Genomic DNA, 72,089 nt, shown 5'->3' with positions numbered 1-72,089 from the left:
AAATCGCATAAAAATTTATTTTAAACAGCGTTTGACATGCTTCGAAGTACGGTAATGGAATATTTTGAAATTTTTTGTCACCCTTCGGATACCAGTGTCTTGAACGCAAGAACAAAACGCAGCTATTTGGATATAACTATGGATTATTTGGAACCAAAACAACATTGGGTGTTGAAGTAGAAGTCCTGGGAGTGCATTCTGACGAAGAACAGCAAAGGTAATCCAATGTTTCTTATAGTAAATCTGAGTTTGGTGAGTGCCAAACTTGGTGGGTGTCAAAATAGCTAGCCATGATGGCCGGGCTATCTACTCAGAATATTGCAAAATGTGCTTTCACCGAAAAGCTATTTTAAAATCGGACACCGCGATTGCATAAAGGAGTTCTGTATCTATAATTCTTAAAATAATTATGTTTTATGTCAACGTTTATCATGAGTAATTTAGTAAATTCACCGGAAGTTTTCGGTGGGTATGCTAGTTCTGAACGTCACATGCTAATGTAAAAAGCTGGTTTTTGATATAAATATGAACTTGATTGAACAAAACATGCATGTATTGTATAACATAATGTCCTAGGAGTGTCATCTGATGAAGATCATCAAAGGTTAGTGCTGCATTTAGCTGTGGTTTTGTTTTTTGTGACATTATATGCTAGCTTGAAAAATGGGTGTGTGATTATTTCTGGCTGGGTACTCTCCTGACATAATCTAATGTTTTGCTTTTGTTGTAAAGCCTTTTTGAAATTGGACAGTGTGGTTAGATAAAGGAGAGTCTTGTCTTTAAAATGCTGTAAAATAGTCATATGTTTGAAAAATTGACGTTTTTGGATTTCTGAGGTGTTTGTAATTCCCGCCGCGCTCTATCATTGGATATTGGCGAGGCGTTCCGCTAGCGGCACATCTAGATGTAAGAGGGTTAAGCAATGGCTTTTTTTCTGGCCACTCTTTCGTAAAGCCCAGCTCTGTGGAATGTACGGCTTAAAGTGGTCCTATGGACAGATACTCCAATCTCCGCTGTGGAGCTTTGCAGCTCCTTCAGGGTTATCTTTGGTCTCTTTGTTGCCTCTCTGATTAATGCCCTCCTTGCCTAGTTCATTGTGCCACTTGCTTGGTGGTGCCCATTGCTTACTGGTGTTGCAGACTCTGGGGCCTTTCAGAACAGGTATATATATACTGAGATCATGTGACAGATCATGTGACAGTTATATTGCACACAGGTGGACTTTATTTAACTAATTATGTGACTTCTGAAGTTAATTGGTTGCACCAGATCTTATTTAGGGGCTTCATAGCAAAGGGGAGAAATGCATATGCACACACCACTTTTCTGTTTGTAATTATGTTTTATTTTTTTGAAACAAGTAATTTGTTTTCATTTCACTTCACAAATGTTGACTATTTTGTGTATGTCCATTACATGAAATCCAAATAAAAATCAATTTAAAAACCAATTAAAATAGGAAAAATGCCAAGGGGGATGAATACTTTTGCAAGGCACTGTAACGTTTATGTTTTTTTCTCATCTGAATGATCTAAATGTATGATTAAATCAAATCAAATTTTAATTAGCCACATGTGCCGAATACAACAGGTGTAGACCTTACAGTGAAATGCTTTCTTACGAGCCCCTAACCAGCAATGCAGTTAAAAATATATGGATAAGAATAAGAAGTAAAAGTAACAAGTAGTTAAAGAGCAGCAGTAAAATACAATAGCGAGAGTACAAACAGGGGGTATCGGTACAGGATCAATGTGCAGGGGCACCGGTTAGTTGAGGTAATATGTACATGTAGGTAGAGTTATTAAAGTGACTATGCATAGATGATAACAACAGAGAGTAGCAGCGGTGTAAAAGAGGTGGGGGGGCAATGCAAATAGTCTGGGTAGCCATTTGATTAGGTGTTCAGGAGTCTTCTGGCTTACAGGGACTCTCCGCAACTATATTCAATGTGAGGGACAAAATTGAGGCTATGATTAACACAAACAACTGGATTCGTTATCCCTTTCATGCCCTGCCTCCAGTCCACTTACCAATATCTGAGCAAGAGAGCGTCATCGAAATTGCAACAAGCGGTTCTGTGAACATTGAATTTAATCAGAAGCCACTGCCAGATTTCTGGATTGGGCTGCGCTCAGAGTATCATGCCTTGGCACATCGCGCTGTTAAAACACTGATGCCCTTTGCAACCACGTACCTATGTGAGAGTGGATTCTTGGCCCTCACTAGCATAAAAACTAAATACAGGCACAGACTGTGTGTGGAAAATGATTTAAGACTGAGACTCTCTCCAATACAACCCAACATTGTAGAGTTATGTGCATCCTTTCAAGTACACCCTTCTCATTAACCTGTGGTGAGTTATTCACCATTTTCAGTGAACAAATAAGGTTTTATATGTAAGATGGTTAACCTCTATGGGCTAGGTGGGACGCTAGCGTGCCACCCGTGGTGCACTCCATCAACAGCAGGTGCATTTCAAGAGCAGCAAATTTGAATCCAAATAAATGTCAAAATTCAAATTTTTCAAACATACAACTATTTTACACCCTTTGAAAGATAAACATCTCCTTAATCTAACCACGTTTTACGATTTCAAAAAGGTTTTACGGCGAAAGCATAAATTTAGAGTATGTTAGGACAGTACATTTACAAGAGTTGTGTGTAATGTTTTGTCGATTCAAAGACAGGGTCACCAAAACCATAAAACCAGCTAAAATGATACACTAACCTTTTACAATCTCCATCAGATGACACTCCTAGGACATTATGTTAGACAATGCATGCATTTTTAGTTCTATCAAGTTCATATTTATATCCAAAAACAGCGTTTTACTATGGCGTTGATGTTGAGGAAATCGTTTCCCTCCAATAACCGGCAGTCAAGTCAACGCCACAAATTAAATAATTAAAATTAGAAAACATTGGTAAAATATTATATTGTCATTTAAAGAATTATAGATTTACATCTCTTGAACGCAATCAACTTGCCAGATTTAAAAATAACCTTACTGGGAAATCACACTTTGCAATAATCTGAGCACTGCGCCCAGAAAAATACGCGTTGCGATACAGACTAGACGTCATGTTGGGGAGATCTAAAATCGAAAATACTATGTAAATAATCCATTACCTTTGATTCTCTTCATCAGATGTCACTTCCAGGTATCACAGGTCCATAACGAATGTAGTTTTGTTCAAAAAAGCTCATCATTTATGTCCAAAAATCTCCGTCTCGTTAGCACATGATCTAAGCCAGCCGGACTTCTCGTCATGAACGAGGGGAAAAAATATATTTACGTTCGTTCAAACATGTCAAACGTTGTATAGCATAAAATCATTAGGGCCTTTTTTAACCAGAACATGAATAATATTCAAGGTGGACGAATGCATACTCTTTTATAACGTATTGGAACGAGGGTACCCAACATGAACTCGCGCGCCAGGTGTCTAATGGGACATCATCGTTCCATGGCTCTTGTTCGGTCAGATCTCCCTCCAGAAGACTCAAAACACTTTGTAAAGGCTGGTGACATCTAGTGGAAGCAATAGGAAGTGCCAAAATATTCCTCAGCCCCTGTGTTTTTCAATGGGATAGGTTTAAAGTCAATACAACACATCAGGTATCCACTTCCTGTCAGAAAATGTCTCAGGGTTTTGCCTGCCAAATGAGTTCTGTTATACTCACAGACACCATTCAAACAGTTTTAGAAACTTTAGAGTGTTTTATATCCATATATAATAAGTATATGCATATTCTAGTTACTGGGTAGGATTAGTAACCAGATTAAATCGGGTACATTTTTTTTATCCAGACGTGCAAATGCTGCCCCCTAGCCCTAACAGGTTTTAAATGAAGAGCAAAAGTATTGATTATTATTATATTATTATTTGTGCCCTGGTCCTATAAGAGTTATTTGTCACTTCCCACAAGCCGGGTTGTGAGAAAACTCACACTCATTCTTATGTTTAATAAATGTATCGTATAGTGTGTGTGTGTGGCAGGCTTACAATGATGGCAAAAAACAAGATTTGAGAGTGAGCTGACCCTGGTGCTAGAGGGGGTATGCAGCTGGAGGTTGAATGTTTGAAGGGGTACGGGACTATAAAATGTTAGGACAACAGTGTCTCGATGGAATTTGTATTCGTGGTCCTGACAACTGGACCTTTTTTGGAACACCATTATTTTTGTCTTACTGAGATTTACTGTCAGTGACCAGGTCTGAGAGAAGATCTGACAGAACATCTAGGTGTTGCTGTAGGCCCTCCTTGGTTGGAGACAGAAGCAACAGATCATCAGTAGACATTTGACTTCAGATTCTAGTATGGTGAAGCCGGGTGCTGCAGACTGTTCTAGTGCTCTCACCAATTCATCTGACAGAAGATCTAGGTGCTGCTGTAGGTCCTCCTTGGTTGGGGACAGAAGCACCAGATCTTCAGCAAACAGCAGACATTTGACTTCAGATTCTAGTAGGCTGAAGCTGGGTGCTGCAGACTGTTCTAGTTCCCTCACTAATTTGTTGACATATGCAATATGTTGAAGAGGGTGGGGCTTAAGGTGCGTCACTGTCTCACCCCCCGACCCTGTGGAAAGAAATGTGTGGGTTTTATGCCAATTTTAAGCTCACACTTGTTGTTTGTGTAAAATGGTTTTATAATGTTGTATGTTTTTTCCTGAACACCACTTTCCATCAATTTGTATAGCAAATTGCAACTTTTGAAATCAACAATGTATGAGAAGACTTTGCCTTTGTTTTGCTTAGTTTTTTTGTTATTTAGGGTGTGCAGGGGGAATACGTGGTCTGTCGCACGGTAATTTGGTAAAAAGCCAATTTGACATTTGCTCACTACATTGTTTTCATTGAGGACATGTACGAGTCTGCTGTTAATGATAATGCAGAGGATATTCCCAAGGTTGTTGTTGACGCATATCCCACGGTAGTTTTTGGGGTAAAATTTGTCCCCATTTTTGGGGATTGGGGTGATCAGTCCTTGGTTCAAAATATTGGGGAATATGCAAGAGCTGAGGATGATGTTTTATGCCAGAGCTGAGGATGATGTTAGAGTTTAAGTATGGCCAATTGGAATCTGTGGTCTGTGTATTTTATCATTTCATTTAGGATGCCATCAACCCTACAGGGGTTTGTATTTTGTCCTGTAGTTCATTCAATATAATTGGAGAATCCAGAATGTTCTGGTAGTCTTTAATAGTTGATTCTAAGATGTGTATTTGATCATGTATATGTTTTTGCTGTTTGTTCTTTGTTATAGAGCCAAAAAGAAGTGGTTTATCCATGCATCCTCCATTTTGGATAGACAGCTCTTTGTGTTGTTGTTTGTTTGGAGTTTTCCAAGTTTCCCAGAAGTGGCTAGATTGTATGGATTCTTCAATTACATTGAGCTGATTTCTGAAGTGTTGTCTTTTCCCTAGTGTACGTATGTATAGTTTTAGTGATTCACCATAGTGAAGGCGAAGCTTTTTTGGGTCTCTATGTTCTTAGGTTGTTGCATTCTTCATCAAACCATTTGTCATGGTTGATAATTTTCTTAGGTTGTCTGCTTGACATTTTTAGATTTGATAGGGAAGCTGAAAGGTCAAATAAACTGTTTAGGTTATCTACTGCCAAGCTTACACCTTCGCTATTACAGTGAAACATTTTGTCCAGGAAATTGTCTAGAAGGGATTTGAATTTGTTTTTGTCTAATTGTTTTTTGGTAAATTTCCACACTACCTTCCCTCCATCTATAGCATTTTTTAAATATTATTCAGTTCCTTTGGCTTTGATGCCTCAAGATTGAGCATAGATCTGTTTAAGTTGAGTGGGATTTTGCTGTGATCTGATAGAGTGTCAGTGGACTGACTGAACACTCTAAGAGACTCTGGGTTGTCAGTGATAAAGTAGTCTACAGTACTACTGCCAAAAGATGAGCTATAGGTGTAACTACTGTAGGAGTCCCCTCGAAGCCTACCATTAACTATGTACATACCCAGCACCCGACAGAGCTGCAGGAGTTGTGACCTGTTTTTGTTGGTTATGTTGTCATAGTTGTGTCTAGGGGGTATATGGGGGAGGGAATGCTGTCACCTCCAGGTAGGTGTTTGTCCCCCTGTGAGTGTGTCAGGTTCTTGTCCAATTCTGGCATTTAGGTCGCCACAGACTAGTACATGTCCCTGGGCCTGGAAATTGTTAATCTCCCCCCTCTAGGATGGAGAAGCTGTCATCGTTAAAGTGCGGGGATTCTATTGGGGGGATATAGCTAGCACACATTTTCTCTATTGAGATAATTTCCTTATTCATTTCTAGCCAGATGTAAAATGTTCCTGTTTTGACAAATTTAATAGAGTGGGTTAGGTCTGCAATATACCAAATTAGTATATCCCCTGAGTCTCTTCCCTGTTCCACATCTGGTAGTTTGGTGGATGGGACTACCAGCTCTCTGTAACCTAGCGGGCAACCAGCTGGTCCGTCTCCTTTATACCATGTTTCTTGTAGGAGGACAATGTGTGTATTTCCAATTTATTTGATGAAGTCTGGGTTCCTGCTCTTTAGGCCAAAGGAAGATGACCTCAGACATTGTATATTCCAGAATGAGATAGTAAAAGCTTTGTGTTCCATTGTGTCGTTTTCTATCTCTTTATGTACAGTAGCTTTGTCTTTCTTCATCTCTCTGTTTATCTCGTCATCCTCTGCCTTTTAGGGAACTAAACACTTAAGATTTCTCTAGTGTAATAGACCTGAACCTTTATACATGCACGCCACTCAAACAAACATACGGACACACACACACACACACACACACACACACACACACACACACACACACACACACACACACACACACACACACACACACACACACACACTGTAATGGTCCTGTGTGTAGCTGGTGTAGAGAGTCAGGCGCAGGACAGCAGAATTGAGTAATCAACATATTTTACTCAAAAAGACAAATATACAAAGTAACATATAGAGCCACAAAGACGGACCAAATTACAATAAACAATAACTCACAAACACAACATGGGGAACAGAGGGTTAAATAATAAACAAGTAATTGGTTGAGTGAAGCCAGGTGTGTGAGACAAAGACAGAACAAATGGAAAATGAAAAGTGGATCGGCGGTGGCTAGAGAGCCCTTGACGTCGACCGTCGAACGCCGCCCGAACAAGGAGAGGGACCGACTTCGGCGGAAGTCGTGACAGTACCCCCCCTTGACGCGCGGTTCCAGCAGCGCGCTGACACCGACCTCGGGGACGCCCCGGAGGACGAGGCGCAGGGCGATCCAGATGGAGACGGCACCCAGCATCTCTCCTACAGACCGTACCCCTCCCACTCCACAAGGTACTGAAGGCCCCTCGCCCGACACCTCGTGTCCAGGATAGCTTGAACAGCACACGCCGGGGCCCCCTCGATGTCCAGAGGGGGCGGAGGAATCTCCCGCACCTCAGCTTCCTGGAGTGGACCAGCCACCACCGGCCTGAGGAGAGACACATGGAACGAGGGATATGAAAATATTAATATGAAAATCTGGGGGGAGCTGTAACCTGTAGCATACCTCGTTCAGTCTCCTCAGGACTTTAACCTCTATGGGCTAGGTGGGACGCTTGCGTCCCACCTACGTAACAGCCACTGCCAGCCTGTGGCGCGATTTTCAAAACCTTAAAAATCCTATTACTTCAATTTCTCAAACATATGACTATTTTACAGCCATTTAAAGACAAGACTCTCGTTAATCTAACCACACTGTCCGATTTCAAAAAGGCTTTACAACGAAAGCAAAACATTAGATTATGTCAGCAGAGTACCAAGCCAGAAATAATCAGACACCCATTTTTCAAGCCAGCATATAATGTCACCAAAACCCAGAAGACAGCTAAATGCAGCACTCACCTTTGATGATCTTCATCAGATGACAACCCTAGGACATTATGTTATACAATACATGCATGTTTTGTTCAATCAAGTTCATATTTATATCAAAAACCAGCTTTTTACATTAGCATGTGACGTTCAGAACTAGCATACCCCCCGCAAACTTCCGGGGAATTCGCTAACATTTTACTAAATTACTCACGATAAACGTTCACAAAAAGCATAACAATTATTTTAAGAATTATAGATACAGACCTCCTCTATGCACTCGATATGTCCGATTTTAAAATTGTTTTTTGGTGAAAGCACATTTTGCAATATTCTAAGTACATAGCCCAGGCTTCACGGGCTCGCTATTTAGACACCCGGCAAGTTTAGCACTCACCATAATCATATTTACTATTATAAAAGTTTGATTACCTTTTGTTGTCTTCGTCAGAATGCACACCCAGGACTGCTATTTCAATAACAAATGTTGGTTTGGTCCAAAATAATCCATCGTTATATCCGAATAGCGGCGTTTTGTGCGTGCGTTCCAGACACTATCCGAAATAGTAAAGAAGTGTCACGCGCATGGCGCAATTCGTGACAATAAAATTCTAAATATTCCATTACCGTACTTCGAAGCATGTCAACCGCTGTTTAAAATCAATTTTTACGACACTTTTCTCGTAGAAAAGCGATAATATTCCGACAGGGAATCTCCTTTTCGGCAAACAGAGGAAAAAATCCCAAAGGCGGGGGCGGTCGGGGTCACGCGCATAAGCCCGTGTCCCTTGATCGGCCACTTGAGAAAGGCGATAATGTGTTTCAGCCTGGGGCTGGAATGATGACATTCTGTTTTTTCCCGGGCTCTGAGCGCCTATGGACGACGTGGGAAGTGTCACGTTAGAGCAGAGATCCTTAGTAAATGATAGAGATGGAAAAGAAGTTCAAGAAATGGTCAGACAGGCCACTTCCTGTAAAGGAATCTCTCAGGTTTTGACCTGCCATTTGAGTTCTGTTATACTCACAGACACCATTCAAACAGTTTTAGAAAATTTATGGTGTTTTCTATCCATATGTAATAAGTATATGCATATTCTAGTTACTGGGTAGGAGTGGTAACCAGATTAAATCGGGTATGTTTTTTATCCAGCCGTGTCAATACTGCCCCCTAGCCCTAACAGGTTAAATGGCCCCACAAACCGCGGACTCAGCTTCCGGCAGGGCAGGCGAAGGGGCAGGTTTCGGGTCGAGAGCCAGACCCGATCCCCGGTGCGAACACCGGGGCCTCGCTGCGTCCCACCTCCCTAAGAGAGGTTAAGGGAGGAGATGGCAGGACTTAGAAAACTGATCCACAATGACAAGATCATGCTGTTGCTCCGTGAGGGAGGAAGATCCGTAAGGAAAGCACCACGGCCGTTGTGGAACGGGTAGGGGTTGTAATTTCCCTCTGGGCAGGTGCCTGGGAGCCTTGCACTGGGCGCACACCGAGCAGGAGGAAACATAAACCCTCACGTCCTTGGCCAAAGTGGGCCACCAATACTTCCCACTAAGGCAACGCACTGTCCGACCGATGCCAGGATGACCAGTGGAGGGTGACATATGAGCCCAATAGATCAAACGGTCACGGACAGCAGACAGAACGTACAGGCGCCCAGCTGGACACTGGGGGGGAGTGGGCTCTGTGCGTAATGCCCGCTCAATGTCTGTGTCCAGCTCCCACACCACCGGTGCCACCAGGCAAGAGGCCGGAAGTATGGGAGTTTGATCCATGGACCGCTCCTCTGTGTCATACATCTGGGACAGTGCGTCTGCCTTAGCATTCTGGGAACCTGGTCTGTAGGATAGAGTGAAAACAAAACGGGTAAAGAACATAGCCCACCTTGCCTGGCAAGGGTTCAGCCTCCTCGCCGCCCGGATGTACTCCAGATTGCGGTGGTCAGTCCAGATGAGAAAAGGGTGTTTAGCCCCCTCAAGCCAATGTCTCCACGTCTTCAGAGCCTTGACAACAGCCAACAGCTCCTGGTCCCTCACATCATAGTTTCGTTCTGCCGGGCTTCGAAAAGAAAGCACAGGGGCGGAGCTTTGGTGGCGTGCCTGAGTGCTGAGAGAGCACGGCTCCTATTCCAGCATCGGACGCATCCACCTCCACTATGAACGCCAAAGAGGGATCCGGATGAGCCAGCACGGGAGCCGAGGTAAACAGAGCCTTCAGGTGATCAAAAGCCCTGTCCGCCTCAGCCGACCACTGCAGCCGCACCGGTACCCCCTTCAGCAGTGAGGTAATGGGAGCCGCTACCTCCCGGATAAACCTCCGGTAGTAGTTGGCAAACTCTAGAAACCGCTGCACTTCCTTTACCGTGGTGGGAGTCAGCCAATTACACACGACTGAAATGCGGTCACTCTCCATCTCCACCCCTGACATGGAAATGCGGTACCCTAGGAAGGAGACAGACTGTTGGAAGAACAGACATTTCTCAGCCTTAACGTACAGGTCATGCTCCAACAGTCGACCAAGCACCCTGCGCACCAGGGACACATGCTCGGCGTGTGTAGCGGTGTGTATATCAGAATGTCGTCGATATACACCACTACACCCTACCCGTGCAGGCCCCGGAAAATCTCGTCAACAAAAGCCTGGAAGACTGCTGGAGCATTCTTCAACCCGTACAGCATGACGAGGTACTCATAGTGCCCTGAGGTGGTACTAAATGCCATCTTCCACTCGTCCCTCTCCCGGATACGCACCAGGTTGTAAGCGCTCCTGAGATCCAATTTTGTGAAGAAGCGCGCCCCATGCATTGACTTGATCGCACTGGCGATGAGAGGCAACGGGTAGCTGATCTGATTGATAGTCAATACAGGAAATACACGGGCACAGACCCCCATCCATCTTCTTCACAAAAAAGAAACTCGAGGAGGCAGGTGAAGTGGAGGGCCGAATGTATCCCTGCCCCAGGGATTCAGAGACAAATGTTTCCATAGCCACCGTCTCCTCCTGTAACTGAGGATACATGTGTCTCCTGGGAAGTGCCGCATCTACCAGGAGATTTATCGCACAATCCCCCCGTCGATGGGGTGGTAATTTAGTTGCCCTCTTCTTATAGAAGGCGAGAGCCAAATCGGCATATTCTGAGGGGTCTGGACTTTCCACCGTAGTCACAACGATGGAAACCCCCACACACCTCCCTGAGCACTCTCGTGACCACCCCTTGAGAGCCCTCTGTTGCCACGAAATAGTGGGGTCATGACAGGCCAACCAGGGTAAGCCCAGCACCATGGGAAATGCAGGTGAATCAATAAGGAAGAGACTGATTCTCTCCTTATGGCCCTCCTGCGTAACCATGTCTAGTGGAGCGGTGGCCTCCCTAATCAGCCCTGACCCTAATGGTCGACTATCTAGGGCGTGCACAGGGAAGGGCATATCTACAGGAACAAGGGGGATCCCTAAACTATGGGCAAATGAACGGTCAATAAAATTCCCAGCTGCGCCTGAATCTACTAGCGCCTTATGCTGAGAATGCGGGGAAAACTCAGGAAATGAAATAAACACATACATGTGAGCAATAGGGGGCTCTGGGTGAGCCTGGTGCCGACTCACCTGGGGTGACACGATAGTGCCCTGCCTGCTGCCTCCCTGAGGAACCCCCCCAGCACTGACCAGCAGTGTGCCCTCTGCTGCCACAGATGGTGCAGGGATTGGCCCCTCCTCTGGTCGCCCTAAGTGCAGCACCTCCCAACTCCATGGGCATCGGAGCAGAGGTGCTGGGGATGGAACTGACAGGCCCCGATCCGAACGTCCACGGGTAGTCAGCAGGTTGTCCAGCCGGATGGACAGGTTCAGCAGCTGGTCCAATGTGAGGGTGGTGTCTCGGCAGGCCAACTCCCGACGGACGTCCTCGCGCAAACAGCACCGATTGTGATCGATCAGGGCCCTGTCGTTCCATCCCGCGCTGGTGGCCAGGGTCCGGAAGTCCAAGGCGAAATCCTGAGCTCTCCTCGTCCCCTGCCTCAGTTCTCTCACGTCACCCCGCTCCTCCGCTCTCTCCACTGGCTTCCAGTCGAAGCTCGCATCCGCTACAAGACCATGGTGCTTGCCTACGGAGCTGTGAGGGGAACGGCACCTCCGTACCTTCAGGCTCTGATCAGGCCCTACACCCAAACAAGGGCACTCCGTTCATCCACCTCTGGCCTGCTCGCCTCCCTACCTCTGAGGAAGCACAGTTCCCGCTCAGCCCAGTCAAAACTGTTCGCTGCTCTGGCACCCCAATGGTGGAACAAGCTCCCTCACGACGCCAGGACAGCGGAGTCAATCACCACCTTCCGGAGACACCTGAAACCCCACCTCTTCAAGGAATACCTGGGATAGGATAAAGTAATCCTTCTAACCCCCCCCTTAAAAGATTTAGATGCACTATTGTAAAGTGGTTGTTCCACTGGATATTATAGGTGAATGCACCAATTTGTAAGTCGCTCTGGATAAGAGCGTCTGCTAAATGACTAAAATGTAAAATGTAAAAAATGTGGTTCAGACGTTCACCCGCCGCTCGACCCTCAGGCGGGAGGTCGAACACTGCCCGAAAGCGACGGGTGAACTCTGAGTAATGGTCCAACACCGCGTCTCCCTCACTCCATATGGCGTTGGCCCACTCCAGGGCTTTGCCTGAGAGGCAGGAGACGAGGGCGGACACGCTCTCATGCCCCGAAAGAGCCGGGTGGACGGTCGCCAGGTAGAGCTCTAGCTGGAGTAGAAACCCCAGGCATCCGGCAGCAGTCCCATCATACTCCCTCAGGAGCGCGAGTCGAATCCCGCTGGGACTGGGTGAAGGAGGGGTGGACAGTGGGACCGGCTGTAGTGGGGCTGGTGGAGGTGCTGGGAAACCTCCTCCTCTCTCCCAACGATCCATCGTCTGCAGCACGCGATCCATGGCGGTGCCCAGACCTTGCAACATGGTCGCCTGCTGCTGAACACGCTCCTCCACTGCAACAGGGAGAGCGTCTGCTCCTGCTGACTCCATTCTTCGGGTGAGTGATTCTGTAATGGTCCTGTGTGTAGCTGGTGTAAAGTCAGGCGCAGGACAGCAGAATTGAGTAATCAACGTATTTTACTCAAAAAGACAAATATACAAAGTAACATATAGAGCCCACAAAGACGGACCAAACTACAATAAACAATCACTCACAAACACAACATGGGGAAAAGAGGGTTAAATAATAAACAAGTAATTGGTTGAGTGAAGCCAGGTGTGTGAGACAAAGACAGAACAAATGGAAAATGAAAAGTGGCTAGAAAGCCAGTGAAGTCGACCACCGAACGAACAAGGAGAGGGACCGACTTCGACGGAAGTCGTGACACACACACACGCATGCACGCACACACACACACACACACACACACACACACACACACACACACACACACACACACACACACACACACACACACACACACCTCTCTGAAGACAGACGCGCACACACGTACACTTTTTTATCACTCTCTTTCTCTCCTTCCCTCTTTCTGTCTCTCTGGAACACAGACACTTAAATGATGCTCTGTCATGTTATTTACACATCATCAGACGTGTGGGCAGCTGCCCAAAATCCCTGTGGGAATGTAAGGTATATAATCACTCACTGCTGGGCCTCCTTCTGCTGACCATCAGCTTTCACCACTCTAGACTTTAACTCAATAAAGAGAGATCATATGCAATAAAGCTTACATTTAACTCCCAGAGAGGTATTCTCTTTGTCAGTAAAAAAGTTTGGAGCTGGTATATTGCAAACCTCTTGTAGAGTGGACTTTCACGCTCTGTGATGAGTCTGCAACTTTGAGAGTCTAACCTTGTATGAGCAATGCACCTGTGTCTGTTAACCCCCTCTCTCTCTCCCTCTCTCTCGCTCTCTCTCCATCTCTCTCACACACACACACACACACACACACACACACACACACACACACACACACACACACACACACACACACACACACACACACACACACACACACACACACAACTCAATCTCTCCTAGCTTCCTAGTCTTTTTAACAAAGAGTCTCCTCTGGTGGAAATCAGTCAACCTGTTCTCTGTGGACCTTCATTTACTTTTCATTACCTTAGACTGTGTCCCAAATTGCCCCATTTTCCCCATATAGTGCACTACTTTTGACCAGGGTCCATAGGGTTCTGTTGATGTAATAGGATGCCGTTTGGGACGTAGAGTTACACAAAATTCTTATCTAAAGAAACTTACAGTACATTTATACAGAGGAGGATGAAACAACGTTTATATGAGCACTGTATATGTATAAAATCCTTTGGTACCAAGGGCTAGGCTGTGTTGCCCATTGATGTAAAAAATCACAGACTAACAAATGCAAAATGATGCAAGGAAGAACAGAGGGAATTCTAATCAGACAAATTAATCAAGTCAAACAACATCATCACACTCAGTCAAGTGGATCAAAAACCAGCAGCTCCCTCACCTGCTCCTTCTGATTGATAGTCAATACAGTCAATACTCCTTCACGCACGCACGCACACACACACACACACACACACACACACACACACACACACACACACACACACACACACACACACACACACACACACACACACACACTTCACCTGCTCCCTCCTCAGGGCACACACACTAATGGCTCATTAGCCTTGTTACCCAATGACACAAATTAACCAAATACCCACACAGCCACCCGTTGGCTTAGAAAGCACATACAACGTATTAGCACAAAGTAGTACGTCAAAGTACGTTTTTATTTGTGTGTGTGCATGCATGCATTCGTAAGCGTGAGGGTTTTAGTCTCCACTGATTGAGACACTTTTGGAAAACTGACACACAGGCTGCATTTAGACAATCAGATCAGTTCTGACAAAGAGCTGATGTGAAAGCTCTGATGTGATTGGTCAAAATACCAATTAGTGGGAAAAATACCTGAATTGGGCCGCCTGTCTAAATGCAGCCATTCAGACATTTTGTTGGGTTAGTGAAAAATATATATCTGAATTGGTTGTTTTTGTTGTCTGTCTGACTATGGCATTGCAATAAAGAAAGCCATTTATTGAGACCATGCACAAGCCCACAGTAATCTGAGGAGAAATTCGGGACTGTATAGCAGCAGTTAATGAGAAATACCTCAGCAAAAGCCTTGGACTGCCACTGTATTCAGCTGGAATTAATTGTAAGAGAAAGACAACTTCAGAAGTATTTTTATGGTATGAGAGTTGTGCTATGTCATTTTCCAAGAATTCCAGATATAGGCCCATACCCACATACCCCCACGGATATGCGCTCTCTCTCTCTCTCTCTCTCACACACACACACCTTTAAGATCCATTGAATTGGACAATAGAGGAAGTGAGATACTGGCCTTTTTGGTTGATGGGTTAATAATCAACTCTGAAGACAATCAATGCCTTTCAGCCCACTTAAAAAACACTATAGTATACAATGGTATTAATACTATAGTATTCACTGTATTGTTTTTGCGGACTAAAGTCAGCAGAAACACTGCAGTGAATACTGTAGTATTTACTGTAGTAAACTGTACTATACTGTAGTATTTACAGTTAACTATATTTTTTTGATTGATATGATTTATTTAAGTGTTATATAGCTACCGGTGCCTTACAAGACACTACTAAACATAGTATAGTTTTCCATGTACTAAAAACAAAATAACATTTTACAAATTAAACGCATAGAATAATCATCGTAAGCATTGATACCATCTAGCCACACTACACAAACAATACATTTCTCCTTCTCCTCCAGGCACTGTGAACAAACTGAGCAATCTCAAATTTAAATCAAATCAAATTTTATTGGTCACATACACATGGTTAGCAGATGTTATTGCGAGTGTAGCGAAATGCTTATGCTTCTAGATGTGACAGTGCAGCAGTATCTAACAGGTAATATCTAACAATTCCACAACAAACCTAATATCTAACAAATTCCACAACAAAACCTAATACACACAATCTAGTAAAGGAATGGGATAAGAATATATATGTCTAAAATATGTGGATGAGCAGTGACAGAGCGGCTAAGATGCAATAGATAGTAAAGCATAGATAGTGAAGGATAAAGTATACAGTCTATACATATCAGATGAGTAATGTGAGATATGTAAACATTCTTAAAGCGGCATTATTAAAGTGACTAGTGTTCCATTAAAGTGGCCAATGATATCAAGTCTGGAGGTACGCAGCCGCCGCTCTCAGCTAGTGGCCAATCTGATGGTCTTGAGATAGAAAAACAGCTTCTATCTCTCTGTTCCAGCATTGATGTACCTGTACTGACCTCGCCTTCTGGATGGAAGCGGGGTGAACAGGCAGTGGCTCGGGTGGTTATTGTCCTTCATGATATTTTTTGCCTTCCTGTGACATCGGGTGTTGTAGGTATCCAGGAGGGCAGGTAGTTTGCTCCCGGTGATGCGTTGTGCAGACCACACCACCCTCTGGAGACCCCTGTGGTTGTGGCCGGTGCAGTTGCCATACCAGTAGGTATTACAGCCCAACAGGATGCTCTCAATTGTGCACCTGTAAAAGTTAGTGAGGGTTTTCAGTGAAGCCACATTTTTTCAGCCTCCTGAGGTTGAAGAGGCACTTTTGCGCTTCCTTCACCACACTGTCTGTGTGTGTGGACTATTTCAGTTTGTTAGTAATATTTACACCAGGAACTCTTTAGGATAGGGGGCAGTATTTTCACATCCGGATGAAATACGTGCCCATATTAAACTGCCTCCTAATCAAACTCAGAAGCTAGGATATGCATATTATTAGTAGATTTGGATAGAAAACACTCTGAAGTTTCTAAAACTGTTTGAATGATGTCTGTGAGTATAACAGAACTCATATGGCAGGCAAAAACCTGAGAAGAATCTAACCAGGAAGTGAGAATTCTGGTGCTTGTAGTCCTTTCAAGTCATTGCCAATCGAACACACAGTGAGTTAGGGTTCATTTTGCACTTCCTAAGGCTTCCACTAGATGTCAACAGTCTTTAGAAAGTTGTTTGAGGCATCTATAATGAACAGAGAGCGAACAAGAAGGTGGGGAAGTTGGTGACCCAGGGAAGGACATCAGTTCATTGGCACGGCTTCACGTGAGCGGTAGCTGTGTTCAAAAACGTTTTTCAAGACAATGGAATCGTCCGGTTAGAATATTACTGAAGTTTCACGTTATAAAGGCCCTACAGATTGATGCATTACAACGTTTGACATGTTTGAACGAACGTAAATATAACATTTTTGTAACTTTTCGTCATGACATTTTCCGCGCGCTTCCTACACTTGGAGTAGCTAACTGAACACGCTAACGACAAGGAGCTATTTGGACATAAATGATGGAGTTTATCGAACAAAGCAACATTTATTGTGGACCTGGGATTCCTGGAAGTGCCTTCTGATGAAGATCATCAAAGGTAAGTGAATATTTCTAATGCTATTTAATATTTTAATGACTCCAAAATGGCGGGTATCTGTATTGCCTAGTGTATTTTTCTGAGTGCAGTACTCAGATTATTGCAAAGTGTGCTTTCCTCTTGAAGCTTTTTTGAAATCTGTCACAGCGTTAGCATAAAGGAGATGTTCATCTATAATTCTTTGAATGACAGTTTAATATTTTATCAACATTTATGACGAGTATTTTTGTAAATTATTGTGCTGATTCACCGGAGGTATTGGAGGCAAAATATTTTCTGAATGTCACGCGCCAATGTAAAATGGGGTTTATGGATATAAATATGAACTTGATCGAACAAAAAATGCATGTATTGTGTAACGTGATGTCCTAGGAGTGTCATCTGATGAAGATCATCAAAGGTTAGTCCTTCATTTAGCTGTGTTTTAGTTATTTGTGATGCATCTAGTTGCTTGGAAAATGGCTGTGTGGTTATTTGTGTCTATGTACTCTCCTAACATAATCTAATGTTTTGCTTTCGCTGTAAAGCCTTTTTGAAATCGGACAATATGGTTAGATTAACGAGAAGTTTATCTTTAAAATAATGTAAAATAGTTGATTGTTTGAGAAAATGGAATTATGACATTTTGTGGTTTTGAATTTGGCACTCTGCTTTTTCAATGGCTGTTGAATAGTGTGGGACGATAGCGTCCCACCTACCCTAGAGAGGTTAAAACTTTCCACCTTCTCCACTTCTGTCCCGTCAATGTGGATAGGGAGGTGCTGTTTTTGCTGTTTCCTGAAGTCCGCAATCATCTCTTTTGTTTTGCTGACATTGAGTGAGAGGTTATTTTCCTGACACCACACTCCAATGGCCCTCACCTCCTCCATGTATGCTGTCTCATCGTTGTTGGTGATCGAGCCCACTACTGTTGTGTCGTCTGCAAACTTGATGATTGAGTTGGAATCGTGCATGGCCATGCAGTCGTGGGTGAACAGGGAGTACAGGAGGGGCTGAGAACGCACCCTTGTGGGGCCCCAATGTTGAGGATCAGCAGAGTGGAGATGTTATTTTCTACCTTCACCACCTGGGGGCAGCCCATCAGGAAGTCCAGGACCCAGTTACACAGGGCGGAGTCGAGACCCAGGGTCTCAAGCTTAGTGATGAGCTTGGTAGGTACTATGGTGTTGAATGCTGAGCTGCAGTCAATAAACAGCATTCTTACATAGGTATTCCTCTTGTCCAGATGGGATAGGGCAGTGTGCAGGCAATTGCATTGTCTGTGGACCTATTGGGGCGGAAAGTAAATTGAAGTGGGACAGGTAGGATGGAGGTGATATGATCCTTGATTACTCTCTCAAAGCACTTCATGATGACAGAAGGGCAATAGTCATTTTTTTTAATTTTTTTTTTATTTCACCTTTATTTAACCAGGTAGGCAAGTTGAGAACAAGTTCTCATTTACAATTGCGACCTGGCCAAGATAAAGCAAAGCAGTTCGACAACATACAAAAACACAGAGTTACACATGGAGTAAAACAACATACAATCAATGATGCAGTATAAAAAAAAAAAAATAATAATAATATATATATATATATAAGATTATATACAATGTGAGCAAATGATGTGAGATAAGGGAGGTAAAGGCAAAAAAATGCCATGGTGGCAAAGTAAATAAAGTATAGCAAGAAAAACACTGGAATGGTAGATTTGTAGTTTGAAGAAAGTGGTGCAAAGGAGCAAAATAAATAAAATAAATAAAATAAATAAATACAGTAGGGGAAGAGGTAGTAGTTTGGGCTAAATTATAGATGGGCTATGTACAGATGCAGTGATCTGTGAGCTGCTCTGACAGCTGGTGCTTAAAGCTAGTGAGGGAGATAAGTGTTTCCAGTTTCAGAGATTTTTGTAGTTCGTTCCAGTCATTGGCAGCAGAGAACTGGAAGGAGAGACGACCAAAGGAGGAGTTGGCTTTAAGGGTGACCAGAGAGATATACCTGCTGGAGCGCGTGCTACAGGTGGGTGCTGCTATGGTGACCAGTGAGCGGAGATAAGGGGGGACTTTACCTAGCAGGGTCTTGTAGATGACCTGGAGCCAATGTGTTTGGCGACGATTATGAAGCGAAGGCCAGCCAACGAGAGCGTACAGGTCGCAGTGGTGGGTAGTATATGGGGCTTTGGTGACAAAACGGATGGCACTGTGATAGACTGCATCCAGCTTGTTGAGTAGGGTATTGGAAGCTATTTTGTAAATGACATCGCCGAAGTCGAGGATTGGTAGGATGGTCAGTTTTACGAGGGTATGTTTGGCAGCATGAGTGAAGGATGCTTTGTTGCGAAATAGGAAGCCGATTCGAGATTTCACTTTGGATTGGAGATGATTGATGTGAGTCTGGAAGGAGAGTTTACAGTCTAACCAGACACCTAGGTATTTGTAGTTGTCCACAAATTCTAAGTTAGAACCGTCCAGAGAAGTGATGCTGGACAGGCGGGCAGGTGCAGGCAGCGTTCGGTTGAAGAGCATGCATTTAGTTTTACTTGTATTTAGGAGCAGTTGGAGACCACGGAAGGAGAGTTGAATGGCATTGAAGCTCGTCTGGAGGGTTGTTAACACAGTGTCCAAAGAAGGGCCAGAAGTGTACAGAATGGTGTCGTCTGCATAGAGGTGGATCAGAGATTCACCAGCAGCAAGAGCGACATCATTTATGTATACAGAGAAAAGAGTTGGCCCAAGAATTTAACCCTGTGGTACCCCCATAGAGACTGCCAGAGGTCCAGACAGTAGGCCCTCCGATTTGACACACTGAACTCTGTCAGAGAAGTAGTTGGTGAACCAGGCGACGCAATCGTTTGAGAAACCAAGGCTACTGAGTCTGCCGATGAGGATGTGGTGATTAACAGAGTCAAAAGCTTTGGCCAGGTCAATGAATACGGCAGCACAGTATTGTTTCTTATCGATGGCGGTTACGATGTCGTTTAGGACCTTGAGCGTGGCTGAGGTGCACCCATGACCAGCTCTGAAACCAGATTGCATAGCGGAGAGGGTGCGGTGGGATTCGAAATGGTCGGTAATCTGTTTGTTAACTTGGCTTTCGAAGAACTTAGAAAGGCAGTTCAGTTACCTTAGCTTTCTTGGGAACAGGAACAATGGTGGCCATCTTGAAGCATGTGGGGACAGCAGACTGGGATAGGGATTGATTGAATAGGTCTGTAAACACACCCTGTCTGAAACTCAATCAAGATAGTCGTCATTCTTGCTGGTGCCAAAAGTTAAAAAAGTGTTCATAGGGGACAGCATGCGTCGGACCATGAAATAATTGGCATTATACAGTGCTGTGAAAAAGTATTTGCCCCCTTCCTGATTTCTTATTTTTTTGCACATTTGTCACACTTAAATGTTTCTGATCATCAAACAAATGTTAATATTACACAAAGATAACCCAAGTAAACACAAGATGCAGTTATGTGATCATTTTATTTATTAAGGGGAAAAAAGCTATCTGAACATTCATGGACCTATGTGACAAAGTAACTGCCCCCTAAACCTAATAACTGGTTGTGCCACCCTCAGCAGCAACAACTGCAATCAAGAGTTTGTGATAACTGGCAATGAGTCTTTCACATCGCTGTGGTCGAACCCTCAGGAGGTGTCTAACCGTGTATGCTGGCTGACCATCGATGACACGGGGGAAGGGATGGGCCTAGAAACAGAAGACTAAGGATTGTGAGACAAGGGCTTAATCTTGGACACATGAAAAGTAGGGTGAACACGGAGGGTACGGAGTAACTGTAGGCGAGCAGCAGTGGGACTAAGGACTAGAAATGGGGAAGGACCAATGAAACGGGGGGAAAGTTTGTGAGATTCCACCCAGAGGTGGAGGTCCCGGGTGGACAACCATACCCTCTGCTCGACCCGATAGCGGGTAGCGGCCCGGTAGCGACCCGGTAGCGGTCCACTTGTCGACGATAACTGGAGGTGGTCTTGAGAAGAGACGCCCAGACTCTTTTCCAGGAACGCTGAAAGCGGCGGACGAACATCTGGGCTGAAGGTATGTTGACCTCCTCTTCTTGCTCTGGGAAGAGCAGGGGCTGATTCCCCCTTTGAATGCTCCATAGGAGCATTCAAACACTCCATAGAGTGTTCCTGGCATATTCCACCCAGACCAGTTGCTGATTCCAGGTGGTGGGGTTACTGGCAACAAGACACCGTAGTGCCGTCTCCATGTCTTGATTGGCTCGCTCCGACTGGCCGTTGGATTCGGGATAAAACCCAGAAGACAGGCTGGCTGACAACCCGATAAGGGTGCAGAACGCCTTCCAGAATCGGGACGAAAAATGAGGACCCCGGGACGAAAAATGAGGATCCCGGTCCGAGACAATGTCAACCGGGTGTCCATGGATTTGGAAGACGTGCTGCACCATAAGCTTGGCCGTCTCCTTGGCTGAAGTTAATTTAGGAAGAGGGGTGAAATGGGCGGCCTTGGAGAATCTGTCAACCACCGTCAGGATGGTGGTGTTGCCATCTGATGGAGGAAGCCCAGTGGCAAAATACAGGGAAATATGGGACCAGGGGCGATGATGGACAGGAAGAGGCTGTAGGAGGCCAGACGGAGCTTGCCGCGGAGTTTTACTTTGAGAGCACACCGTGCATGCGGTGACGAAGGCCGAGACATCAGGAACCATGGTGGGCTACCAGAAGCATTGACGGAGGAAAGCCAGGGTACGACGAGTACCAAGATGACAGGTAAGCTTGGAGGAGTGAGCCCATTCCATGACCTGAGACCAGGCCAAATCAGGAACGAACATCCAGTTAGTTGGCCCCCCCAGGGTCCGACTGGGAACGCTGTGCATTGCGGACCAGAGCCTCAATTCCCAGAACAACTGAAGCCGCCAAACACGAGGCAGGGAGGATGGTCTCAGATTCAGAGGGTGTGGCAGTGGAACTGTACAGATGGGAGAGAGTGTCTGGCTTCATGTTTTTTGACCCTGGGCAGTAGGAGATGTTGAAATTGAACCTGGTAAATAACAGGGCCCAATGAGCTTGCCTTGGGTTGAGGCGCTTGGCAGTGCAGAGGTATTCTGAATTCTTGTGATCCGTCCATACCAGAAATGGATGTTCCGCCCCTTTCAGCCAGTGTCTCCACTCCTCCAGAGCCATCTTAACCGCTAGGAGTTCCCGGTTCCCAACATCATAGTTCCTCTCCACAGAGTTGAGACGATGGGACATGAAGGTACAGGGATGAAGCTTTTGGTCCTAGACGAATCGCTGGGAAAGAACGGCCCCTACTCACACATCGGAAGCATCAACCTCAACCACAAACTGACGAGTTGGGTCCAGATGGATGAGGGCAGTAGTAAATTGCTGCTTTACATCTCCAAAAGCCTTTTCCGCTGCTGGAGACCATGGGAACGGTACCTTAGGAGAGGTGAATGCAGAGAGGGGAGCCGCCAGGTTGCTGTAGCCCCGAATGAAATGGCAGTAGAAATGTGCAAACCCCAGAAACTGTTGTAGCTGCACCCTGGACATGGGCTGGGGCCAATCCCCCACCACTCTCACCATCTCCGGATCCAGCTGAACATTCCCCTCAGCGATGATGTATCCCAGAAAAGAGACAGTGGAGCGGTGGAACTCACACTTCTCAGCTGAAGGACCTATTAAACATGGAGAATGTGTTCCTGGGCAGAACGAGAGAAAACCAGGATGTCGTCGAGGTAGACAAAAACAAAACGAAATGTCGCAGAGCACATAGTTGACCAGGTTCTGGAAGACAGCGGGCGCGTTGTTGAGTCCAAACGGCATGACTAGGTACTCATACTGTTGAAAGCCATCTTCCACTCGTCTCCTTCGCATATCCCCACAAGGTGGTAGGCATTCCAAAGGTCCAGTTTTGGAAAAGGTAGTAGCCCCCTGGAGAGGTTCGAATGCCGAGGAGAGGAGTGGTAGAGGGTACCAATTTTTAATCGTAATGTCATTAAGTCCCCAGTAATCAATACATAGACACAAGGTCTTGTCCTTCTTCCCCACAAAGAATAATCCTGTGCCGGCAGGAGAGCAAATGCTCCCAAAAGCCAGAGTCCTCAATGTACGCCATGGCCTTGGTCTCAGGACCAGACAGGGAATATAGCCAACCTCGAAGCGGTGTGGTGCCCGGGAGGAGGTCAATAGCACAATCATAAGGACGATGTGGAGGAAGGGAGGTAGCACAAGCCTTGCTGAAAACCTCCAGGAGGGCATGATATTCTGCGGGCACGGCAAAGAGATCCGAGGCCGTACTTAACTCTGGAGGCAGAAGTTCTGGAGAAGGATGTACCGCCTTAAGGCAGTGTGATTGGCAGAACGAGCTCTAACCCAGGATTGAACCCGTAGTCCAGTTAATATCAGGGTTGTGCTTCTGGAGCCAGGAAAATCCCAAAACAGGGATGTGACGGGACTCAATGAGGAGGAGCTGAATTGACTCACTGATTCCCAGATACCCGCATATTAATGGGAACTGTGCTGTGCGTGACTCTTCCAATGGAGCGGCCGTCCAGCACCCTGGCATCCATGGGAACAGAAAGGAGTTGAGTAGGGATTCTTAGTTCTGATACCAGGGTAGCGTACATGAAACTCTCATCTGCCCTAGAGTCAATAAGCACCCAGAGAGACTTAGACTGGTCTCCCCACAGCAAGCTCACATAAAGGAGTTCAGGTAATGGGACTTAGAGGGTTCCCAGTCAGGCTCACCAGAGTACCTGTACCTACTAAGGCTTCAGGTCTCTTCACTGGGCAGGTGGCTATGTAATGCCCTACAGCACCACAATACAGACAACTTTTGGAGCTTAGCCTGCATGAACGTTCCCTAGGCGATAATCTAGCTCTTCCCAGTTGCACAGGTTCCGGTGTATCAGGCTCACCCGTCATCGAGGATTCCCGAGAGAGCTCGGGTGGCTTTGGATCCTCTCGGAAAAACAGCCTTTGGGGATTTCCGGATTCATTTGAAGCTGAGTGAGCCACTGCAGATGAACGAGTGTGACCTAGGCCAGACCTCCTCTCACTCCTGCGTTCCCTTAGACGTCCATTAATTCTAATGGTGAGGGTGATGAGGGAATATAGGTCCACCTGTAATTCCCGAGCAGTTAGCTCATCTTTTATCACCTCAGATAATCCGTGAAGGGAGGCATCAAAAAGGGACTCCAGATTCCAGGCACTCTCGGTGCCCAATGAGCAAAAGTCAACAACGTAGTCTGCCACACTACGGGAGTCTTGGCGTAATTCAAATTTTTCGGGCCGCCCCTCTCCCGGTTACCGGAGAAGAGAACACCTTCCTCAACTCTGCCATGCAATCCTCCAGATGACGACAAATGCTTGATTGTTGCTCCCAAACTGCCGTAGCCCAGGAGAGCGCCCATCCCGACATTAGCGTAATAATACACGGTATCTTTGATCGGTCTGAAGGATACAAAGATGGCTGCAGTGCAAAAATAAGGGAGCACTAAGAAAACAAACCCCGGCAGGTACCAGGATCCCCCAGAATATCACACCGGAGGAGGTAAGCGGGGTTCTCGGGGAGCCGGTGTAGGCTGTACAAACTCACCACTAATAAACTCAGCAAAAAAAGAAACGGCCCTTTTTCAGGACCCTGTCTTTCAAAGTTAGTTGGATTTTTACAAATTAACCTCTTGGGGCTAGGTGGGACGCTAGCGTGCCACCTGTGGTGCACTCCATCAACAGCAGGTGCATTTCAAGAGCGGCAAATTTGAATCCAAATAAATGTCAAAATTCAAATTTTTCAAAAATACAACTATGTTACACCATTTGAAAGATAAACATCTCCTTAATCTAACCACGTTTTACGATTTCAAAAAGGTTTTACGGCGAAAGCATAAATTTAGAGTATGTTAGGACAGTACATTTACAAGAGTTGTGTGTAATGTTTTGTCAAGTCAAAGACAGGGTCACCAAAACCATAAAACCAGCTAAAATGATACACTAACCTTTTACAATCTCCATCAGATGACACTCCTAGGACATTATGTTAGACAATGCATGCATTTTTAGTTCTATCAAGTTCATATTTATATACAAAAACAGCGTTTTACTATGGCATTGATGTTGAGGAAATCGTTTCCCTCCAATAACCGGCAGTCAAGTCAGCGTCACAAATTAAATAATTAAAATTAGAAAACATTGGTAAAATATTATATTGTCATTTAAAGAATTATAGATTTACATCTTTTGAACGCAATCAACTTGCCAGATTTAAAAATAACCTTACTGGGAAATCACACTTTGCAATAATCTGAGCACTGTGCCCAGAAAAATACGCGTTGCGATACAGACTAGACGTCATGTTGGGGAGATCTAAAATCGAAAATACTATGTAAATAATCCATTACCTTTGATTCTCTTCATCAGATGTCACTTCCAGGTATCACAGGTCCATAACGAATGTAGTTTTGTTCAAAAAAGCTCATCATTTATGTCCAAAAATCTCCGTCTCGTTAGCACATGATGTAAGCCAGCCGGACTTCCGTCATGAACGAGGGGAAAAATATATTTCCGTTCGTTCAAACATGTCAAACGTTGTATAGCATAAATCATTAGGGCCTTTTTTAACCAGAACATGAATAATATTCAAGGTGGACGAATGCATAGCCTTTTATAACGTATTGGAACGAGGGTACCCAACATGAAGTAGCGCGCCAGGTGTCTAATGGGACATCACCGTTCCATGGCTCTTGTTCGGTCAGATCTCCCTCCAGAAGACTCAAAACACTTTGTAAAGGCTGGTGACATCTAGTGGAAGCAATAGGAAGTGCCAAAATATTCCTAAACCCCTGTGTTTTTCAATGGGAGAGGTTTAAAGTCAATACAACACATCAGGTATCCACTTCCTGTCAGAAAATGTCTCAGGGTTTTGCCTGCCAAATGAGTTCTGTTATACTCACAGACACCATTCAAACAGTTTTGGAAACTTTAGAGTGTTTTCTATCCATATATAATAAGTATATGCATATTCTAGTTACTGGGTAGGATTAGTAACCAGATTAAATCGGGTACATTTTTTTTATCCAGACGTGCAAATGCTGCCCCCTAGACCCAACAGGTTAACTTCACAGATCTTCATTGTAAAGGGTTTAAACACTGTTTCCCATGCTTGTTCAATGAACAATAAACAATTAATGAACATGCACCTGTGGAACAGTCGTTACCCTCTTACATCTAGACGTTCCGCTAGCGGAACACCTGCTCCAATATCCAATGATGGGCGTGGCGCGAAATACAAATTCCTCTAAAATCCGAAAACTTCAATTTTTCAAACATATGACTATTTTACAGCATTTTAAAGACAAGACTCTTGTTAATCTAACCACACTGTCCTATTTTAAAAAGGCTTTACAACGAAAGCAAAACATTAGATTATGTCAGCAGAGTACCCAGCCAGAAATAATCAGACACCCATTTTTCAAGCTAGCATATAATGTCACAAAAAACAAAACCACAGCTAAATGCAGCACTAACCTTTGATGATCTTCATCAGATGACAACCCTAGGACATTATGTTATACAATGCATGCATGTTTTGTTCAATCAAGTTCATATTTATATCAAAAACCAGCTTTTTTACATTAGCATGTGACGTTCAGAACTAGCATACCCCCCGCAAACATCCGGTGAATTTACTAAATTACTCACGATAAACGTTCACAAAAAACATAACAATTATTTTAAGAATTATAGATACAGAACTCCTCTATGCACTCGATATGTCCGATTTTAAAATAGCTTTTCAGTGAAAGCACATTTTGCAATATTCTCAGTAGATAGCCCAGCCATCACGGCTAGCCATTTAGACACCGACCAAGTTTAGCCCTGATCAAACTCCGATTTACTATTACAAAAGTTTCATTACCTTTGTTGTCTTCGTCAGAATGCACTCCCAGGACTGCTAGTTCAATAACAAATGTTGGTTTGGTCCAAAATAATCCATCGTTATATCCAAATTGCGGCGTTTTGTTCGTGCGTTCCAAGACACTATCCGAAATGGTAAATCAGGGTCGCGAGCATGGCGCAATTCGTGACAAAAGATTTCTAAATATTCCATTACCGTACTTCGAAGCATGTCAACCGCTGTTTAAAATCAATTTTTATGCCATTTTTCTCGTAAAAAAGCGATAATATTCCGACCGGGAATCTCCGTTTAGCTAAACAGAGGAAAGAAAACAAAGCTTTCGGTCGACGCGGGCACGAGCCTGAGTCTCATAGTACTGTAACCAGCCACTACCCAAACGCGCAACTTTGTTTCAACCAGAGCCTGCAAAGCCACGATTCAGCATTTTGCCGCCTTCTGAGAGTCCATGTGAGCCGTAGAAAGTGTCACGTAAGAGCAGAGATCCCCTGTAATAGATAAAGATAATCAACAAGGCCAAGAAATGGTCAGACAGGGTACTTCCTGTACAGAATCTTCTCAGGTTTTTGCCTGCCAAATGAGTTCTGTTATACTCACAGACACCATTCAAACAGTTTTAGAAACTTTGGAGTGTTTTCTATCCAAAGCTAATAATTATATGCATATTCTAGTTTCTGGGCAGGAGTACTAATCAGATTAAATCAGGTACGTTTTTTATCCGTCCGTGAAAATACTGCCCCCTATCCATAACAAGTTAAGTTTGATGAAAATAAACACAGTTGGCAGTGATAGGACATTTCTTTTTTTTGCTGAGTTTAGAAAAAAGGTTACAGGGTGGTTGGGGGTTCTCAGAGGCGGCAGGCTGCCTATGAGCTAACTCCCTGATTTTCTCCATAATAGCCTTAAATCCTTGGTCGTGGCATTCCATCAGGGAACAAAGCCCTTCCAGAAGGTCATGTAGTAGCTCCTCATGCCTCCAAATGGTGACTCCCTGCAGGGAGACAGTGTGGCGGAGCTGGTCCAAGTCTGCTGGATCTGTCATGGCCAGTTCGTACTGTAAGGGCACAAGGTGAGACCCAGATGCAGACACGGGACGCAGATTGTTTGAGTCTCTGATATTTATTAGAATCCAAAAAGGTTAGGCAAGAGAATGGTTGTGGACAGGCAAAAGATCAAAACCAGGCCAGAGTCCTGGCGGTACAGAGTGGCAGGCAGGCTCGAGGTCAGGGCAGGCAGAATGGTCAGGCAGGCAAGTACAGAGTCCAGACAGGCAAGGGTCACAACCAGGGGGACTAGCAAAAACAGAGCGCTGGAGAAAGCGGGAGAACAGGAAAAACCACACTGGTTGACTTGACAAACAAGACGAACTGGCAACATACAAGCAGGGAACACAGGAATAAGTACCCAGGCACTAATGAGGAAAACAGGTGACACCTGGGAGGTGGGTGGAAACAATCACAAAGACAGGTGAAACAGATCAGGGCGTGACAGATAGGTTATTTGGAGGTTTTTGACTAACTTTCGTAAAACGTTCACTGAATGTTTCAATAAGACTTTTATTAACACTGCTAGCTTACTTGGGGTTAACTTTTTTAAAACTCAAGCACTGATAGGACACATGGAAATTCATTTTCTTAGGCATTAATCATGCAAACACATGTATTTTTTATTGTGACACAGCATCAGTGAGATTCAAACCTATAATCGTCTGTTCTCTATCCAATGAATTAGTACCCTGTGCCACAAGGATGGATTTAGCATGCCATGTTTTTTCACGCATACAAAGCTGTTCATTTTAGTCTATTTAACATATCCCATTTCAAAGGAAACATGCACGTCTATGATCAGGTTTGACCAATTAGTGGTTGTGGCCAACACAGCTGAACACACTTAAAAAGATAGAGGATAGAGAGAGTTTTGTTGATGCTGAGAACAGAATATATATGTTTTTTACATTCTTAGAACATTCTCTGAACATTACTAAAGGCGTGTTGTGTTTTTTATGGAACATTCTCTCTTAACGTTCTCTGAACTATTTGAGAACATTACCAATGTCGAACAATACCAAAACTGAAATGAAATGTAACCATGTTTGAACTTTTAAAGTAATGAAATACAAAGATACAAAGTTCCTTAACTGTGCTGAGAATGTTCCAAATCCAAGCAACTATCCTGCAGCATTCCCATAAAATTGTGGGAAGGTTGTATGCAAAATAACCATAGGACAACCACTGTCTCACTCAGCTCTAAGAAACATAGGGTCCTCAGAACGTTATGTGCTAGCTGGGGATATAGTAGGAACCTACACCAATAAGATGCATCCTGTACTGAAGAAGATTCTATTTTGTGGTTGTGTCGATAATACAGTATGCGACTAGGAAGGGAGGTGGAGGTTTGAACGGAGGAAGGAAAGGATAGGAGAAGAAGTAGATTTGAATGGAATGGACTCAATGGATGTGTGAATATTGTACTGTATACTACTGTACTCTACTGTACTCTGCTGTATTGCAGTCTACTGTGTACTGAGTGAGACATAATAAAAGACACGACAGAGGTAGTTAACAGGGGACAGAAGTATACTGAACCCTCAACTCAACCCTATTCTCCCAGTTTACCTTCACACACTGCCCCTCCCCTGTTCCCACTAAGAGCTTTCTTCACCTTGATGAGATAAAACCCATCAATAGGAATCTCATTGTCTCGCTGACGCCACATCACTGACTGGTAGCAGGGAAATGATTTATCATTTAAGTGCATGAAGGCATCTTTACACACAGTAATTCAGTTTGATGTGTTTGCCCTTTGTGGCGCAGCTAACATCTTTAATTTTCTCAAGCTGTCGCATCCATTATAGCATTGAAATGGAATTGTTAGAGAATTTCCAGTCATCTGGTGATTTTCAGTACCTATGCTGTTCTCTTTGAAGTAGAAAGAAGAATCGATATAAGTTTAAATATTAGACATGCAAAAAACAGAACGTAAGCAGAATCCGTGTGGATGAGGCAAGGTAGACCAACAAGATGTGACTGGTCTGTGCCATATCTGATCTTGTGAAGGCTACTGGACATGCACATGGATTAATCATTCATAGACAACATCGGCCTGAACTTGTGAAGACCTTTGGACAGGAACATTAGATAACCAGTTATAGGCACCATTAGACCTGCAGTAGGAGTGTGCATGTCATGCCACCAATATAATCTATGCCCCAATGTCTGAGCCAATAAGAGAATGGAAACTAAGAAAGACAACAAGATTCATAAAGTGGAGTGATGATGTTATGTAAGGGTAAGACTGTATAAAAGCCAAGTACTAAGAATGGAGAGTCAGTTCTTCCATGGAATGGCTCGGCTTTGTTACTGTTTGCAATAAAGTCTATTTGAATTCACAAGCTCCGGTATCTGAGAAATATTTGATTCAATATTTCCACGACAGAATCAGGAAGCAGCAGACACAATGGGTGCGTCTGAAATGGCATCATTTTTACTGTAGTGCACTACTTTTAACCAGGGCCCATAGGGCTCTGGTCAAAACAAGTTCACTGTACAGGGAATAGTGTGCCATTTGTAATGTAACAGTGCTATTGTTGGACTTGCCGCCAAATGCACTGTGCACGCCTCATGAGAAGGGAGAGAAGAGAGAGACATGTTTAACACAGAAATTATCTCAGAATAGAAGCACTGGGATATATTGTTTTCTGGGTCTAACGGAGCAGAATGTCAGAAGTGTGAGTGCATGTGACACACTCTCTCACATCCTCCAACACAAACCTGGGTTCTGTTCATTAGTTGATGCAACGGAATATGTTTTAAAGTGCTTGGCAATAGAAACAAAGAATGAGTGTGTGACGATGTGCCTATGAGCCATCACCATGTCGGGACACTTTCCTCCATTTCTCCCCACACAACTGGACTGACTGTTTGGTACAACCACCCCCTCCTCGCTCTATATCTATCTCTGTGACAGTGTGAACGTGTTAATAACACTGCTCTTTCTCTCTACTTCTTTTGGATACTCAACTCCTTCTATATATTTCTCTCCTCTGTTGTCCCTTCTACCTCCCACCCATTCCCATCCACCCTCTCACTCCCCACCCTCTCTCTCCTTGTCTCTCCCTCCCCACACTTTATCTGTCTCTCTCCCTGTGTCCCTCCACTTTCTTTTCCTCTCTCTCTCCCACTCTCCCTTTCTCTCTTTCTTTCTCTCTCTCCCTCCAGTTCCCTCAAATGTCTTTCCATCTTATTCCCTATATCTATCTCCCCTATATCTCTATCCTCTTCTCTGTCATAGAGCCTTAGTGTCTGTCTCTGTTATCTCTAGTTTCTGCAGGCTGTCTGGGCTGCTATGGTTCAGCAGGCTGTACACAGTACAGGGAGGTCTAGCTGAGCCTAGTCACACATGAGAGAGTGAGTGATTTGTCCTCCATAGCCCTTGTTCATTAAAACAGATTAAGAGATAGCATTAACATACAGCACTAACATTGACTGTCGTTACCGTAAGTGTGCTAATCACAGCAAAGGCCATTGTTTGTTTTGACTTGGTTAAGTAGGCTTTGTGTGTGTGTGTGTTTGGCCTATCACGGCACTGACGATGAATGTAAATAAAGTGGGTCTCAGGCTCACATTGGGCATGTGTCCCAAATGGCACCCTATTCCCTGTGTAGTGCACTACTTTTAACCAGGGCTTATATGGCTCTGGTCAAAAGTAGGGCACTATGTAGCGAATAGGGTGCCATTTAGGATGCAATATTTTATTCCCATGCGATCTCAATGTCACCTGGCCTCTGTCACTTTGTCACACAGACAGAATGAGAGTATATTTAAGCAATCAGGAGAGTATCCTGTTACTACAGAGACTGGATAAAGACAGAATAAAACAAGCATGTGCCCGCTTTTAGACCAGGATATATTTGTCCCAGATGGCACCCTTTTCCCTATTTAGTGCGCTATACTTTTAACCAGGGCCCATAGGGCTATGGTCAAAAGTAGTGCACAATATAGGGAATAGGTTGCTATAGTATTTGGGACGTTACACAGACCTCTGCTTTGCTAGCTGTAATATAATGATGTCTAAAGGAAACTAGTTTGATGCCGATTCTTTCCTTCCACACAGTGGCTCCTACTGCAAAACTCTGAACAAAACACAATGTACCTACTCTAAACTGTGTGATGATTCTTCCAACCACGCACCCAGACAAGTTTAGATTTCTTTTGAAGTTTAGCTTTCTTTCATTGCACCTAAACAAGTTGAGCTCTCTTAAAAAGTCAACCATATCTCTACTCCACCTCAGGGCCAATTGCACCAACTGTTCCTACATATTTATGAGGTGTAAAACAAAAGAAGCAGGCCCGGATCTCACCCCGAGCCATGGAGAGAAGTTATAAAACAAACCACAAACTAGCACTGTTTCCTCAACAGCTTTTGATGCAGATACCCTGCCAAAGGGTTGGATATGGGGAAATGTGTTTGTGCGAGAGAATGTGTGAGGGGCGCTTGTGTATTTCTGTGAACAGGGAATCGATTTATATACTGTATGTAGAGATAAGTGTGCATGTGTGTGTTTCTGTTTGTGTGTATCCCTGTGTGTCTGCGTTTGTGTGTGTGTGCGTGCATTTGTGTGTGTGTGTGTGTGTGTGTGTGTGTGTGTGTGTGTGTGTGTGTGTGTGTGTGTGTGTGTGTGTGTGTGTGTGTGTGTGTGTGTGTGTGTGTGTGTGTGTAGGCTGGCTGGAGGGCAGCGGAAACCATGCAACAGAAAACTTTTAAAGTGCTTTGCAATGGAAAACAAATAAGTTGTGTTTCTTATTGCACAAGTTCAGGTAATTCCTCCCTGTTTCTCTGTTTCAGGACATTTTCATCCATTTATTGCCTGCTCAAAAGCACCCAGGTTGAGAGGTTGAAGACATAGTGAGAGGTGAGAGGAGGATAAGAGGATGAAAGGAACAGAGCAGAAAAAGAGAAAAGAAAACACAGGTAAATTATGCATCAGCTGCCTCACTTTAACAAGGAAGACTGTAGGAGATGTAGTCTGTAACAAGTTTCCAAGCAACGGGGGAAAAAGAGGAATAATATTTGTCTAGATAAAAGTTGGGCTGGTGACGTTATAATTTATGACACTAGAGGCCATGACATCGCTCTGCCTAATGATCAAAGACAAGCTAACAAGCAACCCAATCAGTCAGTCAGGGACTTGTGGGATGCAGTAGTCACACAATGTAGCTTTGCTAGTTTACATTAATACAGGGTTAACATGGGGGTTGCTAACACAGTGCAAGATCCATTGAAAGGATGGGGCTAATGTAGAGGATGGCTAAGTCTTGCCTGAGACTCAGAAATGCCTTGCCATTGAATATCATTGAAATCCACTCAACCAAGGCCCGCCAATAGAGCTATTTTTACTGTATATTCCCTCCTTTACTTTATATTCTCTGAGTCCTACTCAACTTACACTAAAATAAAGTTGTGTAAGATTGTCGAAGAGAGTGTGTGGATTGAGTTGGAAATTGAGAGAGATCGATATCATAAAGAGAGCGAGAATTTGGAAAATATGACTTATGCATTGAAAATTGGTTTTTATTAGGTCTGTGCAAATGTCATTGATTCACTGTGTATTCTCATGACTTATGATTAACTAGTAGAAAAGCTCACACAACAGAAGAACCCATTGACTATGTCCCAAATTGCACCTGACTCTTTTCTATATGTGTGGCGGCCCAGAAGAACCTGTCAGATGTCCAGCCACCCATTGTTGGCAAAATGGAAATAAAATGCCAGGAGTGAAAATGACTGGCATGTGTAATTGATATGTGTAATGAATAATATACTTTGAACCCTTTACTTTCTTGTGGTGTATAAATAGTATGTGTTTACAAGTCTTAAATATGTCAATTTAATTGTTTTGACATGTTAGCAAAAGTGAAACTGTTCACGTTCGGTGCCTGGCTAGCCAACTGACAGCTCCCGTCTTGGCCTAGGCTACATTGTGAAATGAAGCTGATTGTGATATTAATAGGATAATTGGCCCTTTCTAGTAAGATAACTTATGGTACAAGAGTGAATATTATTGGCTACTATTAACTATGTAGTCTATCGACAGATCAGATAGAAGAATTTTTCCATCTCAATACGATAGCTCATTTGTACAGTCGCAGAGCATACAGCCAGCTCAGCTGCCGGTCTCTGCAGCCCGAGCTGCAAAATGTCACGTTTGTTGGAATGAATGTCGGACCAAGGCGCAGCGAATGTTGAGTTCCACATTATTTATTAGAAAGTGAAACTAAGCAAAGACAAAAACAAATAAACTAACAACGAACCATGACTACAGCGAATGCTACGTGCAATAACTCAAATCAATATCCCATAACCCACAGGTGGAAAAAATACTACTTAAGTATGATCCCCAATTAGAGACAACAGTAGCCAGCTGCCTCTAATTGGGAATCATACCAAACACCCAAACATAGAAAAACTAAACTAGAACCCCACATAGAAAATAATAACTAGAAAACCCCCCAGTCACACCCTGACCTACTCTACCATAGAAAATAAGAGCTCTCTATGGTCAGGACGTGACACAAAATATCTTATTCACACACATGAAAGGATGATGTAAAGATATTACAGAAAGAATTGCCAGTTCCCTGCAACTAGGCTATGTATCAACAGATCAGAGCGCAGAATGATTCAAATTTTCCATCTCATTATGAAGTTGATAGGGATAAGGGGAGTTTATCCGCGATTGCTTTCCTAGCCTAACTGAAAGCTAAATCCATGAGGCTGGCCCAAATTAAATCATAGCCTATGGAGATGACAGACAGGGATCAAAAGGCAAACATTGATGTATATTTTGTACCCTACCTCATGTTAAACGATAGCCTACCCTACTCATTAGAAATGAGAGACATTTCAGTTACCCTGTCCTAATTCACATTTAATATTCCTGCATTTGTCAGCCTCCTCCCAATGATCAAAGCATAGGCGTTGGATTATATGCTATCCTTTATCCCAGTTAAAGTATTATCTATAAATCTTTTAAATGAAAAGTAATTACGGAGAAACTGCCGGCATCCGCTTCTTGTGAATATGGTTAAAGTATTCAGCTGCATGTCCCGCTGCACGTCTCCCCCTCCCTCGAGCTTCCTGCCGTGTCCGAAATGAAGACATCAACTTCCAAATTGACAGCCGTCAATCATTAGAATGGCAGCCTTTTCAGATAGTGAAGTTGCTCATTGTTTAAACAAATGACATCTAATTCATGTGAAAACATTGCCAGTGGTTCTGACTTGGCAGAATTGATTAATTGTCACGCCCGGACCTTAGATTGCCGTTTATTTTCTCTTTTTTGGGTTAGGTCAGGGTGTGATGTGGGGTGGGCATTCTATGCCATTCTATGTTTTCTATTTCTTCGTGTTTAGCCAAGTATGGTTCATAATCAGAGGCAGCTGTCTATCATTGTCTCTGATTAGGAATCATACTTATGCAGCCCTTTTTCCCCCTCCTTCTGTGTGGGATCTTATTTTTTTTTGCACAGCTCAGTTTAGCATGCAGAACGTGACGGTCGTTTTTCCTTTGTTTATTGTTTTGATTTAGTGTTCTGAGTTAAAATAAATTTATCATGAGCACTCACCACGCTGCACTTTGGTCTCCTCATTATGACGATCGTCACATTAATTATTATTTCACAAGCGGTCCTGCTTCTGCTGCTAAAGAAGCCGATGAGAGAGGATGTCAGTGACAGCATTGAAAGTGACACTGATGGTCCTTCTTTCCAAAAAATGGCATTTGACCAATTCAGATGAAGAAAACAATATGACTGACAGTGAACAAGGTAAACAAATGAAACAGTTATGAACAGATCTGGGAGATGATGTGTGGTAAGTGATTGAGCTAACATATGACTAGACAGCAGTCCTCAGCAGTTTCTTCAGGAACGTGATGGGGATAAAAAAATAACCAACATTTTCATTTCACACAGGGCTCAGGGTCTGTGAAGATCCAGAAGTTTGCAGACAGTGACATCACACAGCAAAGTCTGCTTAAAGATGAAGAGCCACCTGTGAGACAAATGCTTTCAGTAATTGTTCCAAAAGGATTGGATGCAAAACGTCAATGGTATCTCTATGATGAGAAGGCCTTCACTGCTGAAGAGTGTAGGGACATCCCCACCCCTTTCCCATCAGTCCCTAATCCTGGGAGGATGGCTTACTTTGAGGACTCTGACTGACTCTGAAAATAATTCAGTAACTTCGCACGCACACACACACACACACACACACACTAACAACTTAAAGAACTCAAGTAGATCTAGGCCTACAGTAATGTTTAGCAGTTACATAATTTAAATACAAATCTGAACTGTCATTATAAATTGTAAATATAGTATTATAAACTGGGTGTGTCAAGCCCTGAATGCTGATTGGCTGAATATACACTGCTCAAAAAAATAAAGGGAACACTAAAATAACACATCCTAGATCTGAATGAATGAAATAATCTTATTAAATACTTTTTTCTTTACATAGTTGAATATGCTGACAACAAAATCACAAAAATAATCAATGGAAATCCAATTTATCAACCCATGGAGGTCTAGATTTGGAGTCACACTCAAAATTAAAGTGGAAAACCACACTACAGGCTAATCCAACTTTGATGTAATGTCCTTAAAACAAGTCAAAATGAGGCTCAGTAGTGTGTGTGGCCTCCACGTGCCTGTATGACCTCCCTACAACGCCTGGGCATGCTCCTGATGAGGTGGCGGATGGTCTCCTGAGGGATCTCCTTCCAGATCTGGACTAAAGCATCCGCCAACTCCTTGACAGTCTGTGGTGCAACGTGGCGTTGGTGGATGGAGCGAGACATGATGTCCCAGATGTGCTCAATTGGATTCAGGTCTGGGGAATGGGCGGGCCAGTCCATAGCATCAATGCCTTCCTCTTGCAGGAACTGCTGACACACTCCAGCTACATGAGGTCTAGCATTGTCTTGCATTAGGAGGAACCCAGGGCCAACCGCACCAGCATATGGTCTCGCAAGGGGTCTGAGGATCTCATCTCGGTACCTAATGGCAGTCAGGCTACCTCTGGCGAGCACATGGAGGGCTGTGCGGCCCCCCAAAGAAATGCCACCCCACACCATGACTGACCCACCGCCAAACCGGTCATGCTGGAGGATGTTGCAGGCAGCAGAACGTTCTCCACGGCGTCTCCAGACTCTGTCACGTCTGTCACGTGCTCAGTGTGAACCTGCTTTCATCTGTGAAGAGCACAGGGCGCCAGTGGCGAATTTGCTAATCTTGGTGTTCTCTGGCAAATGCCAAACGTCCTGCACGGTGTTGGGCTGTAAGCACAACCCCCACCTGTGGACGTTGGGCCCTCATACCACCCTCATGGAGTCTGTTTCTGACCGTTTGAGCAGACACATGCACATTTGTGGCCTGCTGGAGGTCATTTTGCAGGGCTCTGGCAGTGCTCCTCCTGCTCCTCCTTGCACAAAGGCGGAGGTAGCGGTCCTGCAGCTGGGTTGTTGCCCTCCTACGGCCTCCTCCACGTCTCCTGATGTCCTGGCCTGTCTCCTGGTAGCGCCTCCATGCTCTGGACACTACGCTGACAGACACAGCAAACCTTCTTGCCACAGCTCGCATTGATGTGCCATCCTGGATGAGCTGCACTACCTGAGCCACTTGTGTGGGTTGTAGACTCCGTCTCATGCTACCACTAGAGTGAAAGCACTGCCAGCATTCAAAAGTGACCAAAACATCAGCCAGGAAGCATAGGAACTGAGAAGTGGTCTGTGGTACCCACCTGCAGAACCACTCCTTTATTGGGGGTGTCTTGCTAATTGCCTATAATTTCCACCTGTTGTCTATTCCATTTGCACAACAGCATGTGAAATTTATTGTCAATCAGTGTTGCTTCCTAAGTGGACAGTTTGATTTCACAGAAGTGTGATTGACTTGGAGTTACATTGTATTGTTTAAGTGTTCCCTTTATTTTTTTGAGCAGTGTATATATCAGACCATATACCACATCTATGACAAAACATGTATTTTTACTGTTCTAATTATGTTGGTAACCAGTTTATAGTAGCGATAAGGCACCCCGGGCTTGCGTCGTGCCTAAGAACAGCCCTTAGCCGTAGAATATTGACAATATACCATAACCCCTCGTTCCTTATTGCTTAATTACATAATCAGAATATTGTAATTATTGTATAATTATATATAGCCTTTAATATAATTATTATAGTTAATCTTTGGTGATCTTTCACCCTGTATCCACCCTGTTAATGAACTTTAAACTGATGTGAAAAATAAATGATACAAAGAAATAATAATATTGGCTCTGAAATGTGTTCATTCTACTGCTACCAATAGTTCAACACGATAGTTGTTAAATAATTTTTTCTATGTGATATTTTATTGCAAATAATATGAATAAGTGTTTCAAAAGATATATGTAATAAACAACCCAATAGAGTGTTGGTGTTTTTCTTTCAGGCTTTCTTAGAATTAGAATGAAATTCAATGGAATCCTTGAACGCAGTTTTTCTCTTTTTACTTTGGAGATGTAGATGACTTTCAAATATAATTACTTCGGTTCTGTGAAAGATGTCTGTGTTATTAAAACATATTTGTATTCAGGAGAGTTTGTAGTTTTCAGAAATATACACAGTCCCAAAAGTCGAAATTTCACCATGTGAAAGGTTTTCCTGGGCCGCCACACATATAGTGCACTACTTTTGACCAGAGTCCTACAGGCCCTGGTCAAAAGTAGTGTACTAAATAAGGAATAGGGTGCCATTTGGGACGTAGCCACTGTATGGAAAACAGGCCTGACTTTACTATCAACTATTATTTTCCTCACTTCTTCTTCTCACTCCACTGTTCACCTTTTAGAAAGAGGGGAAATTCTCCATGCACAAGCACATCCAATCCCACAAAAAATCCAATGTATTATTCAGAGCCTTTCTTCATTTTTTTCATTGCCTTTTTCTGGAAAACCCTGAATCTAATAATTATTCTGAGAAATTAAAGCACACCTTTATGAAAGCCTGAGCTGCAGCTGATTTTTTGTCACTGGCCAACATACAATACTCCACCCATAATGTCAAAGTGGAACTATGTTTTTTTTATATATATATATATATATATATATATACAAATTAATAAAAATTTTAAAGCTGAAAGGTCTTGAGTCAATAAGTATTCAACACCTTTGTTATGGCAAGCCTAAATAAGATCAGGAGTAAACATTTGGATAAGTCACATAAGTTGCATGGACTCACTCCGTGTGCAATAATAGTGATTGAGAGGATTTTTGAATGACTACCTCATCTCTGTACTTCACACATACAAGTATCTGTAAGATCCCTCAGTGAATTTCAAACACAGATTCAACCACAAAGACCAAAGACGTTTTCTAATGCCTCGCAGAGAAGGGCACCTATATAGGTAGATGGGTAAAAAATATATAGACATTGAAAATCCTTTCGCGCATGATGACGTTATTAATTACAAATTGTATGGTTTATCACTACACCCAGTCACTACAAAAATGCAGGTGTCCTTCTTAGCTCAGTTGTCGGATGGGAAGGAAACCGCTAAGGGATTTCACTGTGAGGCCAATGGGGATTTTAAAACAGTTACAGAGTTTAAAACTTAGGATGGATAAACAACATTGTAGTTACTCCACAATACTAACCTAATTGATAGAGTGAAAAAAAGGTTATCTGTACAGAAAATAAATATTACAAAACATGCACCCTGTTTGCAGCATGGCACTAAAGTATTACTGCAAAAAACGTGGCAAAGCAATACATTTTCTGTCCTAAATACAAAGTGCTATTTTGTTATGTTTGGGGAAAATCCAATACAACACATTACTGAGTACCACTCCCCATATTTTCAAGCATAGTGGTGGCTGCGTCATGTTATGGGTATGCTTGTAAGCGTTAAGGACTGGGGAGTTTTTCAGGATAAAAAATAAATGGAATGGAGCTAAGCACAGGCAAAATCATGGTTCAGTGTGCTTTCGACCAGACATTGGGAGATTAATTCACATTATCCCAAAGAGGGAGCAGTGATGGCAAAACATTGCCCTGTGGATTGATGGGGGTTTGTAAATAGTGTGCAACTCTCTATATTTATGTTGCTTGTGTGTGTGCTTTCCACCAGACATTGGGAGATGAATTGTCACATCCTTACCAGAAAAGGGGTCATTTTGTTATTGTAGTTGGTCAGGACATGGCAGGGGTGTGTTTGTTCTGTGTGTTTCGTTTTTTGGGGGGGTTTTGTTCTATGTTAATATATTTCTATGTTCATTCTAGTTCTTATATTTTTATGTTTAGTTATTGGGCTGACCTTCAATTGGAGGCAGCTGTTCCTCGTTGCCTCTAATTGAAGTTCCTATTTAGTAGGGGTGTTTTTTCATGGGTTTTGTGGGTAGTTGTTCTTTGTATAGTCTATAGTACCTTACAGGACTGTTTTTCGTTGTTTTTTTGTATAAGTGTTTTGTTTTGGTTCTATTAAAAGAAGATGAGTATTCATATACCCGCTGCGTTTTGGTCCACTTTTTACGACGCACCTGATATGAATTCACCTTTCAGAAGGACAATAACCTAAAACACAAGGCCAAATATACAGTCATGGCCAAAAGTTTTGAGAATGACAAAATTAAAATGTTCACAACGTCTGCTGCCTCAGTGTCTTTAGATATTTTTGTCAGATGTTACTATGGAATACTGAAGTATAATTACAAACTTTTCATAAGTGTCAAAGGCTTTTATTGACAATTACACGAAGTTGATGAAAAGAGTCAATATTTGCAGTGTTGACCCTTCTTTTCAAGACCTCTGCAATCCGCCCTAGGCATGCTGTCAATTAACTTCTGGGCCACATCCTGACTGATGGCAGCCCATTCTTGAATAATCAATGCTTGGAGTTTGTCAGAATTTGTGGGGTTTTGTTTGTCCACCCGCCTCTTGAGGATTGACCACAAGTTCTCAATGGGATTAAGGTCTGGGGAGTTTCCTGGCCATGGACCCAAAATATCAATGTTTTGTTCCCCGAGCCACTTAGTTATCACTTTTGCCTTATAGCAAGGTGCGCCATCATGCTGGAAAATACATTGTTTGTCACCAAGCTGTTCCTGGATGGTTGGGAGAAGTTGCTCTCGGAGGATGTGTTGGTACCATTCTTTATTCATGGCTGTGTTCTTAGGCAAAATTGTGAGTGAGCCCACTCCCTTGGCTGAGAAGCAACCCCACACATGAATGGTCTCAGGATGCTTTACTGTTTGCATGACACAGGACTGATGGTAGAGCTCACCTTGTCTTCTCCGGACAAGCTTTTTTTCAGGATGCCGCAAACAATCGGAAAGGGGATTCATCAGAGAAAATTACTTTACCCCAGTCCTCAGCAGTCCAATCCCTGTACCTTTTGCAGAATATCAGTCTGTCCCTGATGTTTTTCCTGGAGAGAAGTGACTTCTTTGCTGCCCTTCTTGACACCAGGCCATCCTACAAAAGTCTTCGCCTCACTGTGTGTGCAGATGCACTCAGACCTGCCTGCTGCCATTCCTGAGCAAGCTCTGTACTGGTGGTGCCCCGATCCCGCAGATGAATCAACTTTAGGAGACGGTTCTGGCGCTTGCTGGACTTTCTTAGGCGCCCTGAAGCCTTCTTCACAACAATTGAACCGCTCTCCTTGAAGTTCTTGATGATCCGATTTTCACGTCCTGACCATAGTAAGAGGTTATTTTCTATGGTAGAGTAGGTTGTCATTTTCAGTTATTTGTGTATTGCAAAGTTTCACGGATTTAATAAAATATGGAACTACAACACGTTGCACTTTGGTCTGCTCCTTTCGACAGCCGTGACAGAATAACCCACCATAAAAGGACCAAGCAGCGTGGAAAATAATGGACCTGGGAGGAAGTTCTGGACGGCAAGGGATCCTGGACATGGGAGGAGATCCAGGCTGAATGGGATCGCCTTCCATGGGAACAGGTGGAGGCAGCGAGAGCAGAGCGGCGACGAGAGGAGGCACGATACCAACGGAAAGGCAAGTGCGAGAGGCAGCCCCCCCCAAAATTTGGGGAGATTGGCAGAGTCAGGTTGGAGACCTGTGCCAACTTCCGTGCTTACTGTGGGGGGCGAGTGACCGAGCAAGCACCATGTCATGCTGAGATACGCACTGTGTCGCCAGTGCGCAGCTACAGCCCAGTGCGCTCGGTGCAAGCTCATCACAGGTGCCGTGCTAGAGTTGGCATTCAGTCAGGAAGGAGTATGCCTGCTCAGCGTTCCTGGTCTCCGGTGTGTCTTCTCGGTCCAGGTTATCCTGCGCCAGCTCTACGCACGGTAACCCCAGTTCGCCAACACAAACCTGTGCGACCTGTCACAACGCCTCGCACTTGTTGGGCTACGGAGGTTATCCAGCCAGGACGGTTGTGCCAGCCATAAGCTCCAGATCTCCAGTGCACCTCCACGACCCAGTATACCCTGTGCCTGTTCTGCGCACCTGGCCTCCGGCGACGCTCTCCAGTCCAGAGCCTCCAGCGATGTTCCCTAGTCCAGAACTCCCAGCGACGTTCCCTAGTCCGGTGAGACCTATTCCAGCTCCACGAATTAAGCCTCCAGTGATGATCTATGGTCCGAAGCCTGTAGAGATAATCCATGGCACGAAGCCTCCAGTGATGATCCATGGCACGGAACCTGTAGTGATGATCCATGGCACAGAACCTGCAGTGACGGTCTACAGTTCAGAACCTCCTGAGATGGCCTACAGTCCGGAACCTCCTGAGACGGCCTACAGTCTGGAACCTCTTGAGATGGCATACAGTCCGGAACCTCCTGAGAAGTTCCCCAGTCTAGAGTCTTCAGCAACGGCCTGCAACCCAGAGTCTTCAGTGACGGCCTGCAGCCCAGAGCCTCCAGCGGTGGCCTGCAGCCCAGAGCCTCCAGCGGCGACCTGCTGCCCAGAGCCTCCAGCGGCAGCCTGCAGCCCAGAACCTCCAGCAATGATCTACATTCCGGTTCCTCCTCCGATGATCCACGGTCCGGTGGTACAAGAGCGGAGGGATCAGCGGGTGGAGCGGGGATTACGCCCCTAACCGGAGCTGCCTCCTCTGCTGGAGGTTAAGGTTATGTGGACTGCATTTGAGCCGCCATAGACAATTATCACCCTCCCTACCCTCCCTTTTGTTTTTGTTTATGTTTTGTTTGGGTAGCATTCGGAGTCTGCACATTTGAGGGGGTACTGTCACGTCCTGACCATAGTAAGAGGTTATTTTCTATGGTAGAGTAGGTCAGGGCGTGACAGGGGGTGTTTTTCTATGTTTTCTATTTCTATGTTTAAGTTCTAGTTTTTCTATTTCTATGTTGGGGTTGTTTGGGTTGATCTCCAATTGGAAGCAGCTGGTCCTCGTTACCTCTGATTGGAGATCATATTTAAGTAGGGGTTTTTCTTCCTGGGTTTTTGTGGGTTATTATATTTTGAGTAGTGTTTGTTTCTCTCTGCGTCACGGTTTGTTGTTTTGTCAATTTCAATTATTTGTGTATTGCAATAGATTTAATGAAATGTGGAACTACAACCACGCTGCACTTTGGTCCACTCCTTTCGACAGCCGTGACACCGATAAATGGTTGATTTAGGTGCAATCTTACTGGCAGCAATATCCTTGCCTGTGACGGCCTTTTTGTGCAAAGCAATGATGACGGCACTTGTTTCCTTGAAGGTAACCATGGTTGACAGAGGAAGAACAATGATTCCAAGCACCACCATCCTTTTGAGGTTTCCAGTCTGTTATTCAAACTCAATCAGCATGACAGAGTGATCTCCAGCCTTGTCCTCGTCAACACTCGCACCTGTGTTAACGAGAGAATCACTGACATGATGTCAGCTGGTCCTTTTGTGGCAGGGCTGAAATGCAGTGGAAATGTTTTTTGGGGAGTCAGTTCATTTGCATGGCAAAGAGGGACTTTGCAATTAATTGCAATTCATCTGATCACTCTTCATAACGTTCTGGAGTATATGCAAATTGCCATCATACAAACTGAGGCAGTAGACTTTGTTAAAATTAATATTTGTGTCATTCTCAAAACTTTTGGCCACAACTGTACAGTGGAGTTGCTTACCAAGAAGACAGGTATCCCTTCAGGTATCCACCCCCCCCAAAAAAGGTTTGATAAACTATGGAATTATTACTTTACTACTATAGCCCAGAGAAATGCATTGAATAACACATGCATGAATGCCAAAAAAGACAGTCCAAAAGTATGTCATAAGAAACAAGGTTTTGAAGTGTAGGAGGCATGGGCGGCAGGGTAGCCTAGTGGTTAGAGCGTTGGGCTAGTAACCGAAAGGTTGCAATGTGGATCAGAAGTTTACATACACTCAATTAGTATTTGGTAGCATTGCCTTGAAATTGTTTCACTTGGGTCAAACATTTCGGGTAGCCTTCCACAAGCTTCCCACAATAAGTTGGGGGAATTTTGGCCCATTCCTGAGTCAGGATTGTGGGCCTCCTTGCTCACTCACGCTTTTTCAGTTCTGCCCACAAATATTCTATAACATTGAGGTCAGAGCTTTGTGACGGCCACTCCAATACCTTGACTTTGTTGTCCTTAACTCATTTTGCCACAACTTTGGAAGTAGGCTTGGGGTCATTGTCCATTTGGAAGACCCATTTGCGACCAAGCTTTAACTTCTTGACTGATGTCTTGAGATGTTGCTTCAATATATCCACATCATTTCCCTTCCTCATGATGCCATCTGTTTTGTGAAGTGCACCAGTCCCTCCTGCAGCAAAGCACCCCCACAACATGATGCTGCCAGCCCCGTGCTTCATGGTTGGGATGGTGTTCTTCAGCTTGCAAGCCTCCCCCTTTTTCCTCCAAACATAACGATGGTCAATATGGTCAAACAGTTCAATTTTTGTCTCAGAGTAGAGAACATTTCTCAGAAAAGTACGATATTTGTCCCCATGTGCAGTTGCAAACCACAGTCTGGCTTTTTTATGGCGGCTTTGGAGCAGTGGCTTCTTCCTTGCTGAGTGGCCTTTCAGATTATGTCGATATAGGACTCGTTTTACTGTGGATATAGGTACTTTTGTACCTGTTTCCTCCAGCATCTTCACAAGGTCCTTTGCTGTTGTTCTGGAATTGATTTGCACTTTTTGCACCGTAGTACGTTAATCTCTAGGAGACAGAACGCGTCTCCTTCCTGAGCGGTATGATGGCTGCGTGGTCCCATGGTGTTTATACTTGTGTACTATTGTTTGTACAGAAGAACGTGGTACCTGCGTTTGGAAATTGCTCCCAAGGATGAACCAGACTCATTGAGGTCTACAATCTTTTTTCTGAGGTCTTGGCTGATTTCTTTTGATTTTCCCATGATGTCAAGCAAAGAGGCACTGAGTTTGAAGGTAGGCCTTGAAATACATCCACAGGTACACCTCAAATGATGTCAATTAGCCTATCGGAAGCTTCTAAAGCCATGACATAATTTTCTGGAATTTTCCAAGCTGTTAAAGGCACAGTCAACTTCGTGTATGTAAACTTCTGACCCACTGGAATTGTGATACAGTGAATTATAAGTGAAATAATCTGTCTGTAAACAATTGTTGGAAAAATGACTTGTGTCATGCACAAGGTAGATGTCCTAACCGACTTGCCAAAACTATAGTTTGTTAACAAGAATATTGTGGAGTGGTTGAAAAACGAGTTTTAAAACTTCCGACTTCAACTGTAAGTGCAGTATAAACAAACAATGTAGTCATTTCTGTCAAAGTGTGTGAAATGTTGAAAGCACTGTACAGTATGTCAAAGGAACTGAGTGTATCATAATGACTAATTGTTGTTTTCACGTGTGGTGTTCCAAAACCAAGTTTTTTTCCATAAGGTGCCTGTCATGCCAAATAATGTCCCCCGGCCAAATAGTGTCCCCCTCTACGTCCCAATGGGAATTGGTAAACTATTAGCGTCCATTTCCATATCAACGGTGGGACGATCTAATGATTAGAATTTTGGAGATCATTACAGCCTAAATGACGTTCTTTTCATCATCGCTATGCAAACAATGATGATTTTCACGACAATTTCACTGTTTAAACAAGTTTTGTTTAGCTAATAACATGAAAACATGAATTTGAACTACTCTTTGGTACCTTGTTAACATTACAACATGAAATCCATGTCTTAAACATTGCTACGTTTAGGAAATGGCAAAGAAAACGTGTAATCTGCTTACAGATCACAAAGTCAGTGTCACGTCCTGACCAGTAGAGGGTGTAGTGGGGTCAGGACGTGGCAGAAGGGAGTGTGTTTTTTATTGTTTCATTGATTTCGGCCGTGTGACTTCCAATCAAGCACAGCTGTAGAGGGTTGTGGTTGATTGGGAGTCACACATAAGTTGCCTACGTTTCCTTTGTGTTTCGTGGGTAATTGTGCTTGTCAATGTGGTTGCACCTGACAGGACTGTGTTGGCTGTCAGTTTTTGTAAATGCATAGTGTTCGTGACATTAAATATGACGAACCCTAACTCCGCCGCATTTTGGTCCACTTCTTCCATAGACAGCCGTTACAGTCAGCTAATTTCAGCTCCATTCATATGAAAATCCATTTGATTCATACACTGGCTTGTCTGGCTGTCATGTTTTTATTTTAACCTGCCTTTCCCTTATCTACACTGAAATAATATAATTTCAGTAGTCCTCTATTCTGATTTTTTTTCTATCTCACATAGCTCATTAATACACCGTTGTGTTTGAATATATATGTATCTATGTAGGTCTTAGGCTACAACAATGAATAATGTTGAACAAATAAATACCATCAAAGGATATCATACAACTTACAATAATGAACACCTTGTGAAACAGCTGTGAAAACCAACCTGGCAAAATGTAAGATTTGAATACATAAACTTTGATAGTTTTTGGTACAGTTGTGTCAGTGAATGTTTTTTCACAAATTGCTTGTGCGCTCACATGGCAATCATAGACTAAAATACAGAACTCTGCTGTGTGGAATATAGGGGAGGTGGTTGCTGTGTGGGTTGGAGGTTCTCAACAGGCAGCCAGTCTCAGAAGGGGGACTTGAAGAGGGAGACTGCAATATCCAGGCACTGCTGCTCTCTTTGTTCTGATTATTTGCAGTGCTAGTGTTTTTAGTTAACCTGTGTATCTCACATATTGTGTTCCCAGTATGATAAAGAGCAGATAATGACAACAACAGTAGCTGTAGATTATGTAATGAAAAGTTGGAGGGTGGTTGGTAATGGAGGACATCAGGTGGATCCACGTCTGGGTGTTGGGCAGAACCCCTAGGTCCTGGGGAACAGGAGCAGAGTTAAAGGGAAAAGGGTAGGAGACAGAGACATAAACAAGCAAACACACAGGTTACAGTAAAGAACATTTGATAGATTGGTGCAGTGTGAAAATGGGAGATAAGTACTTTTCAACAGTTTTGGAAGGTATAGCCTACCTCAAGCTGGCCCCCCTCTGACACAGAGCACAGAGAATCAGACTGATCCGAACTCACTGGTTCTGGTGGACGGGATACCTCCTCGGGGGCTCAGACAGTCAGTCGATGGTCCTAAAGTCATTTGGAGAGGTAAATTGAAGAGGTACATTTTTATAAGCTTAGCATAACTATCATTTCTTGTTTTCTCAAATGTCAACCAAGCTTAATCTTACATCTAGACGTTCCGCTAGCGGAACACCTGCTCCAATATCCAATGATAGGCGTGGCGCGAATTACAAATTCCTCAAAAATACAAAAACTTCAATTTTTCAAACATATGACTATTTCACAGCATTTTAAAGACAAGACTCTCCTCTATCTAACCACACTGTCCGATTTCAAAAAGGCTTTACAGCGAAAGCAAAACATTAGATTATGTCAGCAGAGTACCAAGCCAGAAATAATCAGACACCTATTTTTCAAGCTAGCATATAATGTCACAAAAACCCAGTAGACAGCTAAATGCAGCACTAACCTTTGATGATCTTCATCAGATGACACACCTAGGACATTATGTTATACAATACATGCATGTTTTGTTCAATCAAGTTCATATTTATATCAAAAAACAGCTTTTTACATTAGCATGTGACGTTCAGAACTAGCATACCCCCCGCAAACTTCCGGGGAATTTACTAACAATTTACTAAATTACTCACGATAAACGTTCACAAAAAGCATAACAATTATTTTAAGAATTATAGATACAGAACTCCTCTATGCACTCGATATGTCCGATTTTAAAATAGCTTTTTGGTGAAAGCACATTTTGCAATATTCTAAGTACATAGCCCAGCCATCACGGGCTAGCTATTTAGACACCCGGCAAGTTTAGCCTTAACCAAAATCAGATTTACTATTATAAAAGTTTGATTACCTTTTGTTGTCTTCGTCAGAATGCACTCCCAGGACTGCTACTTCAATAACAAATGTTGGTTTGGTCCAAAATAATCCATCGTTATATCCGAATAGCGGCGTTTTGTTCGTGCGTCCCAGACACTATCCGAAATGGTACATCAGGGTCGTGCGCATGGCGCAATTCGTGACAAAAAAATTCTAAATATTCCAATACCGTACCTCGAAGCATGTCAACCGCTGTTTAAAATCAATTTTTATGCAATTTATCTCGTAAAAAAGCGATAATATTCCAACCGGGAATCTCCTTTTCGGCAAACAGAGGAAAAATCACAAAGACGGGGGCGGCCAGGGCACGCGCCTAAGCCCACAGTCCCTTGATCGGCCACTTGAGAAAGGCGATAATGTGTTTCAGCCTGGGGCTGGGATGACGACATTCAGGTTTTTCCCGGGCTCTGAGCGCCCATGGAAGACGTAGGAAGTGTCAATACTGCCGTGAAAATACTGCCCCCTAGCCATAACAGGTTAACATGCTTTGTCTATTGGGCTTCACTGAAGTGTACAGCGTCAGTGCTTCCAGTGGTCGACCATCCAACTGCTCCAACTGTAGAAGATTGTTCCCTTCCACTGAGGTAACCCTAGGAAGACAAAGAGAAAAATATCAGTGCTAGGGAAACTGAAACTAGCATCAGGTTATTTTGTGTGCAAATGCAAATAGTTATTATCAAGATTTTTTATATTCACTTTAACAGATGGTGACCCCAGCTAGGAGTGAAAGAGCAGTGAGATTTCCCAGGTCTTACCTTCCTTTCATCCTTCTTCCAAACCAAGTAACTCGCCCGGATGTCGTAGCACTTGGTCCCCTTCTTGATTCTGCTCCGGTAACTCTCCTTCTGTTTCTCCTGCGCCTTGTCCATCTTCAGTCTCAATTTCTTTGCTCAACTTGATTGATGACAGGAATACATGGAATTATGTTTCATATTACAAATATATTTCTTACATATCTCTCAGTGCTCAACAAAATAAATTAATAGCGGATAATCTTTTTTACCTGGTCAAAAACCTCCACATCCTTCTTAGTCCGTGCCTGAAGGTGTTCTGATCTGGTTTGACAACTTCCACCACATCAGGTGGAGTTTCAGGGATCTGAAAGTACATTATACAAAAATAGCAATAGACAAACAACAACACTAAGTTAATCACAAATGTATAAGACTACAGTATATGCAATAATTGTATATACAATTGCATTGTTTGCCTCAGTCAACAGCTGCGGTTCCCGCCCGTACTCGGCCTGGATGCTGCTGTTGTGTGCAAAGAGAATTACCTTCAGGTTGTTCTCCCACCCTTCCTGGTACCAATCAAGGGATTTTCCCACAGCAGTTTTCAGTGTCTGGTTGATCCATTCACCAAACCTGGAGGAGGGTGGTAGGAAAGCGTCATCTATTGACAATGTAAGATATTGAAATATGTCTGGTTACGTACCATGGAAAAACAAAAACTAATGGTAAAAAATAAATAAAACAAACCATTGGTGACAGAATAACCTATAACATCCGTACCTTGTTCCAGCGTTAGAGAGAAGATGACTTTATTCTTACCCGTATCTGTGTCATACAGTATGTAGATTTTCATATTTGTAAGGATACTGACACACACACACACACACACACACACACACACACACACACACACACACACACACACACACACACACACACACACATTCTATAATATTAAACTCTGATGTGGTCAAATAAATAAACCATTACAATATTTTAATTGGGACACTTACCTATCATGTGCCATGGTGAAACAACTGATGGGCTTCATCTCCAGCGGCACAGTCTTCACCCTCTCAATCTTCTGGCAGGCTAGACAGGGTACTGACCTTTAATCAAACAGTGACAAATTGAAACATTGTGTGCTCTCTGATAAGACATTCATTGAAATAATAATAAGTTCAGATTAAATAGAATGTGATTGATAAACAAAAGGTTATTTCACTTGCCCAGCTGTCCACCTCCTTGACAATTCCCCATCAGAAGAAGTATAGGTTGATTTTGGCAATCATGTGCTTCATTCCGAAATGGCCAGCATACATCTCGGTCAGCATGGCCTCCTTCTCCTCCTTAGTAAAAATCACCCTCCTGTGTGGCTAGCCATCCTTCCCCCTAGTTAAGGGCATTTGGAATTACCATAATGGTTTACACCTATCCATTTGATTTATCAGGTTTAACTTACAGCAAGACACCTCAATCTGCCGGATACATTATTTTTATCCTGGCAGTCATTCTGAATGCAGGTTGTGGGTGATTAACAATTCCACTTGTTGGATATCTTAACTCTGGCTGGATTCCAATAGGAATTACCCATTACTTTGCAAGCCAGCATAATGTGACTTGCAGGCCTGAAGTGGCCTATAAACCAGGAGATTCCTAACATCCCTGTGTTAGGGTATAACTAGGCCCTCAAAGAAAAGCCTTATATATATATATAATGTATTGTCATATAGCATTACATTTTTATGGCTAATAAGGCTGGTGGAACTGTTCATAGAGGGTTATAGGATGAAACCTACAAAGATAAAATTGTTCTTGGTAGAACCCTTTGTAGAGGGTTCTTGGTAGAACCATATACAGGGGGTTCTTTGAAGAACCCTACATAGAGGGTTCTGTATAGAACCCTCTGCAAAGGGTTCTACCCAGCACCAAAAAGGATTCCCCTATGGGGACAAACCGAAAAACCCTGTATGGTTCTACTTAGCACCTTTTTTTTATGAGAGTGTACTGTGCCCCAGGTCCATAGAGATGGACTTTCTCTGCTGGTTCTCACAAGGATGACTAGGCTGCCCAATATAGACCTGCCCAGCACAGCATCAAAACAGACTGATTATCACGACTCAGGCACAGGCACAGGGAAAACCCCTCTCTTTCTCTCTCTGTCTTTGTCTCTCTCACACTCATACTCCCACACACTGAGCCAATATGTGAGAAAGTTGCTTGTTAAAAAAGGAACTGTTTTAACTTCTGGTGCCATCAACCTGCCAGAGAGAGTGTTTCCCGGACACTGCTGTCACAGCATGAGATGGCTCCCAACTCTACCCTTTTCTCTCTCTTTCTCTCTCTAATACACACACGTACGCATGCACACATATACGCACAAATGTACACACACAAACGTACAGTCAGGTCCAAAGTTATTGGCATCCTTGATAAAAGATGAGACTGTAAAAAATAATTAATACAAATACTGAGCTATATTTTATGCAAAAAATATAAACATACTTTGTTATTAAGCAAGTAATACTTAACTTTTTCACTTTTTTTGGAACAGAGCCTTTTTCTCAAATGTTTTATGAGATTGGAAAACACATTGGGAGGGATCTTAGACCATGCCTCCATACAGAATCTTTCCTGGTCCTAGATATCCGTTGTTTGCGCTTATGAATTGCCCTCTTCAATTCAAACCACAGGTTTTCTATTGGGGTCTGGAGACTGAGATGGCCGTTGCAAAATATTGATTTTGTAAGAATTTCTTTGTGGATTTTGATGTGTGCTTGGAAGATCCCATTTCGGCCAGGTTTGGCACCCCTCCTATTGGGTAAACAATGTGATGTCAGGAAAATACTATTCTTGTAGTGCTGTCTTGCGTATATACACTCAATGGCCAGTTTCTAGAAAATTGTTCTCTCCTACAGACATTGAGTCACGTGGCTTGCTATATAAAGCAGGCAGACAGGCATCGAGGCATTCAGTTACTATTCGATTGAACCTTAGAATAGGCAAAAAGAGTGACCCAAGCAACTTTGAGAGTGCTAGGTGCGCTGGTTCCAGTGTCTCAGAAACGTCCAGCCTCCTGGACTGTTCACGTGTCTAGCTCATTGATGAGAGGTCGAAGGATAATGGCAAGAATCATTCAAGCCAACAGGCGAGCCACAAACAGGCAAATAATGGCGCAGTAGAACAGTGGTGTGCAGAACGACATCTCGGAACGCACAACTCGTCAGCCCTTGTCACGGATGGGCTATTGCAGCAGATGACCACACCGGTTTCCACTCCTATCAGCTAAAAACAAGAAGAAGCCGCTCCAGTGGGCACGCCATTACCAAAACTGGACAATTGAGGAGTGGAAAAACCTTGCCTGGTCCGAATACCGGTTACTGTTGTGTCATGCTGATGGCAGAGTCAGGATTTGTCATAAGCAGCATGAGTCCATGGCCCTATCCTGCCTGGTGTCAACGGTACAGGCTGGTGGTGTAATGGTGTGGGGAATGTTTTCCTGGCAGAAATTAGGTCCCTTGACACCAATTGAGCAATGTTTCCAAGCCCTGAAGAATTCAAGCTGTTCTGGGGGCAAAGGGGGGTCCGACCCAGTACTGTCACGTCCTGACCATAGAGAGCTCGTATTTTTCTATGGTAGAGTAGGTCAGGGCTTGACTGGGTGGTTTTGTCTAGTTTAGTTTTTCTATGTTATGTTCTAGTTTCTTGTTTCTATGTTGGGGTTTTCGTATGATTCCCAATTAGAGGCAGCTGGCCATCATTGTCTCTAATTGGGGATCATATTTAAGTAGTTGTTCTTCCCTCTTGTGTTTTGTGGGAGATTATTTTGAGTTAGTGCATGTTGCACCTCTTCGTCACGGTTTGTTGTTTTGTTTATAGTTTATTGTATGTCTTGCATAGTTTTACATAAAAATAAATGATGTGGAACGACACCCACACTGCGCCTTGGTCTCCTTCATATGACGAACGTGACACAATCTCCCACCACCAAAGGACCAAGCAGCGTGGCCTGAAGTGGACATGGGAAGAGATCCTGGACGGCAAGGGACCCTGGATGCAGATTGGGGAGTACCGCCGTCCAAGGGAGGAGATAGAGGCAGCAAAAGAGGAACGGCAACGCCACGAGGAATTAGCACGGCAACAACGGAAGCCCGAGAGGCAGCTCCCCCCAAAAATTAGGGGGGGCCACACGGAGTGGTCGGCGGAGCCGAGGGGTGAACCAGAGCCAGTCAGCGAGTCAAGTGAGGAACTCAACGAAAGATTCCGGAGAGAGGTGTTGGAGTTGAGAGCGCTGCAGCGCGGGCGTGCTTACCGTGGGGAGTGTGTGACCAGTCAGGCACCGTGTTATGCGGTGATGCGCACTGTATCTCCAGTGCGCATTTATAGCCCGGTGCGCACTGTGCCTGCGCCCCGCATTTGCCGGGCTAAAGTGAGCATTCAGCCAGGATAGGGTTGTGGCAGCTCTACGCTCCAGACCTCCAGTGCGCCTCCACGGTCCAGTATATCCTGCACCGGTTCTACGCACCAGGTCTTCAGTGCGCCTCCACAGCCCAGTACGTCCTGTGCCTCCTCCTCGCACTCTCCCTGAAGTGCATGTCCTCAGTCCAGTACGTCCTGTGCCTGCTCCTCGCACTTGCCCTGAAGTGCGTGTCACCAGTCTGGTGCCACCTGTCCCGGCTCCGTGCACTAGGCCTCCAGTGAGCCTGCACAGTCCGGTGCGTCCAAGGTCTGTTCTCCGCACTCGCCCTGAGGTGCGTGTTACCAGTCTGGCGCCACCTGTGCCAGCCCCACGCATCAGGCCTCCAGTGCGCCTTCCCGTTCCAGAGCTTCCGGCGGCAGTTCCCAGTCCAGAGCTTCCGGCGACGTTTCACAGTCCGGAACCTCCAACGACGGTCCACAGTCCAGAGCCTCCAGCGACGGTCCCCAGTCCGGAGCCTCCAGCGACGGTCCCCAGTCCGGAGCCTCCAGCGACGGTCCACAGTCCGGAACCTCCTGAGACGGTCCCCAGTCCGGAGCCTCCAGCGACGGTCCCCAGTCCGGAGCCTCCAGCGACGGTCCCCAGTCCGGAGCCTCCAGCGACGGTCCCCAGTCCGGATCCTCCAGCGACGGTCGGCAGTCCAGAGCCTCCACCAATGATGGTGGGTTTGCAGGATGAGAGGGTTCGTCGTCCTGCACCAGAGCTGCCTCCTATGCTGGCGAATCCGCAGGATGATAGGGTTCTTCGTCCCACACCAGAACCGCCTCCAATGCGGGAGGATCCGCGGGATGAGAAGGTCCTTTGTCCTGCACCTGAGCCGCCACCAACACTACACACCCCCCCAACCCTCCCTTTTGGTTTCAGGTTTTGCGGCTGGAGTCCACACCTTTGGGGGGGGGGGGACTGTCACGGCCTGACCGTCACAGCCTGACCATAGAGAGCTCATATATTTCTATGGTAGAGTAGGTCAGGGCGTGACTGGGGGGGTTTTGTCTAGTTCCATTTTTCTGTTATTTTCTATTTTCTATGTTGGGGTTTTCGTATGATTCCCAATTAGAGGCAGCTGGTCATCGTTGTCTCTAATTGGGGATCGTATTTAAGTAGTTGTTTTTCCCACTTGTGTTTTGTGGGAGATTATTTTGAGTTAGTGCATGTTGTTAGTGCACCTCTTCATCACGGTTTGTTGTTTTGATTATAGTTTATTGTATGTCTTGCATAGTTTCACATTAAAATAAATGATGTGGAACGATACCCACGCTGTGCCTTGGTCTCCTTCATATGACGAACGTGACAAGTACTAGATGGGTATACCTAATAAACTGGCCACTGAGTGTATGCATCTCAACTCACTGCCTTCCTGAAGACTAACAATGTATACGAAATGCTTCAGTCTGGTTTTAGACCCCATCATAGCACTGAGACTGCACTCGTGAAGATGGTAAAATACCTTTTAATGGCGTCAGACCAATGCTCTGCATTTGTCCTCGTGCTCCGAGACCTTAGTGCTTGTCTGGTTTAGATCTTATCTGTCTGAAATATACAGTTTGTCTCTGTGGATGGTTTGTCCTCTGACAAATCAACTGTAAATTTCAGTGATCCTCAAGGTTCCATTTCAGGACCTCTATTGTTTTCACTATATATTTTACCTCTTGGTGATGTCATTCGGAAACATAATGTTAACTTTCACTGCTACGCAGACAATACACAGCTGTACATTTTGATGAAAAATGGTGAAGCCCCTTAATTGCCCTCCCTGGAAGGCTGTGTTTCAGACGTAAGGAAGTGGATGGTGGCAATTTGTTTACTTTTAACCTCTATGGGCTAGGTGCGTCCCACCTACTCAACAGCCAGTGTAATCCCGTGGCACGTTATTCAAATTCCTCAAAAATGCAAAAACTTCAATTTTTCAAACATATGACTATTTTACACCATTTTAAAGATAAGACTCTCGTTAATCTAACCACACTGTCCGATTTCAAAAAGGCTTTACAACGAAAGCAAAACATTACATTATGTCAGCAGTGTACCCAGCCAGAAATAATCAGACACCCATTTTTCAAGCTAGCATATAATGTCACATAAACCCAAACCACAGCTAAATGTAGCACTAACCTTTGATGATCTTCATCAGATGACAACCCTAGGACATTATGTTATACAATACATGCATGTTTTGTTCAATCAAGTTCATATTTATATCAAAAACCAGCTTTTTACATTAGCATGTGACTAGCATGTGACTAGCATTCCCACCAAACACTGCCGGTGAATTTACTAAATTACTCACGATAAACGTTCACAAAAAGCATAACAATTATATTAAGAATTATAGATACAGACGTCCTCTATGCACTCGATATGTCCGATTTTAAAATAGCTTTTCGGTGAAAGCACATTTTGCAATATTCTCAGTAGATAGCCCGGCATCACAGGGCTAGCTATTTAGACACCCAGCAAGTTTAGCACTCATCAAAGTCAGATTTACTATAAGAAAAATGTTATTACCTTTGTTGTGTTCGTCAGAATGCACTCCCAGGACTTCTACTTCAATAACAAATGTTGGTTTGGTTCAAAATAATCCATAGTTATATCCAAACAGCGGCGTTTTGTTCGTGCTTTCAAGACACTATCCGAAAGGGTAAATAAGGGTGACGAGCATGGCGCAATTCGTGACAAAAAAATTCTAAATATTCCATTACCGTACTTCGAAGCATGTCAACCGCTGTTTAAAATCAATTTTTATGCCATTTTTCTCATAAAAAAGCGATAATATTCCGACCGGGAATCTGCGTTTAGGTAAACAGACGAAAGAAAATTCTGAGTGTGATTCTGACGAAGAACACCAAAGGTAATCAAACTTTTGTAAAGTAAATCGGAGTTTGGTCAGGGCTAAACTTGGTCGGTGTCTAAATGGCTAGCTGTGATGGCTGGGCTATCTACTGAGAATATTGCAAAATGTGCTTTCACCGAAAAGCTATTTTAAAATTGGACATATCGAGTGCATAGAGGAGTTCGGTATCTATAATTCTTAAAATAATTGTTATGTTTTTTGTGAACGTTTATCGTGAGTAATTTAGTAAATTCACCGGATGTTTGCGGGGGGTATGCTAGTTCTGAACGTCACATGCTAATGTAAAAAAGCTAGTTTTTGATATAAATATGAACTTGATTGAACAAAACATGCATGCATTGTATAACATAATGTCCTAGGGTTGTCATCTGATGAAGATCATCAAAGGTTAGTGCTGCATTTAGCTGTGGTTTTGTTTTTTGTGACATTATATGCTAGCTTGAAAAATGGGTGTCTGATTATTTCTGGCTGGGTACTCTGCTGACATAATGTAATGTTTTGCTTTCGCTGTAAAGCCTTTTTGAAATCGGACAGTGTGGTTAGATTAACGAGAGTCTTGTCTTTAAAATGCTGTAAAATAGTCATATGTTTGAAAAATTGAAGTTTTCGGATTTTAGAGGAGTTTGTATTTCGCGCCACGCCCATCATTGGATATTGGAGCAGGTGTTCCGCTAGCAGAACGTATAGATGTAAGAGGTTAAGGCTAGGGCTGATGTTAAGGTTTTACTGATAACTTATAAAGCATTACATGGGCTTGCTGCTATCTATCTTTGCGATTTGGTCCTGCATACCTACAAGTACGCTACGGTCACAAGATGCAGGCCTCCTTATTTGTCCTTAGAATTTCTAAGCAAACAGCTGGAGGCAGGACTTTCTCCTATAGAGCTACATTTTTATGGAATGGTCTGCCTATCCATGTGAGAGATGCAGACTTTGTCTCGACCTTTCGTCTTTATTGAAGATTAATCTCTTCAGTAGGTCCTATGATTGAGTGTAGTCTGGCTCAGGGGTGTGAAGGTGAATGGAAAGGCACTGGAGCGACGAACCACCCTTGCTGTCTCTGCCTGGCCGGTTCCCCTCTCTCCACTGGGATTCTCTGCCTCTAACCCTATTACAGGGGCTGAGTCATTGACTTACTGGTGCTCTTCCATGTCATCCGTAGGAGGAATGCGTCACTTGAGTGGGTTGAGTCTGTGACGTGATCTTCCTGTCCGGGTTGAAGCCACCCTCGGATTAGTGCTGTGGGGGAGATTTTCGTGGGCTATATTCGTCCTTGTCTCAGGGTAATAAGTTGGTGGTTGAAGATATCCCTCTAGCGGCGTACTTTGGAAAAGTGGGTGGGGTTATATCCTGCCTGGTTGGCCCTGTCCAGGGGTATAGTCGGATGGGGCCACAGTGTCTCCCGACCCCTCCTGTCTAAGCCTCCAATAATTATGCTGCAATGGTTTATGTGTCGGGGGGCTAGGGTCCGTCTGTTATATCTGGAGTATTTCTCCTGTCTTATCCGGTGTCCTGTGTGATTTTAAGTATGTTCCCTCTAATTCTCTCTCTCTCTCTCTCTTTCTCTTTCTCTTCTCTCGGAGGATCTGAGCCCTAGGACCATGCCTCAGGACTACCTGGCCTGATGACTCCTTGCTGTCCCCAGTCCACCTGTTTGTGCTGCTGCTTCAGTTTCAACTGTTCTGCCTGCAGCTATGGAACCCTGACCTGTTCACCGGACGTGCTGCCTTGTCCCGGACCTGCAATTTTCGACCCTCTCTCTCTACCGCACCTTCTGTCTCTAACTCTGAATGATCAGCTATGAAAAGCCAACTGACATTTACTGCTGAGGTGCTGACCTGTTGCACCCTCTACAACCACTGTGATTATTATTATTTGACCCTTGCTGGTCATCTTGGCCATGTACTGTTATAATCTCTACCCGGCACAGCCAGAAGAGGACTGGCCACCCCTCAGAGCCTGGTTCCTCTCTAGGTCTCTTCCTCGGTTCCTGCCTTTCTAGGGAATTTTTCCTAGCCACCGTGCTTCTACATCTGCATTGTTTGGGGTTTTAGGCTGGGTTTCTGTATAGCATTTTGTGACATCGGCTGATGTAAAAAAGGGATATATAAATACATTTGATTGATTGAAATAAATTAGATTGAATATTAGAGAACAGTTTGTGGTGATCTAATGAGGCTTTATCTGAGAATGATACTGCACTAACAGCAGCAATTTACTGGGATCCATAACTATGTATTCTCTGTGTACACACCCACACTCATGCATACACACACATGCACAGACACACATGCACGCACACACAAACACACATACAATTGCAGATACAGGTCCCTGGGCATTGTATGTCATAACAGCATTATCATCTCTCTGCTCTGGGCAGCTGCGGACACCTAATTAATGCTAGTAGAACTATTCTGGACAAGGTGCACTGTCGGTGTGTGAGTGGCAGTGGTTTAAAGTACTTAAGTAGTTCAAAAGTAGAAAGAGGAGGAAGGGAAGCGCTACTAAGGTACACATTAGTAAATGTTGGTAGACAGAAGGTGCTCTTTGGTAAAAGGGGTGAGTTGGTCATCAAAAAGAAAGGAGGACCAAGGCACTCTTCATATAATTGATTAAAATGCCTTTATTAGTATGGCATGTTCAATAGAAACAATGTTCTTTAAAATCCGACGCATTTCGGCTGCATGGCCTTCATCAGGGAGTACAAAGAAATAAAACAATGTTCTCTTTTTAACAGCTTTTCCAATTAACCCTAATTTGAAGAGGGAGTGGTTAAAATTGATTGGACACACCTAGTAAGCAATAGTATACACACTTTAAAGTGAAATACTGTAGCTATGTTATCATAAAAATGTAACTCCAAGCTAGAATTATCAGAACACTTAGAAAGGTAGTTCTAACCTTAAATATGTCTGGGAGAAGTGTCAAGAATAAGAAAGCAATATATTCCATAGTACACTAGAACACAGCAAAACATGAACAACAAGAGTCTAAACATAGCTGAGGGCAATTGAGCAAAATACCCACTAGATGACAGCAAATGTACCCATCACAACCCTACAGGAAGGATGAGAAATCCATATCTTCATTTAAACCTGGGTATTTAGTGGCCTGTAGTTTGTAAATCCAAAAACTTTCCATTTGGTTTAACTGTTTAAGACGGTCCCCTTTTCTAATAAAGGCCGGGATATGATCAATACCCATAGCTTGTAGGGAGGCAGGGTTACCATGGTTTAAGGACTTGCAGTGCCTTGCCATGGGGTAGTCTTCATTGCCTACCCGTATGGCGTACTTGTGTTCCGCTAGGCGATCTTGAAGGCGTCTCTTTGTCCGTCCAATGTAGAACACCTTGCACTGTGGACATTCCAATCTATAGATGACATGAGTGGTTTTGCAGTTAATGAAATGCTTGACGTAATACTACATTTTGGAAGCTGTATCAACAAAACTTTTTCTGTGCAATATTTCTGCAATGGTTGCACTGGTTACATTTAAAAGAGCCCTTGGGTTTGTGGCCCGGAAGATAACTGTGGACTAATTTGTCCTTTAGGGTAGGACATCTCTTAAAGCTTATGACTGGTGGCTCAGGAAAGACTTGGCGTAGTAGCGTATCACTTTGGATGATTCCCCAATTATTTTTAATGATTCTTTTAATGTTCTCTGCTTCAGTGCTGTATTTTGTAACAAAATACACTCTCTCTGATGTATCACGAGGCACTCCCCTTCGCAACAAGTTCTCTCTGTCAAGTAATCCAGCCCTTATACCTGCATCTTTCAGGACCTGGATGCTGTAGCCCTGATTCAAGAAACGATTCTCCAATTCAGCAGATTTGACACTATAGTCTGTTTCCTGATCGCAAATTCTGCGGACTCTTTGGAATTGGCCATATGGAATATTCTCTTTTAGCCTTTTGGGGTGAAAGCTGTCTGCCCTCAGAATGGTATTCCCATCTGTAGGCTTCCTAAAGATTGATGTGTGCAAACAACCTTTGTCATTTTTACTGATGTCGAGGTCCAAAAAATGAATGTTATCTTTGCTGTACTCCATAGTTAGTTTGATGTTAGGGTTAATGCTGTTAAGGTATTGGTGGAAGGAAATAAGTTCATCTTCTGTGCCGGACCAAAGAAGGCAAACATCATCAATATAGCGTCCCCACCATATAATCCGGTCAAAGAAATGGTTATTAGAAGGATCCAAAATGAAGTCATTTTCCCATTTACCCAAGTACAAACCAGCGTAGGAAGGGCTGTAGCAAGCTCCCATGGCACATCCTTTGACCTGTTTAAAAATACGGTCCTGAAAGATAAAGACTTTATGATTAAGAGTCCGTTAAGTCAGTGAGACAATGAATTCTGTAGGAGGCATCTCAGTTTCAGGTCGGGTACTCAAGAAATGGTGCATAGCTGCCAAACCTTGTTCATGTTCAATGGTGGTGTAAAGAGACTCCACATTCATGGTGACTAAAAAGGAAGCTGTACCTATATTATTCAATTCCTTAATTTTGTTCAACACATCTGTGATATCTTGAAGATAGGCTGGGAGTGACGTCAGAAAAGGCTTAATAAAGTAATCAATGTACTTAGAGATGGGTTCTGTCAGACTTTCATTACCACTAATGACTGGCCTGCCTGGGGGATTTTCAAGATTTTTGTGGACTTTTGGAAGAAGGCATACGTGGACTGCCATTGAAAATAAATTTGAACTCATTGTCTGAAATGTAGCCATTCTCCTTAGCTTCTGTGAGGATCCCTTTCAACTCAATTTTTAGGTCCTCTGTAGGGTTGAAGCTAAGAGATTGGTAGAATTCATCATTGTCTAATTGACGGTAGGCTTCTGTCACATATTTGTCTTAACTCCACACTACTGTAGCGCCACCTTTGTCTGCTTTTTTAACCACAACCCGTTCATTTTTGGACAATGATTCAACTGCATCCCTCTCTATCTTAGAAAGGTTACGTTGTGATTGGTTGGAGTCAATTATACCCTTAAACAGATTCTCCACATCAAAATTCACCTTCTTGGCAAATGTATTTAGTGTGGCATTCTGGACAATGGGACAAAAGGTGGACTTGGGCTTAAAAGGTGTTTTTGAGGGAACAGAAACTGCCAGACCTGAGACACTGGCGTCTGTAGTTGGAGAGATGTTTTGCTTATACCAGGCCTTCAGATGTAGATTCCTGTAGAAACGAAATAGGTCAATCTTTGTATTCAATTCATTAGTTGAGTATGTGGGGGCAAAGGACAGCCCTTTAGACAATACCCTTACGCAATCATCAGAAAGGGGTTCTCCAGAAATGTTGATCACAGCCTTGTTCTGGTCCTGCTCCGTGTGGTTGGATAGTCTTAATTACGTAGTTCTTTGGGGTATCTGTACTTTACTTTACTATTTATACTTTTTACAAGTTTTACTTTTACTTCACTAAATTCCTAAAGAAAATGTTGTACTTTTTACTCCATACATTTTCCCTGACAACCAAAAGTACTCGTTACTTAAATGCTCGGCAAGACATGAAAATTGTCAAATTCACGCATTTATCAAGAGAACACTTGGTCATCCCCACTGCCTCTGGCCTGGCGGACTCACTAAACACAAGCGCATCTTTTGTAAATAATGTGTGTGCCCCTGGCTATCTGTACATTTTTAAAATGAGAAAATGTTGTCATCTGCTTTGCTTAATATAAGGAATTTTAAATGTTTATACTTTTACTTTGACTTTTGATAGTTAAGTATTAAAGGTTAATGTAATTGCTAAAATATACTTAAGTATATTGCACTTTTAGACTTTTACTCAAGTAGTGTTTTACTGTTTGACTTTCTATTAAGGTTGAGTAACTTTCTATTAAGGTATCTATACTTTTACTCAAGTATGACAATTGGGTACTTTTCAACCACTGGTGAGTGGATGAGTGAGTGAGTGAGTGAGTTAGTGTGCATGTACTGAATCTGTGCATATGTGCGTGCATATATGTGTATGTGTGTGTGTGTGTGTGTGTGTGTGTGTGTGTGTGTGTGTGTGTGTGTGTGTGTGATGGATTACTCAGAGCACTGTGGGCAGGGGCAATGGCAGTGCGGGTCTGAATGAATGAAGACATAATGCTTATGTTATGTTCTGGCCTGTAGCACTGTACTTAAATGGGCACATTCTTTATAGATAATCCTGCTACACCGCATACCCATCGTCCCTTAGAGACAACACTATTGCACACTGAGCAAAAGCGATAACATTAACCACACCACCTGACAACACACACACACGCACACTGTCAGTACCTTCAGGAAATGCCACTGTGCAGGCCAATGCTGTAACACCCTCTAAGGTATTCAGTATGAGAAACAACGTTGTTTATCTCAAAGTGAATTTAAACACAGAAACACCATTGACAGCATTTAAGTTGCCAGCACTAAACATAAATCCAATCCCTGTTTCCCCAAGTTGAAGCCTAAACTCCTAAATTCCTCTTTCCATCTTTTTACCCTCTACTAATACTTTCTTTGCAACAGCACTATTTCAACTTCAAGCTACTGCTCATATACATTTTTTGGATTAAAAGTAATATTACTGGTAGATAGTTAGATCAGCCTTACCATCCTTGGATTGTGAAGTGCTGTAAATTACCCATGGTGTGAGCTCAGGCTAGATTCTGTTTAAAGTATCCACATGAAAAAAATACTACAGTATAATTTACTATAGAAAACTACAGTACGTACTATAGAATTCTATAGTATACTGTAGAATACGAAACTACACTGCAGTATCCCTCGATCATGTGTAGTACTTACTATAGAATGTTTTAGTAAATGGTATAGTATTATTATTTGCAAAAAAAAACACTGTAGTAAATACTACAGCAATGTCTGCAAAAACACTACAGTCCGCAAAAACACTAAACATTTTAACTATAGTAAATACTACCGTATTTAATTTGCACATACCCTGCCCATTCCCCATATCACAATTTGTGCCACCCATAAGTGAGAAACCTGCATGCCAAGTACAGACAATATAGTGTATTCCCTACAGCTCATACTAAAGTGAAAAAGTGTTGAAGTATTCACTCAGTCCCCAGTTCTACTTTCAAACAACTTATGGAAAATTTGCCATATTATTATTTCTTCAGTAGGTTTTCTGAAGGAGAAAGCCTCCACTTGTCAAAGATAACAAAAGAAAAACACCACAGGAAATACTACAGTCTGCAAAAACACTGTAGTGAATACTACAGTCTGCAAAAAACACTACAGTACACACTAGAGTATAATAGTCTGCAAAATCACTAATGTAAATACTACAAGCCCCCAAAACACTACATTAATTACTATAGTATATACTAGTTGTTTTCTTTAACTACAGTGTTTATACTATATGTAATTGTAAATACTACAGTATACTACAGTGAATACTACAGAAAAAATGACAGTGAATACTACAGTAAAGTCCGCAAAAACACTAAACTACATATAGTATTTATACCATAGTATACTATAGTATTTTTGCATGTGGGTACTTTGATTTCAAAGCTGGCAAGGTGTGAATCTAATAACACACTTTTACACCCCTCTGATCTTCCACACTCAGGTAAATACTCTGGATTACAGCCTTCCTGAGCAACACATGCAAGCACGCACACACACATTCGAAGTGGGGTGCTTTGAGTACGTAGTGATTTGTTCAGGTATCTGGGTTCTCTCATGAGTGAGGTAGAGTGGTAAAGTAGGGGAACAGAAGGAGGTCTGGAAGCGGCTGCATAAGGATGGAGGAGAGAATCAGAGAAGCAGAGATAAGCCAAATAGGAAAGTTAATACATGCAGTAGGCCTTCCCCATGCAATGGAAGAGAGCTTGATCTGCGTATCATGGGCTTTTACTTGGGCTGGGAGCTTTGGGCCTAGACCATAAGCCATAGGCCAAAGAACATACAAACACACACCATAGACCCCTAAAACTCAACTCTGGACCTCGAATCCAGTTCCACTGCTTTTTTTCCCATTGTCCCCCTCTAATCAGGGACTGATTTAGACCTGGGACACCAGGTGTGTGCAATTAATGATCAGGTAGAACATAAAACAAGCAGGCTCCAGACCTCTCAGGGTAAGAGTTAAATACCCCAGGCATAGACCAGATACTGTATTAAGGCCAGCTGAGACAGGAGAAACCAGGAACATAAACCTGTAAGATGGAGTCAGTCTGGGGCCCCAGGATGCCTGTAGGACAACACACTGAGAGCTTCTGAAGGATGAGACTGGCAGCTGATTCACCAGGCATCACTGTGTTTTGCCTGAAATATGTTTCTGCAAGTCCTAAGCGAATTAGTTTTGATTTCACAGGAATCTCACTGCACACACACGCACACACAGACACAAACACAGAGATCTGGGGAAGAGTAACAAAACTGGAAGAAGTTTGGAAAAACCAACAAGACTCTTCCCAGGCATACTGAGCAATCGAGGGAGAAGGGCCTTGGTCAGGGAGTTGACCAAGAACCCGATGGTCACTCTGACAGAGCTCCAGAGTTCCTCTGTGGAGATGGCAGAACCTTTCAGAAGGACAACCATCTCTGCAACACTCCACCAATCAAGCATTTATGGCAGAGTGGCCAGACGGAAGCCACTCCTCAGTAAAAGGCACTTTACAGCCCACTTGGACTTTGCCAAACGGCACCTAAAGGACTCTCAGACCATGAGAAACAAGATTCTCTGATCTGATGAATCCAAGATTGAACTCTTTGGCCTGAATGCCAAGCATCATGTCTGGAGGAAACCTGGCACCATCCCCACATTGACGCATGGTGGTCGCAGCATAATGCAGTGAGGATGTTTTTCAGTGGCAGGGACTGGCAGACTAGTTGGATTGAGGGAAAGCTGAATGAAACAAAGTACAGAGAGATCCTTGATGAAAACCTGCTCCTTCGCGCTCAGAACCTCAGAACCCCAGACTGGGTGAAGGTTCACCTTCCAACAGGACAACGACTCTAAGCACACAGCCAAGACAATGCAGGAGTGGCTTCACGACAAGTCTCTGAATGTCCTTGAGTGTCCCAACCAGAGCCTGGACTTGAACCTGATCTAACATCTTTGGAGAGATCTGAAAATAGCTGTGCAGTGAAGCTCCCCATCCAACTTGACAGAACTTGAGAGGATCTGCAGAGAAGAATGCAAGGAACTCCCCAAATATAGGTGTGCCAAGCATAATACCCAAGAAGACTCAAGGCTGTAATCGCTGCCAACGGAGCGTCAACAAAGTAAAGGGTCTGAATACTTATGTAAATCTGATATTTCCGATTTTTATTTTTATTACATTTGCAAACATTTCTAAAAAACTTTGTTTGCTTTGTCATTATTGGACATTGTATGTAGATTGATGAGGAAAAAGACAATTTAATCAATTTTAGAATAAGGCTGTAATGTAACAAAATGTGGAAAAAGTCAAGGGGTCTGAATACTTAACGAATGCACTGTATATTAAACAGGTCTACCCCAGAGCCCAAGTGTCACTTCCTGACCAGTAAAGGGGTCATTTTGGTATTGTAGTTTGGTCAGGACGTGGCAGGGGTGTGTTTGTTTTGTGTGTTTCGTGGCTTTGTTGTATGTTCTATATTTTCTATTTCTATGTTCCATTCTATGTTGTGTGTTTCTTTGTGTTGGCCTGGTATGGCTCTCAATCAGGGACAGCTGTACATCGTTGTCGCTGATTGGGAGCCATACTTAGGTAGCCCTTTTTCCACCTGTCTTTTGTGGGAAGTTAATTTTGCATTGCTGTGTGTGTAGCCTGCAAAACTGTCTAGCTGTCGTTCAATAAAAGTTAAAGATGAGCACCCAACCCGCTGCGTCTTGGTCCTTTCACTACGACGGACGTTACACCAAGCCCCAACATTCATACAAACCAGGTCTAGACTTGTACTTCAGACCAAGTAATCTTACAGACAAGGTGTACACCTGCACGTCTAACCCAATAAAAAACAGGTCTGCTACATGTCAACCCATATTGTCCTAAAAATAGGTGTACTTCTGCATTTCAGACCCAATAATCAAGCAAACCAGGTCTACACCTGTACTCCAGCTCCAATGTAGACACCGACAAAGTCTGCACCTGTGCTTGAGCTCAATCAGTCCACTAAGACACGTCTAAATGTGCTGAAGCCTGAATACTAATAAGCTGTAAACCATGCACCCAATACTAATATAAACCAGATCTACACCTGCATATCTTAGTCCAAATATTCATACGAACCAGGTTTACACCTGTGGCTATGTCCCAATACCCTGAGAAACCAGGTCTACCCTTGTGTCTATTCAGCAAAACTCACATACTGTAAAACAGGTCTACCATTGTCAGGAGACATGAAACAAACCTATTGACATGAAATATTTGTTAAGTTATTACACTAGGTTTATGGATCTATACAATTTAAAGAAGAAAAATAAAATCTGCTATGTTTAAATAGCAAATTTCTATAATAAGTTAGAGCCATTGTATTTTTCCATTGGTCACAAATGTGACCATAAGATATTTTCATATACCACGAGCATCATGGATTCAATGTATTGAAAATGAAGGGACATATGTTAACTAGACCCTTTAATTTGTTTTATTTTTATTTAATGTTTATTTAACTAGGCGAGTCTGTTAAGAACAAATTCTTATTTACAATGACGGCCTACCAAAAGGCAAGAGGCCTCCTGCGAGGACAGGGGCCTGGGATTAAATAAATAAATACAATGTAAATATAGGACAAAACACACATCACAACAAGAGAGACACAACACTACATAAAGAGAGACCTAAGACAACAACATAATAAGGCAGCAACACATGACAACAACATGGTAGCAACACAACATTGTAGCAGCACAAAAACATGATACAAACATTATTGGGCAAAGTCAACAGCACAAAGGTCAAGAAGGTAGAGACAGCAATGCCTCATACAAAGCAGCTACAACTGTCAGTAAGAGTGTCCATGATTGAGTCTTTGAATGAAGAGATTGAGATAAAACTGTCCAGTTTGAGTGTTTGTTGCAGCTCGTTCCAGTTGCTAGCTGCAGCGAACTGAAAAGAGGAGCGACCCAGGAATGTGTGTGCTTTGGGGACCTTTTACAGAATGTGACTGGCAGAATGGGTGTTGTATGTGGAGAATGAGGGCTGCAGTAGAAATCTCAGATAGAGGGGAGTGAGGCCTAAGAGGGTTTTATAAATAAGCATCAACCAGTGGCTCTTGCGACGGGTATACAGAGATGACCAGTTTACAGAGTATAGAGTGCAGTGATGTGTCCTATAAGGAGCATTGGTGGCGAATCTGATGGCCGAATGGTAAAGAACATCTAGCCGCTCGAGAGCACCCTTACCTGCCAATCTATAATTTATGTCTCTGTAATCTAGCATGGGTAGGATGGTCATCTAAATCAGGGTTAGTTTGGCAGCTGGGGTGAAAGAGGAGCGATTACAATAGCGGAAACCAAATCTAGATTTAACTTTAGCCTGCAGATTTGATATGTGCTGAGAGAAGGACAGTGCTCCATCTAGCCATACTCCCAAGTGACTACCTCAAGCGCTAAACCCTCAGAGGTAGTAATAACACCTGTGGGAAGAGGGGCATTCTTCTTACCAAACCACATGACCTTTGTTTTGGAGGTGTTCAGAACAAGGTTACGGGTAGAGAAAGCTTGTTGGACACTAAGAAAGCTTTGTTGTAGAGCATTTAACACAAAATCCGAGGAGGGGCCATCTGAGTAAAAGACTGTGTCATCTGCATATAAATAGATGAGAGAGCTTCCTACTGCCTGAGCTATGTTGTTGATGTAAATGTAGAAGAGCGTGGAGCCTAGGATTGAGCCTTGGGGTAATCCCTTGGTGACAGTCTGTGGCTGAGAGAGCAAATTTTCTGACTTTATACACTGCACTCTTTGAGAGAAGTAGTCAGCAAACCAGGCCAAAGACCCATCAGAGACACCAATACTCCTTAGCAGGCACACGAGAATGGAATGGTCTACCGTATCAAAAGCTTTGGCCAAGTCAATAAAAATAGCAGCACAATATTGCTTAGAATCAAGGGCAATGGTGACATCATTGAGGGCCTTTCAGGTTACAGTGACACATCCATAACCTGAGCGGAAACCAGATTGCATACCCGAGAGAATACTATAGACATCAAGAAAGCCAGTCAGTTGATTATTGACAAGTTTTTCCAACACTTTTGATAAACAGGGCAAAATAGAAATAGGCCTATAACAGTTAGGATCAGCTTGATCGCTCCCTTTAAATAAAGGACAAACTGTGGCTGCCTTCCAAGCAATGGGAACCTCCCCAGAAAGGAGAGACAAGTTAAAAAGGTTGGAGATAGGCTTTTTAATTTCAGCAATTTATTTGTTTTTTAAGCTGTTGAATACAGACTTCTGTTGTCAAATTAATCTGTAAAAGTACACCTTAGAGATTTATGCTTGTGGTTTTGTGACTGTAATATTGAGATTATATTATACGAAACTTCTCTGACTCATAATAGACACCTTAATAATACACAATATTTGAAAAAAAATTTTATAAGTACAACATTAACTTCTTGTCACGCCCTGGCCATAGAGGTTTTTGTTCTCTATTTTGGTTAGGCCAGGGTGTGACTAGGGTGGGCATTCTATGTCCTTTTTTCTATGTTTTTGTATTTCTTTGTTTTGGCCTGGTATGGCTCTCAATCAGGGACAGCTGTACTTCGTTGTCGCTGATTGGGAGCCATACTTAGGCAGCCTGTTTTCCTTTGGGGTTTTGTGGGTAGTTGTTTTCTGTCTTGTGTGTTCACCTGGCAGAACTGTTGACTTTCATTTTCTTGTGTTATTTAAAGTGATTCATTAAAGTTAATATGAGCACTTACCACGCTGCATCTTGGTCCCCTCTGTCAGACGATCGTTACACTTCTTTAGCCTGTGAAGTACAAAAGTGTTTTTTCTCACTATTGTGACTGATGGGATTAATAAATGGGTTATATTAACTTTCATGCTGTGATCCATAGGTTATTTTCAGGAGGTGTGGCTTACTAGGAGTGTGGCATTAAGATACATATTTTTTGTCACCTGAGAGAGTAAATGTCATTCTTGTTCATACTTTTTAGTTGGTACAATGGAAATGTCAATTTTCATTACATTTGTTTGCACATTACATACCAATGTTTTTAATTATATCAGACTACTACATATTTCAAAGAAACTTACCCAAAACAGAAAATCAAAACAACCCAAAATGTACTTTTAGAAATGGCAAAGCTCTCAGTATAATGATGTAGGTCTTTAGATGTTGTCCACATGAAGTTGAGTCATTCCAATCATTCCAAACTTTATCATCAATGTTGTATTAACTTTTGCGCAACTCGAGCCGTCTCAAGTGGTTCCATTTTACATGTAGCCTGCTGCTACAATTAAATGCCAAAATAAATGAAACACCAACAAATGGTGTCTTAATAGGGCATTGGGCCACCACAAGCTGCCAGAACAGCTTCAATGTGCCTTGGCATAGATTCTACAAGTGTCTGGAACTTCCTGTGTGAAAGCACCCCATGCTTTCAATATATACTTACAAAAATATAAATGCAAAATGTAAAGTGTTGGTCCCACGTTTCATGAGCTGAAATAAAAGATCCCATAAATGTTCCATATGCACATCAAGCTTATTTCTCTCAAATGTTAGTTGCGAAATGTGTTAACATTCCTGTTAGTGAGTATTTATGCTTTGCCAAGTTAATCCATCGAACTGACAGGTGTGGCATATCAAGAAGCTGATTAAACAGCACAGGTGCACCTTTTGCTGTGGACAATAAAAGGCCACTCTAAAATGTGCAGTTTTGTCACACAACACAATACCACATATGTCTCAAGTTTTTATGGAGCATGCAATTGGCATTCTGACTGCAGGAATGTCCACCAGAGCTGTTGCCAAAGAATTGAATGTTCATTTCTCTACCATAAGCCCCCTCCAACATCATTTTAGAGAATTTGGCAGTACGTCCAATCGGCCTCATAACTGCAGACCACGTGTAACCACACCAGCCCAGGACCTTCTCATCCAAATTCTTCACCTGCGGGAGCTTCTGAAACCATCCACCCGGACAGCTGATGAAACTGTGGGTTCGAAGAACCAAAGACTTTATGCACAAACGGTCATAAACTGTCTCAGGGAAACTCATCCGCGTGCTCTTGGTCCTCACGAGGGTCTTGATCTGACTGCAGTTTGGCATCGATATTCACCTTTGATAGCCACTAGCAGGCTGGAGAAGTGTGCTCTTCATGGATGAATTCCGGTTTCAACACTACCGGGCAGATGGCAGATAATGTGTTTGACTTCATGTGTGTGAGTGGTTTCCTGATGTCAACGTTGTGAACAGAGTTCCCCAGGGTGGCAGTGGGGTTATGGTATGGGCAGGCATATGCTATGAACAATGAACAATTGCATTTTATCAATGGCAGTTTGAATGCACAGAGATACCGTGACAAGATCCTGAGGCCCATTGTCGTGCCATTCATCCTCCGCCATCACCTCATCTTTCAGCATGATAATTCCCGGCCCCATGTCACAAGGATCTGTACACAATTCCTGGAAGCTGAAAATGTCACAGTTCTTGCATGGCCTGCATTCTCACCAGACATGTCACCCACTGAGCATGTTTGGGATGCTCTGGATTGACGTGTATGACAACGTGTTCCAGTTCCCGCAAATATCCAGCAGCTTCGCATTGAAGAGGAGTGGGACAACATTCCACAGGCCACAATCAGCAGCCTGATCAACTCTATGGAAAGGAGATGTGTCGCGCTGCTTGAGGCAAATGGTGGTCACACCAGATACTGAACGGTTTTCTGATTAAAACATTTTTTTAGGTATCTGCAACCAGCATATCTGTATTCCAAGTCATGTGAAATCCATAGATTAGGGCCTAATGGATTCATTTTAATTGACTGATTTCCTTATATGAACTGTAACTCAGTTAAATCTTTGATATTGTTGCATGTTGCGTTTACAGTTTTGTTCAGTGTACTTTGTACCCTTCCTTTCCTTAAGTATTTACTTTATTTGGCAGTTACCTGTAAAATGGACGGAGAGGTATCGCTCGAGTCGCAACGAAATGGAATATAACATTGACGATAAAGTTTGGAATGACACATTTTAAATGTGTACAACATCTAAAGGCCTGTATCACTATACTGAGACCTTTGCTGTTTCTAAAATTATCTATTTGGGTGTTTTTGGAGCCTTTGTTCATGTTTTTTTCGGGGCCCCCATACTACACAACGAGGTTGAGGAAGTGATTTGCTGTTTAGGGTAAGTTTCTCTGAAACATGAAATCACAAAAAATGTGTCTGGACCCTTCTATTATATTCTATTTGCAGTACATCACGTTTTTATTTTAGTTGTGCTTCTGATTAAATCTCCATTGGAGCCTACCAGAGATGCGGACATT

The 72,089-nt window shown here is 43.3% G+C and overlaps 1 long non-coding RNA gene across 1 annotated transcript; it reads left to right on the top strand.

Annotated features, from left to right (window-relative positions):
* The first annotated feature begins 28,475 nt into the window (after window positions 1-28,475).
* LOC123729853 (uncharacterized) lies at window positions 28,476-36,714 on the top strand. Its single transcript, XR_006761530.1, has 3 exons — window positions 28,476-28,614; window positions 33,018-33,143; window positions 36,145-36,714. It is a non-coding gene; the product is annotated as an uncharacterized lncRNA (long non-coding RNA).
* The last annotated feature ends 35,375 nt before the right edge of the window (window positions 36,715-72,089 follow it).

Source organism: Salmo salar, chromosome ssa23, assembly GCF_905237065.1.
Source record: "Salmo salar chromosome ssa23, Ssal_v3.1, whole genome shotgun sequence".
Classification (NCBI taxonomy): Eukaryota; Metazoa; Chordata; class Actinopteri; order Salmoniformes; family Salmonidae; genus Salmo; species Salmo salar.
The sequence above is the reverse complement of the archived record's forward strand: the minus strand, read 5'-3'. Positions and strand labels throughout refer to the sequence as shown.